Source organism: Juglans microcarpa x Juglans regia, chromosome 7S (genome assembly GCF_004785595.1).
Source record: "Juglans microcarpa x Juglans regia isolate MS1-56 chromosome 7S, Jm3101_v1.0, whole genome shotgun sequence".
Taxonomy (NCBI): domain Eukaryota; kingdom Viridiplantae; phylum Streptophyta; class Magnoliopsida; order Fagales; family Juglandaceae; genus Juglans; species Juglans microcarpa x Juglans regia.
Window position 1 is genome coordinate 5,494,703 of NC_054607.1, and position 70,612 is coordinate 5,565,314.

Sequence of the window (70,612 nt, forward strand, 5' to 3'; positions counted from 1 at the left end):
ATACTTTATTAATGTGATTAGCTGTTGGAAGGGATATTTAGGGCCTTGGGGCAAATAAGCCCATGCGTTGGAAGGCCGAAGTTTGAGACCTCAGGAGTCGGATCAGCACTGTAAGTCCAGAGATTGAATCTTTAATCACGTGGTGAATAACACAAAGAATAGATAACATCTTCGATGGATCAGCAGAGCTATCTGACCGATTTATTCGAGGGTTATCTAAGATGAACTCTGGAGTTAATCGTTATCAACATCTTTATACTCCTATAAATAATACATGGAGGTAACACATTGAGATTCATATACATATATTGAAAACATTCATCTAACTTAAGTATCGGAGTACTCTTAGGCACCCAGTGCACCATCTTATTTGTTGCAAGTTGTTCGTGCAGTTGGTGGTATGAAACACGTCCTTAACAGTGGCGCCGTTTGTGGGATGGTCATAAACTTCAACGTGATTTTCACATGCCAACTACCACACAATCTCAAGCAACCATTGACTAAGAGATGAATACCACGGGTGTAGAATTAAGGTTGGCAGAAGTTGAAGAAAAGTTGAAAAAAGTAACGACAGTGGTTGAGCAGTTGCGAAAGGAAAAAGAAGAGCTGAAGCGGCAGAATGCTACTATACCACCAATCCACAACTGGAAAATAAAAGGAGATGCGCATAGCATGGGAGGTATGAATGCCGAGGAGTTAGAAAAGAAGAGGTTACACGACAAGCTGCACAACCTCGTAGATAAATACGAGGAGATGGCAACGAGAATGGGAGGATCTTCCTCCGTAGAGAAGCTATTGAATCAGACTAATCTTCCCTACAATGAGGAAGTGATGGCGGTACCATTCCCATCTAAATTCAATGTTCCACAAATTGACATGTATGACTGATCCCGAGACCCTCTAGATCACTTACAGAGTTTTAAAGCACACATGACTTTCCATGGCTTCCTGGGAGAGGTGGTTTGACGTGCCTTCCTGTTAACATTAAAAGGAATAGCACTGGACTGGTTTGGAACTTAACAACCAGGATGTATTAACAACTTTGAAGAATTGACCAAGTAATTTTTAACACAATTCATGGCAAGTAAGAGACATCGATGGCCCACCACTTATCTTCTCACTATTAAACAAAGGGAGGAGGAAAGTCTGAAAGCGTATTTGACCGAGTTAGCCAAGAAAACCCCCTCAACTCTGAGGGAGTTCATGGACAGGGCGGATGACTATGTTAACACTAAGGACACGTTGCGAGCTCTCTTAGAACCCAAGAAGCAGGAGTTGAATTCGGAGACCAAGATCTCGAACAGTGCGAGAAACAGGAAGAATATTGGGCTAAGTCATCAAGACGGGCGGCAAGAAAGGTACTCCACCAGCAAGACCAAAAGCCTCGCCTCATCCACAATAATCCGAGCGTACAAAAAAATGCAGAAACCACAAGGAAAGAAGCACGCCCACCCACAAGGGGCCAACATTATTGCAAATACCACCAATCAGACACTCATTGGAAGAAAGATTGCTCAACCATGAAGAAAAGAATGGCTAGATTGGCGGGAAGTGGTGAATTCGAGCGAATGCTAGTTGAACACATCAAACCGAGAAGAGAAGATAGCCAAAGGCAAGAGCCTAGGCGGAGTAATAGTCCAAAAAGACAGAGACAAGAAAGAGAACAAAGACATGACGACCCCCGCCAACCTCACAACCAAAACCAAGCTCCCATCGGAGAAATTCGTACCATAGTAGGAGGATTTGTCGGCGAGGGTGTGATGGCTTCCAATAGAAAATCTCAACCCCGTAGAGCAAAGTACCACTAAGTATACAAGGCGGACAAACCCTTCAAACAACCCCGACTAAGTACCACACCCACCATCTCTTTTGGAGATGAAGACTGTCAAAGGATCCTTTACCCACATGATGACGCATTGGTAGTCACCTTGTTAATTGCAAACTACACGACCAGATGGATACTAATCGACAACGGGAGCTAAGCTCACATCTTATTCTGTGATACTTTCGCCAAGATGGGCATTTGCCCCGACAAGTTACGCCCGTCGCCAACTCCCCTAAAGCGATTCTCTGGCAAAGCTGTACAACCATTAGGCGTTATCACACTACCAGTCACGGTCGACCAGGGTTCACATATGGCAACAACAATAACAGACTTCTTGGTAGTCAAAGTCTCATCATCCTACAACGCCATATTGGAATGCCCCACTTTGAATAGAAGGTTGTGACTTCTGCCTACCACTTAAAAATGAAGTTCCCAATAGAAACAGGCTTCAGTGAGGTTCGGCGAGAACAAATTTTGAAGCAAGAATGCTACATGCAAGAACTTAAAGCAAGGGCACCAGGCGTGTGTCCTTGAAAGTTTAGAAGGGAAGCTGCTGCCCCACCATTAATCACAGCCAACCAAGACATGGAAGCAAGGGATGAGAATAACTTAATGCAGGCAGAGGCAAATGAGCCTCTAGAGATCGTAGCCCTACGCCAAGATCGGCCGAACGCCACGACACAGGTGAGAACAAGGCTCCCCCCACGAATATAGGGAGGTGTTAAAACAACTGCTGATCGAACACACAAACGTGTCCGCCTAGAGTCATGAAGATATGCCGAGAATTGATAATGCCATTATAGAGCACAACATGTGTGTTGACCCAACAACAAAGAAAGTATGCCAAAAAAGAAAAGCTTTCAGCATAGAGAAGTGCACAACCATTGCCATGGAAGTTGATCGTCTCCTAGCTGCGGGGTTTATAAGAAAAACATACTACTTAGAGTGGCTCTTGTAATGCTAGTCAAGAAAAGTAACGGGATGTGGAGAATGTTTGTGGACTTCACAGACCTAAATAAAACTTGCCCCAAGTACAACTTCTCCTTGTCATAGATCGATATTATTGTTGACTCCACAACAAGACACCAAGTGCTAAGTTTTATGGACGCGTATTCAGAGTACAATCAGATCCGCATGAACCAAGCAAATGAAGAGAAGACGACATTTATCACCGATAGAGGTTTTAGTATTACCGAGTGATGCCCTTTGGGCTGAAGAATGCGAGGCGACTTACCAAAGGCTGGTCAATCGGATATTTAAATAGCAGATTGGAAAGACTATGGAAGTATACACCAACGACCTGTTGGTGAAAAGTAAGGAACCCGCCCAACACCTAGAAGACCTAAGAGAATCTTTCGTTGTGCTTTGTTATTATAAAATGAAATTAAACCCAACGAAGTGTGCTTTTGGAGTGGATTCGGGAAAAGTTTTAGAGTTCATTATCTCAGAAAGAGGCATCGAGGCAAATGCTGAAAAGATTGTCGTCATCTTGAACATGAAGCCACCTCAAAACATCAACCACGCCCAACAGTTGGCAGGCAGGGTGGCAACATTGAACCGTTTCGTGTTAAGATCCACAAACAAATGTCTTCCCTTCTTTAGGGTCTTACAAAAAATACACCCATGAAACGAAGAGTGCGACCAATCTTTCCAAGATCTAAAACAATATCTATCTAACCCACCACTGTTAAAGCAGCCCAACTAAGGGATACCTTGTACGTATATCTAGCGGTATCCCCCCATGCCATTTCCACGATCTTGGTCAAGGAAGAGGGAGCAACACAGGCGCCAGTGTATTACACGAGCAGCGCATTTAGAGGTGCCGAGACTAGATACCCTCAAATGAAAATGTTGGCATTTGCATTAGTGACAACTGCCAAGAGATTGCGGCTATATTTTCAGGCTCATCCCATAAAGGTGTTAATGGAACACTCCATTAGGAGAATATTGCAAAAACCTGATAGCTTAGGAAGATTGGTCGTCTGGTCAGTGGAACTCAGCGAATTCGATATTGATTACATGCCCAGAAGTTTAGTAAAGGGGCAAGCTTTGGTAGATTTCGTCACCGAATTTACATACTTCCTAGTGGAAGTTGAAGTTGCACCATACCGACAACCTTGGTTGGTTTTCGTTGATGGATCTACCTGCCAAACGGGAGAAGGAATAGGGATCTACATCGTATGAGAAGCAGGGCAAGTACACTACTACATAGCCACACTTACACTTAAAACTATGAATAATGAAGTCGAATAGGAAGCACTGATAGCTCGACTATCCATCGCAAAAACTCTTGGCACCGTAGAGATTGAGGCAAAGGTGAATTTCCAGATTGTGGTAAACTAAGTAACCAGAACGTACGCCACAAAAGGGAAAAAATTGAAAAAATATATGAATCGGGTATTAAAGATCCGTGACCAACTTTTCTACTTCAGTCTTGAGTAGATACCAAGGGAAGAGAACACCATAGTAGACAGGCTAGCCAAAGTCACATCAACAAGAGAATAGGCAGATTTACCTTGGGAGGTATAGAGGAGAGTGATAAATATCCTAGCAATCGGAGTACAGGTGAACCAGGTGGGGCCCACTGGGCCAGAGTGGGCCAAGGCAATATCAGAGTACCTGGACACGGGCAAACTCCCTGAGGAGAAAGAGACAACGAAGAAAATCAAGAAGAACGCAACATGTTTTGTAAAGATTGAGAGAATCCTTTACAAAAAAGGATTTACCGCCCCTTTGTTAAGGTGCATCTCGCCGGAGGAAACACAATACGTATTGGTGAAAATACACAAACGCGTATGCGGCAACCATTCTAGTAGAAAGGCTCTAGTGTAGAAAGCCTTTAGGGCAAGCTACTATTAGCCCAATGCCCCAAGAGACACCAATCAGTTTGCAAAGAAGTGTATCAGATGCCAGATACATGCCCCCGTCCCGTATTGTCCCTACGAGAAATTATTTTCTATTACTGCCCCATGGTCGTTTGCTTAATAGGGGATTGAACTAGTAGGCCTCTTCTTGCCAAGTAGAGGAGGGGTAAAACATATAATCGTCACGATAGATTATTTCACAAAATGGGTGGAGGCGAAGCCCCTTGCAACTATAACGGCAAAAGCCACCACCAAATTTCAATGGAAATACATTATCTGCCAATTTGGCATCCCTCACAGTATAAACTTCGACAACGAGAAGCAGTTTGATTCAGAGCATTACAAAGAATGGTGCAAAGAGCTGGGAATTCAAGCCAAGTAATCATCACTAGAGCACCCACAAGCTAATGGGCAGGCAGAAACGACAAATAAATCCTTACTTGAAATTTTAAAGAAGAAGCTTACCGATAGGAAAAGAGACTGGGTAGAAGACTTCCCAGGAGTGATGTGGGCCTATAGGACAACTATGAAGATCCCAATAGGCGAAACACCGTTCACACTGGATTTCAGGAGCGAAGCAGTCGTCCTAGTAGAGATCAGTCTACCTACGCATTGAATTCACCACTTCAACCAAATAGAGAGCAACAAGGCGCTTGAGGAGCACTTCGACCTCCTAGAAGAGAAAAGAGAGGAAGCTAAGATCCAAAATATCCTCAACAAAAGAAAACAGAGCATTACTTCAACAAATGAGCCAAATCCAGATCTTTCAAAGTAGGCAACTTAGTGCTCAAAGAAAAAGGAGTGACTAGCCAAGATGAAGGGAAACTTGAACCACAATGGGAATGGCCATATGTAGTAGTTGCCAGCAATCGACCAGGGTCATATTGCCTCAAGGACAATCAAGGAAAGGAGTTGCAACACCCTTGGAACACCGAGCATTTGAAGATATTCTACCCTTAATTCTTTTCTAAGATGTATTCAATAAAGCGAAGTCAATAAAGGCAGACACCTTTTTTTTTTTTTCAGCTCGCACGTCTCACCCTTACTTAGCCACCAAAGTCAAGTCTAAAGACTTACAGTGCAATCAACAGGAATGGAGATCAAAAGACCCCACGACCCCTTATTTAGCCATCAAAGTCAAGTCTAAAGACTCGCAGTGCAATCAACGGGCGTGGAGGTCAAGAGACTCCACGACCCCCTTACTTGGCCACCAAAGTTGAGTCCAAACACTCTTGGTGCAATCAATGGGCGTGAATGTCAAAGGACCCCACGAACCCATTACTTAGTCACCAAAGTCGAGTCTAAAGACTTGCGGTGCAATCAACGTGCGTTGAGGTTAAATAATCCCCACGACCCCCTTACTTAGCCACCAAAATCGAATCCAAATACTTGTAGTGCACTCAACGAGCGTGGAGGTTAAAAGACCCCACAACCTCCTTACTTAACCACCAAAGTCGAGTTCAAAAACTCGCGGTGCAATCAATAGGCGTAAAGGTCAGAAGACCCCACAACCCTCTTACTTAGCCACCAAAGTCGAGTCCAAAGACTCGCAATGCAAACAACGGGCGTGGAGGTCAGAAGATACCACGACCCCCTTACTTAGCCACCAAAGTCAAGTCCAATGACTCCTAGTGCAATCAATGAGCGTGGAGGTGAGAAGACCCCATGACCCTCTTACTTAGCCACCAAAGTGCGTCCAAAGACTCGCGGTGTACTCAAAGGGCGTGGAGGTCAAAAGCCCTTATGACCCCTTACTTAGTCTCCAAAGTCGAGTCCAAGGACTCATTATGGAGTCATTGGGCGCATAGCTCAGAATTAATATCACAAAACAAGGGCAAAACAAAGAAACCAAACACCAGCATTGCAAAAAGAAGGCCAAAATGGAGCCATATACCAACTATACAAAATAAGGCTAAAACAAGAGCCACCATTATAGAAGTAAAACACAACAAAAATTTATCATTATAGTCTTTCAAAATATTGTTTGAAACAAAGAAGAATGTAAAAGGAAGCAAAGTCTTTATGAAGGTGGAGCCGCTAGAGGTTTTGAGGGTGAAGAAGCAGGCGGGAAGTCGTTAGGCATAGTATTGCATCCCATTGCATCCCAATGCATCCACAAATTGGCATGAAACCTCATCGGGTCTGAAGGAGTCAAGGTCTAAACGCCTCAAGTTAGTTCGAGGATTGGCCAATAAGTGAGATTGCTAGTGAGCCACACCAACCCCATATCCCTATCCAAGGACTCGATCCCTAACAGCCCTAGTGACCATCAGTTATGGGAGCACACGGGCCACCTTACCCCTGGAAGCGGCCAATTTTGATTCCATTTCCAACAACTGCTACTTTTGTTCTTTCACTTTTGTGTCCAAGTGTAGAATAGTTTGGTTCATTTTACTTTGCTTGACATCAATTTCTTCTCGACCCTTCTTGTAGGCGACAAACCTACCTCGTAGATCCTCTTAAGACCCCTCAATTTCTGACACTTTAAGGCCAAATTGCCTATGAGCTTCGTTATACGAGGCTTTCGAATTTGAAAGCTCAAGGATAAGTTGTCTGTGGCTCTCCTCAAAAGAAGCCAACGCCTGGGCAGACTCCAAGCTTCGTTGCTCAGCAGTAGCCAACAACTGTTGAGAGGAATCCAACTCTCCACTCAGGTGGGATAGTTGGGCACGAGCAAATTCTAGTTTAGACTTTGCCAGTTGCAAGGCGATTCCATTACGCATGATGAGGGACTTGGCATGAAGTAACTCACCACGGAGCTCGGATGCTTCATCGCGAAGGAGCTCAAGGTCGCCCTCTAGGGAGCGGATATGCCCATCTGACTACTCCAAGTAAGACTCCACCTTAGCCTTCTCAACTTGCATCCAACTCATCTCTTTCTTAGAAAAGAACTAAAACATCCGCCTGGTACGTACCTCTGACTCCAAGTTGGCATGATCATCCAAGCCGCTAAATCATCCATGCCCTACAAAGCACAAGGATACAATAAAATATGGGTCGTACATATGAAGACAAGTACAATTAAGCCAATAAAGTCATACTGAAGACTAGAAGTTCTTAAGCGTTGAGCAATCTCTGCCATTGCTCCATCCTGAGGAGGGGGCGCAAGTAAGAAGGCCGCTCAAACCTTCATGCTGTGGTTCGCTGCCCTGCACATGGGGCTTCCCCAAAGAGTACGTCAAAGGCATAGAAGAGGTGGCTGGAACCTCTACCGCAGGCACGGATGCGCCCTTGTTCGCAGCAATGGAAAACTCAAAACTATCGATGGGCTTGGCATCCTCATCGCCGCTATCTCCTCCGTCTTCGTTTTCACCATCTCCTGTGCCGTCCCTTCCATTTCACATTCCCATGATGACCCGCCTCCCTCGCTTGGGGTTGAGGAATCCACGTCACCATCGGAGAATGAGGGTGAAGGGGAAGGAATGGAGACCCTTTCATTGTCTGTAGGCGGAGTCTCACCCCTGGAGAAAGTTGTAAGGAGGGAACTTAGATTGGAGTCTTGATCCCTACGATCATCAATGTTGCCCTCGGGAACATATAGTCCACGGCACGACTTTGGTCACCGCCGCCAGTAGGAGTTGTAGTTTCAGACACTGTAACCCCAACAACACCCATAGAGAAGGCTTCATATATATTAGATACAAACTTGCCACCACTGGGAGTTGAGACTGATGAGAGGAGAGAATACAACTCGCAAGAGGGTTTACCCATTGAGTCCAACCCCTTGGGGGCAAGACAAAATCAAAGGCTGTGGCCAAATCAACAAGGGCTTGGCCCATGAGCCCATCAAGGTTGTTAAGCCCAAGAGATGAAATTGGAAACACATGCATAGGAGACGTAGAGGGCATCTCCCCTTCTTCGGTCGGATTGGTGCAAGTGTCAATGACCACTTTTGGCCTCACATCATCAACGACGCCTTTGACTTTTTCAACAAGTCAATTAGCAAATGCCTTGCCCTTAATACATCGAAGACGTTTTCTAGAGGTCTCAAAAGGAGGGGAGACATGCCCCTTCTCAGAAGGCGTCACAACCTTTAATTTACGCCCTTTGACGTGGGAACGGTGAACCATTCAAAGAATCTATCAATGTTGGCAGGAGTCAAGACATTTTCAGTCCACAAGGCACCCTCATGATCTTCTGTCCAATTTAGGACTATGTCAAAGCGAGAACGTTCTCGACCAGTCAAATCTATCAAGATCTTTTTGTCATTAGGGACCTTGCCCCATTTAGCTCAGATGGGAAAGTCCCGAATGGTTATCTCAGGAGTGGGAAATTTCCAACCACTACCAGAAATAAGGAAAAATGTCTTTTGCCATTGTTTGGCATTCAAATGGCGGCTTTCAAATGCCGCCAAACATTGCGAATGAACATGAAAACTGCAAATGTTACCTAATAGCCCTTTCACAAAATAGAAAGACAGGAACTCATGACCAGTCAAATCTGGGTATATATCCCCCAAGGGTTCCAAAACTATACGGAACACCACGCATAAATACAAAATTACGTGCCAATAATGCAAATGAAGTTGGGCAGGGGTCAATCAAAAGAAATCAAGGACATTGTGAATAGGGTGGATGAATGGAAGGCACAAACTGTGCATTATGGCACACACGGGAAGAGCAACCCTACCTGAGAAGCCTTCCTCGTCAACAATGCCTTCTGCCGGAAGAGAGAGAACCATGGTATCGGGATACGATATGAAGTCCTCAACCTTGCCAAGTCTCAGGCGACAAGTGTAGAGTGCCACTGGAACCCTTCAAAGAAAGGTAAAGTTTGATTGTTAGAGGATTCAGGTGTAGAATGGGGAGAAATCCCCAATGGGGTTTGGGAGAAGGAAGAGCCACATTGAGCCATTATTGAAGAAATAGGAAGAGACAAGATTAAGATGGTGAAAGGTAGTGAGTGTTTGAAACTTGAGAAGAAAGCAAGAAGAGGAAATGATGCAAGAAGATGAAAGAAGACGAGTAGGAAATAGGGGCAATGATGAGGAATTCTTGGGAAGACGAAAGGGTTACAACGTCGTCGTTTATTATTCAAAAAAAAAAAGAAAACAATAAATTCAAGCGCGGCAACAGTTACGGATGACGTGGGCGACGTTTTTAACATAACGAAAAGATTAATTTTTATTAGCCTACACCTTAGTTAGTATAGAAATGAGAAAGGTAGAGTGTGCACAAATTAATGAATTTCTCAGACGCAGGCATGAAAGAAATTAGCAGGATAACTAGAAGGGATATTTAGGGTCTTGGGGGAAATAAGCCCATGCATTGGAAGGCCCAAATTTGAGACCTCAGGAGTCGAATCAACATTGCAAGCCCAGAGATTGGATCTTTAATCACGTGGTGAATAACATAAATAATAGATAACATCTCCAATGGATTAACAGAGCTATCCCACCGATTTATTCCAGGGTTATCTAAGATGAGCTATGGAGTTAATCGTTATCAACATCTTCATACGCTTATAAATAATATCTGGAGGTGACACATTAAGATTTATATACATATACTGAAAACATTTATCTAACTTAAGTATTAGAGTACTCCTAGGCACTCAGTGCCATCATCTTATTTGTTATAGATTGTCCGTGTAGTTGGTGGTTTGAAACACAAACTTAACAAATATATTATTTTTTTAATATAAAATAATTATTTTGATCAATAAAGAGAATATGCAAATACCGGCAGACCCTATATATATATATGTTGAAAAAAGTTATTCGTGTGACTTGTTCTTACTGGTTGGAGTTACCAGTGTTATTTTTTATTTTTTTTCTAAATTTTTTAACTTAATGATTAAAATATTATTTTTTTAAAAAAATTATGTTTTTTTTAAATATTTAAAAATATTAAAAAATATATTTTAAAAAAATAATAATATAACTAAGGTAGCTCCCGCTTGAGCTGTGACTGTTGAGCCACCCGTATAAATGTTGGGCAACAAAGATGATGACCTGTACGTACGTCTCTCCATTTCTCGATGGGTCAATCTACCTATACATCTAATCTGAGGTTCTAGACTTGACGCATTAATGTGATGTGATGGAGCCCTCTTTTAAGCCTTTTCTTTCTCTTTCAGTTTCAGTACTGATCTTGTTCTTTTTCTCACATGCATCTTTTACTTGTTCATGGGTACTCTTGCTGTTTAGAAGTTATTTTCATCACATTTTTTAATCAATCCTCTTATGTATATATACTATGTTTACAGGCGTATAGTACGTGTGTGTAAACAAGTATATGTATATAGATCAGAATGATCACTTTAATTTCCTCCCATAGAGAACTGCAGTTTCTAATTATGATTTGGATGGAAAAGAAGCAGATGTTCTGGAGGATTTCACTATTTGGATGTGACGATGGTCCATGCATGACACGTAGTGGAGTTTCAGGTATCTCCAATCTTGGCCCCGGTCGATTTAAATCCCTATTATCTTTTCTGTCAAGTGTCAAGCGTTTTTGTCGTTGGCAGCCAGATCATGAGTTGGCCCGGTGGAGGGGAGACCCAGCTCCCCCTCCCCCTCCCCAACCCGTTGTCACTTCACCATTGTTTTTGAAAGGCAAGTCGCCAGTTGGTCATATCATAATTTGCTTTTATCAAATTTTTTCCCTTAACCCAAAAACAACTGTGCCACGTAGGTGTTAGAGCACTGTAAAAGTCAAAGCATCTTCAAAAATTTGAAGAAATATAAATCAAATAATTTACATTGACTTCTTTTTAAAAAAATAAAAATTTAAATTATGAGCTATAATAATTTTAAATATATCTTTAAATTTAGAGATGTATTGTTTATCTTAAAAATAATATTTTATTTTAAAAATTATCCCAATTGCTTTACTTTTCAATTTTTATTTTTTATTGTTTTCACTTTTCTTGAACGTCCTTTCACTTTATTTTTATATTCAATTTTGAAATATGTGAAGAAAGAAATATTATTATTAATTAACATATATTTAGTATAATTGTAAAATATAAAAAAAATTAAAATATTATTATTAAAAAAATAATATTATATTATTATTTTGACTAATTCAATATAGGATTATGGCTAGAGTAGTTTTGGATTTATAAAAAATATGTACGTTTTATCAAATTTAAAGATATTTTGATAAAGCCAATACTAATCCTGTTAGTGGCTAAAGAGCATGGTTATTCCTCTATGTCTATCCGTCGTGTGGGTGTAGCGGCCGCCGCTCCCACGTCTTGTTGGATTTGTGGAGTCTAATTTTCTTGATGTGTGAGTTCAATTTGATGACCAATTCAATAAGAAAGCGTTATAATTTCTTTGATATATTTTTAAGAAGACTATTTTTGATACTGTTTACATTCAGAAAAATGCGTTAGGCAAAAACTTTGTTCGACATTCGTGAGGCAGGTGGTTCGAGCGAAGTTCAGACAGAGTTTGTTCGAGGTGCACTTGATACACTGCTTGAGCGAATAATGCAGAAAAGTAAAAATTAAGATTTTTATCTTCTGACACTATAAATATCTACTTAATGAACAATTTAGTATGCTCTGAATAATTTGAATAGTGAGATTTCGTCCCAAAATGTATTTTCTGATTCCTCAATATGATAAAATTCTCTGCAATTTTGTGGACGTAGATATATTGCCGAACTACGTTAATTTTGTATCGTATGATTGATTTGCTCGTCTTTACTTTCACTTCTTTGTCATCGTCGCTTTGTTTTGACAACACATTTTCATTGACTTACACATGATACGAAAATAGTGGAAGATCAGCCGTTTGGTATGGGGTTACAACTTTTGTTGCTAAAAATATAGAATTAGGATAAAAGTTAATTTTGTTCTCGCTAGTCTGCACCTATATACTTTCCAAATTCTACGATAAGGTCCCGTTTAGATTCAGAAAGTGTTTCATCCCATCTCATCTCATCATTATAACTTTTTTAAATTTTCACACAAAATATAATAAACAATTCAATATTTTCCAATCCCAAAACAATAAAAATATTAAAAAATAATATTCTAACAATTTTTTTTCAACTTTGATCTTTAAAACCTTCTCATCTCATAATTTAAACCAGCCCTAAATAAGGCTTTTCTGTAATGTGTTAGTACTTTTGTTTTGTCTTCTTGCTCAACTTGCATATGTTTTTTCTTCTCTTGTTTTGGGTGCTGAGGACTGCAAGTTAAAACACTGCTATCCAAATGGTGGGTGGGTTGAACAAAGATCTCAACTCGAATAAGCCACTCTATATGACACTTCTCTAGCCATTTTTTTTTTTTTTTATCAAAAGGCATTAGCAGCCAGACTTTCTATCATTCATCAGCAAAAAAAGGGTGTGAGCAACAGTACACCACTGTACAGTCAAGAATTGAGAAAATCTCATGAAAAAAAAATAAACAAAACCAACCCTCCAAACTGTATAAGTACAAACCTCAGTCATATACAACTCATGATCAACTGTTTACTTCTCAACTAAGGAAGCCCAGGCCCCAGGCTTATCAACTACCCAGCAACTATCTCACCTCAGTTGGAAGATCTGCAACTTGGCATGTCTCCATAAGGATATAACCCATGAAAGCCTCAACTTTTGGACGTCTGTCAACAACTCCTCCTACAGGTCCTGCAAAGCCCAAGGAACCTTGCCTTATCCAGCCATGAGCCAATCCACAACAGCTTGGGAATCTGACTCCAGTATTTGGTACTTCCCCATGCTGCAATGTCAAATACAAATTCAATCCATCCAAGTAGCTTTCAGTTTAGCAAAGTACTACTACTCTCCCACCATAAGTTTAGATAGTGAGTTGATATGATATGAGTAATTGAGATAAAAGTTGAATAAAATATTGTTAAAATATTATTTTTTAATAATATTATTATTTTGAGATTTGAAAAAGTTGAATTATTTATTATATTTTGTGTTAGAATTTAGAAAATTATAATGATGAGATAAGATAAAACACTTCTTGTGGGCTTTAAGTCTCTGAAACAATGCCAAATCCATATTCCTAACATCGTAACTTTTGAAACTTCAGTGAATTTCAGTAGCATTATAATCTTGGAAGACGTAGCACCATTCAGTACCTTGATCAAGTTCTCCATCCTTTCCTTACAGCTCCTCAACCATAACCACCAAGAAATCAAAGTAGGCAATACTCCAAAATGATACCCAGCTCTGAATTAAAAGAAGCCTTGGAGAACGACAGTAACGAATTATAGAAAATAGAAGAAAAACTAAGAGAAGAAGACGCAAAGAATGTGTTTGAAATAATGCTTCATAGAATTGTTTTCATTTCTGAATACATTTGACAGGCTCGATTTCCCTCTCATACAATTGCCTATTGAGCCTAGATATTTATAACCAATTCACAACCAAAATTACATATTCATAATAACACCTCAGCATTGTTCATATCGTCTAGAAGCTTATGCAATATTCCCTTGTGCATGGTTTGTTAGTCCTGCTGTTGCTCCACTGTCGAGTTTGTTGGAATTCTACTGTGAGGTGGAACTTGCTGAGGCAGGTTGTAGGTGAGCCATAATATCCCCCCTCAATTCAAGTGGCACAGCAAAAAGTGTGAGGCTTGAGTGAAGAAAGTTGAACCGTGCTATGGAGAGCGGATTGGTAAAAACATCAGCAATTTGATCTTTACTTGAAACAAATGAGTCTTTGAGGATTTTGGCAGTAACATGATCTTTCACAAAATGATAATCAAGATTATCGAGAATGTAAAACTGGATTTATAGAAAGATAAGTGGTGCCTATATTATCACACCACAAATTTGGAGGATCATTGAGAAAAATGCCCAATTCTTTTAATAGTGAATGTATCCATAAAATTTCACAAGTGGTGTTAGCCACAGCCTTGTATTCGGCCTCAATAGATGAACAAGCGATTGTGGGCTGCTTCTTGGAGCCCCATGAAACAAGTTGCGAATCAAAATAAACAGAAAAGCCACTGGTTCAATTCCGACCATCATCACAACTAGCCCAATCGGCATCCGAAAAGCAGTAAGACAGAAAAAGGAAACAAGAGAAAAATAAAGACCATAGGTAGAAGTAAGGCGAAGATATCGTAAAATCCTTTTGACAACTTGTCAATGAGGAATATGAGGGTAGTGCATGTATTGACAAACTTTATTTACAACATATGAAATGTCAGGACGGGTAAAGGAGAGGTATTGAAGGCTACCTGCGACGTTACGATACAACTGAGGATCCTCAAATGAGGTTCCATCAAGAGACGAAAGTTTGGTTGAGGTAGACATCAGGGTTGACACAGGTTTGGAATTGTGCATGTTTGTTCTGGCTAACAGATCAGTGATATACCGAGTTTGAGACATGTATAGACCAGCAGAACTACGTGTAACCTCAACACCTAAAAAATAATGAAGAGTGCCTAAATCTTTAACATGGAAAACAACGCAATGTGGATATAAAATCAGTAATCAGATCTAAATTAGAGGCAGTAAGAATGATGTCGTTTACATAAATTAAAACATAAATGGATGTAGACACAATGGATAGTATGAACAAAGAGGAATCTAAAACAGAGCTGTGAAACCCTAAGGAAAGCAATTTCGAACTCAATTTAGAGAACCAAGCCCTAGGGGCTTGTTTCAAAGCATAGATAGACTTGCGTAATTTACAAACATGCTTAGGAAAGTCAAAAATTACAAACCCAGTTGGTTGACTCATGAAGACGTCATCCTCCAAATCTCCATGTAGGAAGACATTTTGAATATCTAGTTGATGAAGAGGCCAATGACGCGTAACATCAATGGAAATGAGGAGTCGGATAGTGATAGATTTTACAACGGGACTAAAGGTCTCCGTGTAATCCAAACCATCATGTTGATGGAAACCCTTGGCCACAAGATGAGCCTTACGATGCTCAAGGGTTCCATCAGCTCGCCGTTTGGTCTTGGTCTTGGTCTTGAGGACCCACTTACATTCGAGAATGTTGAGGTTAGGGGTGCACGAAATTAAATCCCAAGTGTGATTATGGATAAGGTCTTGGAACTCACTAGACATGGCCAATCGCCACTCAGGGAATTTAGAGGCTTAGGTGTAGGACTAAGGTTCCTCAGGAACATGAGAAGTCTAGGAGACGGTGAGGGAGACTGATGGTTTGGGACGAGGCCAGGATATGGTGCCATTGGACCGTGAAGTGGGACGGGTGACATTGTTCTTCGATCAAGTTTGCATGGGATGAAATGAGTGAGTAGCAGGAGGTGGAGCAGCAGGAGAGATTGAAGAGGACGAGGTCTGGCCAAGAAGGGTAGGGTTTGGAGAAATTGCTTGATGCAGCGCAGAAGATAAGACGTGAATGAGAATCAGGTAGGGTTTCAGGGGTGGGTTGAGAGAGAGGTAAAAGTTGTGAGATGGGTCGGGTCATATTTGAGGTTGTGGGCTGGGATGAAGGTGGAGCGGCATGGGCCAAATAGTGGGTATGAGAACAGAGGAGGGACGTGTTTGTGAAGTGGGCTGGGTCGAGGGACTGGGTTACTTAGCAAAGGGAAAACTACTCTCATTAAAAGGCACATCACGTGAAATGTATGTCCGGCCCGTTGGAACATGAAAACAGTTGTAGCCTTTATGATTGGGGCTGTAGACCATAAAGATACAAAGTTGAGACCGAAATTCCATTTTATGGCAATTAAAAGGCCTCAAATTGGGCCAACATGCCAAGCAAAAAATTCTTAAAAATGAATCATCTGGAATTTTATTAAATAAAATTTGAAAAGGAGAATTATTTTGTAAAATGGGAGAGGACATTTGATTAATTAAAAAAACCATAGTTTGAAAAGTTCCAATCCAAAACTTTTTAGGAACAGATGAATGAGAAAGAAGAGATAGACCAGTTTCAACAATGTGACGATGTCGTTGCCCAATGCTACCATTTTGAGCATGTGAGTAAGGACACGTTATTCTATGTGAGATGCCGAGATTTTTGAATAACGGATAAAGGGATCTAAACTCTCCTCCCCAATCAGTTTGGATTGAAATCACATTAGTTGAAAAAGTGTTACTCACATAACGAAGAAATGAAAGAAATGTAGTAGAGACATCAGACTTAGCATGTAAAAGAAAAAACTATATATACTTTGAAAATTCATCTACAATAGAAAGATAAAACCTAGAACCATCAGAGGACAGTACAAGCGCTGGTCCCCAAACATAGGGCTGGTTTGGATTCAGAGATGAAATTATATGGTTGTAGATAAAAGATGAAAGTTGAAAAAATATTGTTAGAATATTATTTTTTAATATTATTATTGTTTTGGAATCTGAAAAAGTTGAATTGTGATTTGAAAAAGTTGAATTGTTTATTATATTTTATGTGAGAATTTGAGAAAGTTGTAATGATGAAATGAGATGCGATGAAACACATTTTGAATCCAAACGGAGCCTAAAAATAAAAGATGGAAAGGAGTGTGACAACGGGAATGGGAAGGTGGGTGGGGAAGAGCATGGGACTTGGCTTGAGAGCATGCATCAGTAAGGGAGATTTGGTATGAATGGGTAAATGAAATTTTTGTATGGTGAATGTAGTTATGCGTAGGGAAATGTGACGAAAGCGGTAGTGCCACAGTTGAGGTGATGTCCATTCACCAATGAATGCCTGATAGGGAGGCGGTGTGGTGGAGGTAGTAGTCGAGTCCTCATCATCAGATGAAAGAATATAAAGTTCGTTCCTAATGGAGCCCTGGAGGAGCACCTTCACAAACAATGCAGGAGTTAAATTCGAAAAATACAGAATTTTCTAAACAAAATTAATGTACAAATAATATAATTCGTGTAATTAAAGGAACATGAAAGAGATTTCTGAGAAGAAATTTGCTAGAAGGTGTGTTGAATTGCATGGAACTAGTGTTTAGGATGGGAAGAGTGGACCCGTCGCCAATGCTAACTTGATCTGGACCTTGGTAGGGGAAGGACTCTAAATTAAGATGAGAAAAATCGGATGTGAAGTGATTTGTGGCGGCGATGTTGGGAAACTAGTGAGTGTAAGACATAGGGAAAGACATAATGGAGGTATAGTGGATTGTGAGGGATGGCGGAGCAGAGGACTGATAGCCATGATCAAAACGGTGATAACAGGATAACTCTGTATGACCCGATTTATGACAAACCTGATAGGTTGGTCGGGAAGAAAGGGAATGAGGGAAAAAGGGAGGTCGAGTGGGATAAGTAGCACAGCTTGAACCCCGACCATGCCGAAAGCCTCGCCCACAACCTTGAAAGGAAGGGGGAGAAGCACTAGAATTAGCTTTGACAGTGGTATTTGCAGAAAGAGAAGTGTTAGAGAGAAGGGAAGTGGTCTGATGGGCTAGTCGAGCTTCATGATTAAGGAGATAACTGAAGATTTGAGAAGAAGAGAGGGAGTCTAGCCGAGTAGTGATGGAGGTGACCAAGGACTCGTAATCAGATGCAAGACCAGCAAGGAGATAAATGGTAACTTCAGACAAGGAGAGGGGATACCCAGTGGCATTGAGAGAGCTTGCCAGAGATCTGGCTTTTTGAAAGTAGTTTGTAATGGATTCTAATCCCTTCTTAAGGGTAGCTAATTGATATTGAGTTTGCATTATGTGGGCTGATGTGTTGGCAGAGAAAAGGCTATGGAGAGTGGACCAGAACTCATGTGAGGTTGAACATTCAAGAACTTGGGATAATACTATGTCTATGAGAGAGGAATTTAGGGCCGAAAGAACAAATTGATCTTTAAGGACCCATTTCAGATGCTCAGGATTATTGGTGCCATCAATGGTGGGAGGGGCATGGGGATGGAACCATTGACATAGCCTAGGAGTTGATAACCTTTGGGAAATAGAAGGATTTGAGCCTTCCAAAGGAGATAGTTATCGATGTTAAGTTTGACTATAACAATATGAGAAGCAGAGTCAATAATGGTGGGGTAATAGACGGGGAAGGGGTTTTTGGAGAATCCATGAACAGGCACAGGAAGAAGATGGATGTAAGTCCTTTTTCAACTCTTTGATGCCATAAAGAATTATAGAAAACAGAAGGAAAACTAAGAGAAGATGACGTAGAGAAGGTGTTTGAAACAATGCTTCATAGAATTGTTTGCATTTCTGAATACATTTGACAGGCTCGATTTCCCTCTCATACAATTGCCTATTGAGCCTAGATATTTATAACCAATTCACAATCAGAATTACATATTCATAATGACGCCTCATCACTGTTCAGATCGTCTAGAAACTTCTGCAATATTCCCTTGTGAATGGTTTGTTAGTCTTGCTGCAGCTCCACTGTTGAGTTTGTTGGAATGTTGCGGTGAGGTGGAACTTGCTGAGAGGTTGTAGGTGAGCCTTAATAGCAGCAATACACGATCCTGCCATGATGGGTACAAAACAAAACCAAAGCCCAAAAAGATAGCAAAGTGATTCCAAACAAAATCAGCAAAGTTACCTGTACACAGGGCGTGATCTAATGATTCCACTCTTGGAAACCCACCACACCACAGTTACACTCAGATGCTAGAGGAATACTAGATTTGGAAACCCACCAAATCTTCACATAAACACTGAGATTTGGTTAAAGTCCTAATACCGTTAGCTACTGATTTGGTTAAATCTTCAATCTTTTAATATCATAACATAAATCTTGTATTCTATCGTTGGCTACCATTCTTTGAATTTGATGAAAAATAAGCCAAACGATGACAAAGAAACGAGTTGGTGATGGTGATTTAAAGACAAGAGGAAGAGGCAAAGCAGGCATAATATGCTGAAACTGAAAGCAAAGTTATTACTATTATTATTACTTTAATAAGCTTATAAGCTTGGAAAATTCAGGATTCAAATAATCATTATGGCTCTCAGGTATAGTATTTGTGGGGAGTTTGTTGTAATTGTCGTTAAAAACCAAATTCTCGAGCTATCTCATTGGATTAACTAAATTTAAAGTATATTTTTGATGAATAGAAGATGAATTTAGCTTTTAGCTATTCCATTCACATAAGTCTCCACAGTGGAATAATTATTTTTTCATTATATAACAATAAAATAACAAAAGATAAATTTAGCTTTGGCTATTCACATTAAATCTCTACATTGGATCATCCATTTATTCATGAGTAATTAATAATTTCAAAAATATTTTATTTTTTTAATTATGAAATTATTTATTTTATCATATTTTACTATTTATAATATTATATATTAATTAGTAATCATATTCTAATTAAATTATGGATTAAAAATAGAAACTAAAGAGACATTGATGGAGACCTCAGGAGAGAGAAACAAATGATATAAAATAGATTTGATGAATAAACAATATCTTTCAAATTTAGAAATTATTTTAAAAGTTAGTGTATCTATATTCCAAATAGCTATTCCAATGTGATACATTTTATGGTTCAATTGCTAAATTCTCATTGGATTTAGCTTTTAGCTAATCCTAAAGCACTCTCATTGGATTAGCTAAAAGTTAAATCCAATGAGAATTTAGTTATTGAACCATAAAATGTATCACATTAGAATAGCTATATTCTAAATATGTGGAATATAGCTACAGTAACTTCTAAAGTAATTTCCAAATTTGAAAGATATTATTTATTCATCAAATCCATTTTATATCATTTGTTTCTCTCTCCTGAGGTCTCTATTAATGTCTCTCTAGTTTCTATTTTTAACCCATAATTTAATTAGAATATGATTACTAATTAATATATTATATTATAAAAAGTAAAATATGATAAAATAAATAATTTTATAAAAAAAATAAAATATTTTTAAAATTATTAATTACTCGTGAATAAATAGATCATCCAATATAGAGATTTAATATGAATAGTCAAAGCTAAATTCATCTTTTATTATTTTATTGTTATATAATGAAAAAATAACTATTCTAATATAGAGACTTATGTAAATAGAATGGTTAAAAGTTAAATTCATCTTATTAAAAAATATACTTTAACTTTAATTAATCCAATGAGAATGCCTTTTCCGTATTGCGTCTAACAGAGTACGTTACGAAAACTATCTGTTACGGCGATAGCTTAAAGTCGTTCCTAGGTTGATCCGGCAGCGAAGAAGCTTTTATGACAGTTGGTCGGTAACGTTGGTTTTACCATACACATCTGCCCTCTCCAAACGCCTGCCTTCGTAAACTCCGCCTACCTGAACGTTCCCTGCGCATTGTAGTGCCGACCCCTTCACACACTGGCACAGTCTATATACATGCAACCCCCTCCTCCTCCATCATCGTCCTGTTATCCTGCCCACACTTTCTTCTTCTGCTGCTGCTTCTTTACTTTCTCCACGACTCTCTGCTCTCTCGCTCTCCACCATGGCGTTCTCCTCCGCCTCCCTCACTCTCCCGTCTATTTCTCTCCAGAGGATTCCATCTTTCAGTGCCTCCGACTCGCTTAAGGGCTCCAATTCCTCATTGTGGTTTAAGAATGTGACTCTTCGGAGTGCTAGAGACCGGAATCTTGAACGATCTAGAGCTTCCATGAGCGTGTCGGTTGGATCCCAGGCCGTTGTCGACGATGCCTTGTTCTGGGATTACAAGCCCAGCTCCGGTTTCCTCTTTCCGGGACAGGTAGTTTGAAGCTTCGTTTTTTTTTTTTTTTTTTTTTTTTTTTTTTTTTTTTTTTTTTTGTTAATCATAGGCACAGACGCATATTCATCTATCAATTTCGATATAATCAATGATTAATCATATATAAAGAGAAGGAACATCAAAGCTGTGAACTAGTGAGAGGAAAGGCTCTGGTTTTGGAATCACTTAGTTGGCCAATTACAATTGTAGAAATTCATAGCTCATGATTATGGTATGTTTTAGTCAGTGTAGTATTATAAGGCGGTGAGTGATTTTAGCTCTGTTTATATTGGACGCTCCCCTGTATTGAATAGGTATATATTGCCGTTTGTAGCTCCATAAGGTATCCAATATATATGCCTCCATAGATACGAAAGTTTTTGGTTAAATTAAGTCGCAACCATATGTTTGTGCAGAATGAATTGGTCCGTTTCGTGAGTTCTTGAAACTGACCGAGTGCATTCAATGAAAAAATGAAGGCACTCGTAGATTCTAGTTTCAATAAAGTGGTGGTTTCAATTAGGGTGAATTAAGATAGTAGAAGTGGAAAACTATTGGAAATACCCTAGGGAAAGAAATGGCGATACTGAAATTGTCATTCTACGAAATTAGAGAAGAGGACGATGAGAATACCAGAAGGGGCTTTGTCTATGGGTGTGGGCACATGCCTGGGTAGCCCACCAAGAAACCTTCAGTATATATGTTGGAATACCACTTCAACTCAAAATCTCAAGACTCTAGGTTTTGGCCCAATTATGTATGTCTAGTTTTCCTTGATGTGGGACTCAACACTGATGTGCACTCGCAACAATCTGTATGCCAGATATTGATTGAATAGTTGGCCATGTATTGTGGGCAAATCAAAGCCTCGACTGTTATGGTAATGAAGTTGACCCAGTAACACGCTTGTCTATTGCCAGAGCAATCTTTGTGCTCCGCTTTGAGCTCAGTTCTCTAGCAATCAAGCATGTAGTGGCTTCTTTACTTTTGGCTTTGGCCTGGAGTGATATACCAACAATGTAAATGAATAGTTTCTGAATCATTCTGCTTGGGCTGAAGATTGGGAAAGTTTGGATATAAATAAGCTTATACCCCATTTAGAGTAGAATGCATTGATTTCATTTGTGCCTTTGTAATTTTTTCCCCCTGAATTTAATGGGCATTTTCATCTGTTCTTCAGAAAATACATCATGTAATTATTTGCTTCTTATTTTTGTGGTTTATTGTTTTTAAAATCTCAGGGTGCCCAAGCAGTTGGTATGGGAAAGGACGCTCAAAATTTGCCTGCTGCGGCAGACTTGTACAAGAAAGCAAATGACATATTAGGGTATAATTACATATTTAGTGTTTTGTAATATTTCTGTAATTTCAAATTTCCATTTGAATTCTGGCCAACTGAATGATTGGTTCAGATATGATCATTTTCTCTTGATTAACGTAAATTATATACTGTATGAAGGTTTGACCTTCTGGATATTTGCATTAATGGACCAAAAGAGAAGCTAGATTCGACTGTTATTAGCCAGGTATGCTGGCCGATCATTTTTACTGGTTTCTCTTTTCAAATCCAATCATCTTTGCAATGGATTAATACAATTACACTGAAGAAAACGACAAACGGATCTGGTATTATTGACGTCACTATGTAAAACACCATTTTCTCACCTTTTCAAACTTCTAAAATCTCTACCTTTTTTGTCCCTTCTCTGTTTCACTTTCTATTATCTGCACTGAGAATATCTTCCTCTTATTATAATACCTAGCTGAATTGTTATTGCTACAAAATGTTGATAACCTACTATCTTATGCATTGTCATTTTGGGATAAAATGTCCAATTGACAGTTATTAATTAGCATCTGATTCTGTACTTCTGCAGCCAGCAATCTATGTCACGAGTCTAGCTGCAGTAGAGTTACTTCGTGCGCGTGATGGAGGCCAGCAGATCATTGATTCTGTTGATGTTACATGTGGTCTTAGCTTGGGAGAATATACAGCTCTGGCATTTTCTGGGGCTTTTAGGTGAGTCACCCAACTCGATAAAATTATGTGCATCTGTCTCTTTTCCCATGTGAACATGCAGAAATCAAATAGATAGTGGCCACCTCGTGTAAATTTAAGGTCAACATATCATTTACTCTTTTAAGTAGAATGGGAGATTAATGCAGCAATAGATATTGTGTGCGTTCACTGTCTTTGTAATTCATGTGCCAGAAATCTTTACTTCAATTTCATTCTTGTATTAACAACTCTTTCTTCTGTATTTGATTCTGACTGTAAGCTTTGAGGATGGACTCAAGCTGGTCAAATTAAGGGGAGAAGCCATGCAGGTACTCATCCCGTGGTTGGCTAGCAGTTGTTGTTTCATCTTCCTGACGAGTTCATATAAAAAAAATCATCCCAATATAGATGAGTTCGTAATCCTTTCTATTAAACTTCTTTTTTACTGGCTTTAGGAAGCTGCCGATGCTGCTAAAAGTGCGATGGTCAGTGTAATAGGACTGGATTCAGAAAAGGTTCAACAGTTGTGTGATGCAGCCAATCAAGAAGTTGATGAAGCTAATAAAGTTCAGATTGCAAATTACCTATGTCCCGTAAGGTTCTTTTAAGTTTGCTTTTTAATTTGTTAAGCCTAGCTGGGTAATTTGCTTCCAACCTTAGCTTATGCATAATTCATTATTTTCATGGAATGGCATTTTACTTTGGTAGGGAAACTATGCTGTATCTGGAGGCGTTAAAGGAGTGCAGGCAGTAGAAGACAAAGCAAAGTCATTTAAGGCTCGAATGACGGTACTTCTCTCTTTGATTTTGTGTTCTGTCTAATGCCATCTTTGTACACTGCTGCAATAAAGCCTCTTACACTTCTCGCTCCTCAGGTGCGCCTGGCTGTTGCTGGTGCTTTCCATACCAGATTTATGGAACCAGCTGTCTCAAGATTGGAAGCTGCATTAGCAGCTACGGAGATCAGAACTCCAAAAATACCAGTTATCTCTAATGTCGATGCACAGCCACATGCAGATCCAGACACAATCAAGAAGATATTGGCACGTCAGGTATTCTACTTACAACTTTTTCTTCTACATTTTGAGCTGGAAATATTAACAGCACCAGATGTTGAATATTACAGGTAACTTCCCCTGTTCAATGGGAAACAACAGTGAAGACTCTCATAACCAAGGGCCTGAAGAAGAGTTATGAATTGGGACCTGGAAAGGTAAAATCTATGGACTGCAACGTACTAAATCCATTGGATATAAGTATGTTATAGCTGGAAATATTCTAATTAGCAAACATGAGCTTTATCATCTGTTCCATGTCTATTTTTGTCTCAGGTTATAGCTGGCATTGTGAAGAGAATCGACAAAGGTGCAGACATTGAGAATATTGGTGCTTGAGAGGAGGCCATTGGAGGTAGCTCCTTTTGGGGCACTGGCATCTCCTTTGCCACATGATCGTATCCATGGCATCTTGGAGTTTGAGCAGGGGTTCCTTATGCAAGACAAACCTAGAGAAATACACTTGGGTCGATTTTTTCTGGGTAGTACAAACCGATATGAGATTTTTCTTTGCCCCGGGACAATGGACCGGTTTGAGAGTTAGATTTGTTAACATGTTGTCAGTTTTTAATACTTGGAACATAGTTGGGTGCTGTATTGGAGGTTATTTATCGATTATGGCAGTGCATGGGCAGTTAATGGTGGCCATATTTATTGTATGAGAAGGGAAGTGATTAAGCAGTTAAACCCCACTGTGGATGGTGACATTTATTTCCATAAACATGCACTGTTGTTTTTTTTTTTTTTTAGTTTTTTGCATAGTAGTGATCGATAATACTTAAACCTCGTTTGATTATAAAGATGAAATGAAATGAAAGTTAAATAAAATATTGTTAGAATATAATTTTTTAATATAATTTTTATTTGGGATTTGAAAAAGTTTAATTATTTTTTGTTTGGGAGTATGAAAAATTTATAATAATTAAATGCGATGAAATAGTTTGTGCAGGCCTAAAATGACCTCAGATTGAGGATGTTCTGCTCACCTGCAGAGCAATACTTGAAACTACTTAAGATCAGAAATAAATTGATTTTATTTATCTTCCTTAACATTAGTATAACGGGTTCGAAATGGTAAGAGTGAAAAGAAAATCAGAATCAGAAAAAATGCACCAGCCGGGAATCGAACCCGGGTCTGTACCGTGGCAGGGTACTATTCTACCACTAGACCACTGGTGCGTGTTATTCACGTTGTATAGGAAATTGTTATAGTTTAATTGCCACTCTCGTCACCTCCTCTCGACTTGAACCACTCGTTCCGGCTTTGCAGAATGCAGACTTTGTGGCTTGTGCGTGGAAGCGGGAGCGGGAAGAAATGTCGATTCCCATGATAAGGGCTTCGATTTCTCAGTCCCCTTCTCTTTCCCTACCTTTTACCTTATCAAGCACAGATGAATCATTCTCAAGGAGGAAAAGGCAGCTTTCTTGTGCTCCCTCGGAGCTCAATCCAGTTCGGTGAGCCTGCTGTCTTCATATTTTTCTCTCAGTTTCCTAAGGTCATTGACAGGACTTCTCCGTTGGGTTGCCTATAATCGAGCTTTTGCGGTTGCAAAACGGATTGCTGGCTGTTACTTCATATGTATAAACCCCTTATCTTTGTTACCCACTAGGTGTATTGAGTTAGAAACTGGAGCTTTCATGCGCCCATATATGTTTTTTCCTGTGCTCAAATAAGTTGTAAGCAATACCACAATAATAGGTCACTTCATGGGTTATCTCAATATGTCACCTTGGATCCATTACCTGCTTTACTAATGTTGGCTATTTTAATTGTACATTCTTGAGACACAACTGAACATGATGAAGTCTTTAATAAAATGCTTAGAAAAATTCTTAAATTTAGTGCATTCAAGGTTTTCAACAGTTCAGCCCAATATGTTCCTCTTATTTATCTGGAGTCTAGATGTTGTAAACCACCTTTATAATTATTGTAATCTACAATCCATGGACTGTAGATTCTTTCTGAAACATCAAAACAAGTGGCTTAATGCATACTGCTGTGATTGCAGGTCACAAGTGTCCTTTTGTGTTGGAACTCACCTCATTCCACACCCCAACAAGGTAAGTGCACGCTGCAAACCACTTGTGTCCTTCTATACTCTGTCTCCTACCTGTGTTGGACAGGAAGTTAATTGGGGAGAAAAAGAGTTTTTGTTTGAGCATCTTAAAATTTTTTGAAGACCTGGTATTTCTCAAGGTTGACAGAGGAGGGGAGGATGCTTTCTTTGTGAGCAACTACAATGGGGAGTTATTGCTGTTGCCGATGGTGTCTCTGGGTATGAGGCTCAGGATTCTCTATTGTTAAATTCAAGTTTCAGCGTTCAAATTGTGTTTTCTAAATGTGAACGGTTAATAAATTAGTATGCTAATGGATATGTTTCATATTGTTGCTCTCATTGAAATTTTAATAACACATGCACTTGATTAGCGACTCATAAGAAGTGGGAAAATATGTTACTCGTTAAAGAAAGGTGGGCTCTAGGCTCAAAAATTACATGTTTCACTTTCTTTTTGGACCAGAAATTTTTTGCATTTTGAGTTTGTGATTGTTGACTTCCCATCCTATGCTTGTCAGTTGGGCTGAACAGAACGTGGATCCTTCATTATTCTCCCGGGAATTGATGTCTAATGCTTCATATTTGGTGGGGGATGAGGAGGTAGTATTATTAGATTACCAGTTGTCTTTGCTTCAAACAATATCCATCGGTGCTATATCACGTGACTACATTGGAAATACAAGCCTAAAATCTAACTTATCAAAAAAATATACAAGCCTATAATCTATGGTTTCTTAGTGCATTAAGTACGGATTAAAGTATCTCATTGTTTGGAGCCGTCATTTTTTAATTGGATAGTTGTCATTCTGTTTATTTTGTTGTTAAGTAACACACCTGAGGAATGTTAACCCCTGAGCAGGTTAAAAATGATCCTCAAATTCTCTTAAAGAAAGCGCATGCTGCTAATTCCTCCATAGGTTCAGCTACTGTGTAAGTTGCCCATTTGTTTGAGATGTCCTTCCTATAGTTGTCAAGGGCACCAAGACAGTGCACACTCAAAAGACTTGGCTTTTACTCTTGCCTATTAGGATTGTTGCCATGCTGGAGAGGAATGGAATTCTAAAGATTGCCAATGTTGGGGATTGTGGCCTAAGAGTTATCCGTGAAGGTAATACACAATGCTTTAACTTGGTCCTTTCTGAATGTTCTTTTCAATTCATTTTTTCCTAAGATGATTCATGTTTTGTCTCTTGAATTCCAGGTCAAATTCTTTTTTCGACATCTCCACAAGAACATTATTTTGACTGTCCCTATCAGCTGAGCTCAGAGATAGTTGGCCAAACCTACCTTGATGCAGCGGTAAAAGGATACATATTATAGATCATAATATTAAGCAACTTAGGAACTCTGGTTTTGTTCATGCTAATCACCCCTGTAGAATTTTCTTTCATGTTAAAAGATGAATTGGGCCCTGATATTCATCAACAAGCAGGGTCTACATGCTATGACCTCATAACGTACAAAAGTTCCTGTTTAAAATTATAGATAAAAATAGGGAAGACGTCACTTCATTTGTTTTACTCCATTGTTTATTCTAAAATGGTGCTGATGTATGGAATTTGGCGATAAAAAAGAACAGGACTAGCTCTGGGAGACTAAACCATAAAACAAAAAATGTTTGTTATTGTAGTTGTAGTAGATTACGTGCCTATAAAACATGAGCTAAGATACCCTAACGTATGAGACATCCATTTTTCAGCTCAATAACAATGGTGAAGTTTGAATTTCACATGCATTTCAGAAATTCAGTATCGCATGGACATCATCATTATGAGCTAATCCCGCATCAACAACAGGTTAGCAGTATGGAGTTGATGGAGGGAGACACCATAGTAATGGGCTCGGATGGGCTTTTTGATAATGTTTTCAACCACGAAATTATTTCCACTATAGCCAGATATAGAGATGTAGCTGAGGCTGGTATGTAATCCTTTTGTGTCTGTAGCACTTCTTGTTCATGATTCAGCTGTGGAAACATCAGCAACTCAGCTTCATAATTCTCTCTAATTGAAACTGGTATTTGATGCTAGCAAAGGCATTAGCTAACCTGGCAAGCAATCACTCCATGGATTCCAACTTCGACTCACCCTATTCATTTGAGGCCAGATCCAAGGTAAAATCATTTTTCAGAAACAACCCACGTGTACGAAACATCTTTGCAATGAGAATATCAATAGATATATGCTGATAATTACTCATTCCCAGGGTTATGATGTTCCTCTTTGGAAGAAAATTCTTGGCATGAAGCTTACAGGCATGACATGTCTGATTTCACCTACGATTAAAGAAAGTCATTTTTTTTTTATGTAGTGGCTGATCTGAATCTTCTGTTGGGCAGGTGGGAAGCTTGATGATATTACCGTGATTGTCAGCCAGGTTGTAAGCTCTTGAAAATTTTTGGATCTCCAAGAAAAATGTTAAAGGGATTAAATATTGTTTACATAAAAGAACCCTCTCAAAGGTAGCTCTCGAGTATTTTGATTTGTTATTGATGACTTCCGGAGTTTTGAGGGATCCTCTGCAAAGTACAGCACCATATATACTCTTATGAGAGCTTTGGAATTTGTTCTCAAAATGAATATATGGTAGATTTACCATAGATACAAAGATAGGCTGTGATTGTTCTTAAAAAGTCTCATGCACGCAAAGTTTCCGACACCCTGTGCTTAGGAGATGGCTTTCTAACCTCAAAACAAAAAATAAAAAACCATAAGCACATCCTCGTGTACACATTTTGAAGAAAACATAAACGTTCCAATCAACTAGGATCTTCATCCCTGTCATGGTGTGTTTGTTAAGGACTCCACTCCTTGCTTATATATCCTGTAACCTATGTTATATATAAAAAGCGTGCGTAGAAAGGGAAGAAAAAACTTGGAGCTTTATCCCAAGAAATAAAGTTAAATATAAATAAAAGCATAAAACTGAAAGTTGCTAATGAAACATCATTCACAGTCTAACTAGATTCCAATGTTCTCGAAAGAGTTTTTACGGAGGATAACAGAGATGCATAAAAGGGAACGGTAAACATGGAAGGCCACCAATTTCTATGAAAGGAGAACACAAGAATAATTACCCTTATATGGGCGTGCATATAAGGGAATTTCAAGAAACATATAAACGAGCAAATCAAAATATCTGGAAACAGTTCCTATGGGTGGGGGCTATAGTTTGTAATGGATCTAGTGTCCATGATCTTCTCCTTTCTATTGTAACCTCTAACTAGGCGTTTTTTCATGTATATTTCCTGTGTACCTGGGCCTTGCCTAGTTCTATGAATACAATCTCTTTGATTACTTATCAAAAAAAAAAAATATCTGGAAACTGGAATTTATCAATAACATCACAACAGTCTTTCAGCTCATCCTCTCTTTTAACGACAAAATGGAGAAAGCCAATAACTGCCCTTAACTTTCTGATCTTACTATATGACACTTAAAATTAAGAAAAAGAAACTCATTGCACAGTAATAATTCAAGGGGAATTTTATTGACACGGAAACTAGCAGAAAGAAAAATAAAAATTACTCGATGTAAGATAATAGAAGCTGACATCGTATACAACAACAATGAATTCTAAGACTCACCAATTACTCTGACCGCTACCTTTGAAACTGAGGTCAGTTCATTGGGAAAAATGCTGATTTATCTTGCTTTCACAGCCCAGTTGTGAAGTATACTTCTAGTTATCAATTAAATCGAGAATAATGTCTACTTATCAAAAAACAAAAAACTTGAGAGTGATGAATGCCCTTTTATGAAGGTTATTTAGGTGACAGTGCCACTTTTCCTGGTATCATTGAGATTTTGGAAGAAAGTTTTTGAGGCTTCGTATGTAGACCAGCAGATAGCAGCAGCAGGAGCATGGAAAAGCATCCGTGGAACCCATCCGCGCAGGAGCCCTCTGTATCCATCCTTTTCAACTATTGTTCGAATTACATCCCTGATTGAGCCACTCTGATATCTGTCACATCCACAAACACCCTGTACAACCAATTAAATGTTATGCATCCTGTATGATTGGTCGCGAACCACCATTCAACTCATCTTAAGAAATTATAGATTGATTAAGTTATATGCAATTAGAAATGAAAATAAAGACATCTTATCAAATTCGTTTTTAGTCATTATATTGTTTAGGGTGCAGTTTATAATTGAGCAGAATGAAGAACCAGACAATATATACCGCCCTCAGGAAAACTACTGCCAAATCATTTCAGAAAAGATAAGCAAGAGGAGGAAGGATCACCATAGACAGAACAAATAAACTCTACTCATAATATAAACTCTTAACCAGGTTTAGGAACAGTAACTTGCGGTAGAAACAGGGTTAAGTTCGAGGAGTTAGCCACCATGGCATCGATTGAAGTGACCAGCTAGCAGTTTATTGCTAAAGTTTCCATTAAAAAGATGTAAAGGGATACCCCTTGGCTGTCTTTATGCTCTGCTACTCTTGGTTACACGCAAATCAATGAATTGTAACAGAAAAATAGTGCCTGATAAACTAATCCAAAGCCTGGGTTCCATGCTTCACAATGTATATAACAACTAAAGTAGATAATACCTCTAGATATTTGGCTTTGAGACAGTGAAGCTTAGTGGCATAAGTTGCAACACATGAAGAACTTTTGAATACCATCACTCTTTCAAGGCAAGAATTGCCACCCCATCTCTTGCAATAAGATTGAAGTCATATCTACCCACATGATCCAGGCAATAATGGAAGTAAGGAATTGCAACCCACTCCTTAGGGACGTCAACAACGAGTCCATGGGAGGAAACGATTATGAGTATCAATTAGAATGCGTAACATGTGTTTGGTAGCAAAGGTACATATTTTCAACAAAAATCTTTTTTTTTTTTTTTTACTAGCATAATTGTAGGGTTTCTATCTCAAGCTCTTCAAATATAGAGAGTAATATTATACTAAGCTTCGATACTATCATACAGCCTAAGCTAAGTCCCAAATACGAGAAAAGCTCAAAATTCACACACAAAAAGAAACAAAGGTTATACCTGACACTGCAATTGGGTCTTTACCACATCGAGGGGCGTGGTCACGGCGGCAGCCAAGGCCCCAGCCACAGCCCCAGCGGTGGCGTGAGCAACCCACCGCTCGTCGCTGGCGCTGTCAGGTGAAATCTCCGTCAAGGCCCTCTTGGCAGCCTCATAGGTCGCAAAGTGCACAGCCGTAAACGGTGCATTCATCAACACCGTGGTCCTATACGATGCGTAAAACGCTCCAAGACCCTCCTCTCTCAACACTCTCTTCACGCAATCCCAGAGCCCCGCGTAGTGATTATTGCTTAGCTGAAGCCTCTGCTTCACCATATCCATTGGCGTTAACACCGCGTCGCTCGCCACCGTGGCGCACACGCCGGAGACGGCGTGCGCCGTCGGGTTATTCGGGTTCCCACCCGAGAAGAACTTCTTGCACACCTCGTAAACCGAAAAGTACACTGCGTGCGCCGGCCCGGCGCCGAGACCCATCGCGGCGATGCCTCTATAGAGCCCTGCAGGGCCCTCTGATTTCAAAATCGATCGGAGGGCTTGTCGAACGCCGACGGACTTGATCGGGCACGACCCGAGAGCCTGCATGTGGGTCTTCACGGTGTCGACCGGGAACATGGCCATATGTTCGATCGATCCGGCGATTGAACCGGCAATCATAAACTGCCAGAAGCGGAGGCCGTCGTGGTCCGAAACGGATAGTTCTGGGTTGAAATCTGGGGGCTGCGGGACCGGCCGAAAGTCCGGGTTTTGGAACTTGGGAGTGGCGTCTGTCGCCATGGAGATACGGGTAAGAAACGGAGAAGCAGTGGAATTGGGGCTATTTGGGAGATTAGGGTTTTGGATAGGACCCAAAATCGGTGATTTTGCTGCCATACACACACCTACGCCAGGAAGCGATGGTGGGAGAGATGGAATGGCATAGGGTTTAGAAGCTGCGATGAGCTCTCAAGTTAGCAAATAAGTATTTGACGCTTTTTACCAAAGGTTCCTAACATTTGGGAGTTACAGAAGTCTTCTCAATCAAGGATGTTCTGGTCAGAAAATTACTGTCTAATACGGATTCAACAGCTCATAGTTGTCTCCAGTCTGTTTTCCATAATAAACAGTTCTGCTATAGTTTTGTTTTGGATTAATGAATAATTTAGGTACTGATATTTTTAAATATCTCATTATTATTTAATATTTTATTATTACTATTAACAGAATATTTAAAAATATCTTAATATCTAACTGCAACTTATTCTTAATTAAAAAAAAAATTCTGATTTTTATGATTTTTTTATTAAAATTTTTTACTTCTATTTTTTTTTTCTTTCTTTTTTTTTCTCAATCAACTTATTTTACTATTAACTCTAGGTAAAGGTAACTTACAAATAGTATAAAGTGAAATATTAGATTTATTTTAGAATTTTTAAAAAATTATAATATAATATCTTAATCAAATATTTGTTATAAAACATGTTTCTCTTAATTTTAACAGCTCATTTATTTTTATTTTTTAAAAAAAAAACTATTTTTAATATTATTTATTTTAATTATATTTTATTATTTCTAGGATTGAAAAACGCACGGGGTAGTACATACATACGTACAAGCAAGGTACAACAATGTAGAACACAAATTTCTTTGTAACAATAAGACCAAGAAAAAAACTTCAGTACTATTTCTTTGTAAAAACTAATTTGATCATTGTATGCAATTAAAAGACATAAATCCAAAATGTTAATTAACTTATATTTTCCTATTAGATCTTATATGGACAAGGTTTAGATGGTAGCACCAGTAGCTGATCTAGATGAACTTTGCGTTCCATTGATTCAATTGAATTGATCCTCTAACATAAGCAATGAACACCATCTTGAATGAATGACAATAACCCAACATAAGTGATGAACATCAATTGATCACTTAAAACATTTTCAATGTTATTTTTGAGATGGTTAGTTTCTTGGAGTCTCCCCGTGATATCTATTATTATTGGGCAAAGTTCTACTCCTCCTCGACCCACACAAATCGATGGTGCATGGGGCACATGCGGCTCCTTACATGGGGTACATGAGGCCGACACGCGACCACCCTCGATTAAATTTTGGATAATTTTATAATATTTTATTATTATTTATTATTTTATTATTATTATTTATTTACTTTTTATTATTATTTAATATATTATTATTATTTTTTATTATTATTTACAGAATATCTGAGATCACTTCATTGCTTAAACGCAATTTTATTCTTTTTTGCTCCATTGCTACATCTCTTAACCATTACACCTAAATTTATTTTTAATTAGTTTTTTATCTTTCTTTCTTTTTGTCCATTTTTTCCACGGGCTTTAGAGCTTAAATTTACACAAAACAGCCACCCAACACTGCCCACGCACCTCCCGAGAGACTACTGCCACCGTGCTCCACCACCCACTCTAAATAGTTTTATGTCAATAATGCCAATGTAGCAAATGTTGGTCTAGAGTTGTATAGCATTTCTCTAAACCAAAATTTACATAGGACAGATAACACATACTACTTCGTCACTAAAAGTCAATCAAATGGTGATATTTTTTTGGCTTTATACCAAGAAACAATTTAGGAGTGGCAGCGGGCCCGGCACTCCGCTACGCTACTCCCGTTCATCCCGCATTTATATATTTTATTATATAAATATATATATCTATATTTATACTATATATATTTATAAATATTTATTATTTGTAATATATATAAATATAATAGTATAACTTTTATTTAATATTTTGTGAAAGTTGTAGTATAATATGGTGCCTTTTTATAAATTGCCTAGGTAATATAAGAGTTCCACATTGTTTAAGTGTGAGACTTATATTGTGAAGACAATCTATATAAAAGTCACCCTACTTCACTATAACTTACACAAAATATGTATTAGCAAATTTACGTAATTTTTCATTTCTTTTTCTATAACAATTGATTTGGAGTATTTGTTGAGATTTTCTTCTCCACCATGTACACTATATTTTAATCTTATATTGGTAAAAAAAAAAAAAAAAATTGTTTTTTTTATGGTATTCACTGCGCAATGTGCGAATGTGAGAGAGTTGACTTTGAAGTTTGATTGGATTAATGTGAGATTTTGATGATAAGTTGAAATGAGATAAAAATTGAATAAAATATTGTTAGAATATTATTTTTTTAATATTATTATTATTTTAAAATTTAAAAAAATTGAGTTATTTATTATATTTTATGTGAAAATTTAAAAAAATTATAATAATTAAATAAGATAAGTTGAAATAAGTTAAAATTATATTTGTACTCAAACATAGCCTGATAAGGCCCCAGACGATCAAGGCCCAACCTGCCCAAGGCACTCAGTTCAGATGCAACTGCACGGGCTTCGTGTTTGTAAATAGCCAGCAATCCAAATAGCTAGAGAAATGCTTTAGATATATACAAGTTACACAAAAATAAATTTATAAAATAATATGATTGGATATAGTATGTTAAATTATAAAGCTGCTTATGTTATAAAATAAATCTATTAGATCATATAAAATTATATCACTTTACGAGTTTTATTTTTGTATAATTTTTGTGTCTGTAACACTTTTCTATCTAATAATATTTGATACTAATAGTACTTTTTATTTAATACGAAGAACAAACTTCTAACTTTTTTTTTTTTTTTCTATTGGAAAACTTAAAATATAATTCGAGACACAAATATATTTGATGCAGATTCAAGTTCTTTAATTAAAAACATTCGCATACGAAAGCTTATAACAAAAGCATGCATGATGAAATGTCCCCTAGTCTGATAATTAATTCCTTTGACATGAACTTGAGATGTCACACGCAAAAGCATCAATGTTGCTGTCCGTGGATCCACCTCTCTGTATTGCTTGCAGACAAATCTGCCGAAGTTCTTTTGCTTTGCTCCTCATTTCTTTCCCCTCACTGCTTTCCAAATCCATAAACCTCTGCACAAGTACTGCAATTTCTTCTCTTCCCACCAAGCTTTCTGCATCCAAGTCTTTCTTGATCACTCGCCACCCAATCTTCCAATCCTCCGCCACCATCTTAGTGTTTGAGACTTGATCCCAGTATATGGGAAAACTAAGCATCGGCAAGCCTGCAAATACAGCCTCTGAAGTAGAATTCCATCCACAATGGGACCAAAACCCACCAACAGAAGGATGACACAACACCCTCAATTGGTCACACCAAGGTACAACCAATCCCATGTCGCCACTGATCTCTTTGATGTGAGAACTTTCCGCCCGGGCCACCCAGAAGAATCTCACCCCACTCTGGCGCAACCCTGCTGCAATTTCATCCATCTGGGCGCTTGAAACTGAGTGAATACTGCCTTGTGAGACGTACAGAACAGAAGCTTTAGGCTGCAAATCCAGCCATTTGAAGTGATGGGCAGTGTCGATGGAGCTTTGTGGAGACAGCTTTTCATGGATTTTGAAGTAAGGAATGGTGGGGCCAATATGATATATTGGTACTGCAACATGTTGTTTCAGAGCTTCGATGACTTGAGTTTCAAGCTCGTACACAGAAGCTAAGAGAAGACAGTGTGCTTTGGACACCCAGGATATGGCTTCTAAGGCTCTATCCAATACTGCAAGGCCTTTCCCGTACAAACACGTTGGGAGATCTGCTATTCTTGTTGAAGGAACTCCAGGGATATAGTCCACATGCTCGTCTCCACGCTCTATAATTTTCACAAAATAAAATTTACGTGATATTAATATTTAATATTTCTCAAAACAAATAATCGAAAAAAATCATATATTTATAACGAATTATTTACGAGATATTGTAAATTATAAACTGGATAAAAAAAAAATTATAAGAAATCTTTATCCCACTAATAGTGTAAGGGACAAAATTTTGCGTTGGGCCCATCGTAAATAATTAAATTAGTGAAAAACATGAATCGGACAAAGTCGGATAGGGCGCAGAAGATTTAAGACAAGAAAAATATATATAAAAAATATGATAGGATACAAGACAATCTGGATATCTACCTGAGACTTAACCTACTCATTTCTCACTTACCAGCTATGGAATCAATCGGAAAATGGTGGTGCTGAACAAGGAGATCAAAATGATGGAACACCGAGTACACCATCGCCGACATGGTCCAAAGCGAGGCCACCTTGATATTTCTTTTCCTCCCGATCTCAACCGCCCACGTAAAGTAAGTATCTGCTATCATGGTGGTCGCCGGCAGCACAAGACGCCGATCCAGGAGCTCTTCCACCGAAGCTTTCATCTTCTTCAGAACCTCTTCGTAGTGGCCGGGAGAGTCTTTTCCACGGCCAATTTCTGTTGGTATGACGTTGGGGATGGTGCTGAATTTTAGGTTCTCGGGCTTGGGCTCGCCGCCGATGAAGCCGAACCACTCTTCGGTGACGACGAAGGTGATAAAAAGGTCGGGATTCTTGACGATCAGTGACTTGCAGAGATTCATCATGGGGTTGATATGACCTCGGCCCGGAATAGGCAGAGCCACCACGTGACAAATTCTGGTTCGTTCGGAGCTACCGAGGTCCATTTTCGGTACCTTTGCCGTGAGAAGGTGACGAAGAATACGAGGAGATAAGTAAGGCGGCAGAAGTTCAGAACTATATAATGGAAATGGAGGAGTCAATGACAGAAATACCCTCGTTCCATTGTGACCGGTTATATTACCCTTGGGTCATCAACTCATCTTAAACTAATTTAGCGTTACTCTATAAACGGAATCAAACATGCATTATTTATATCTTCCTAATACTTAAAAAGAATGTATAAAACGTAAACAGTAATGAACAGTTCTAAACAATGAGCAGTGTTCTAGCATCTTCTTTTTGGCGTCTCGTTCCTCTGCATGATATTTTTTTCCTTTTGGTTACAATTTTACTTCTTCTTTATTGAGTCTCAAACATCTTATTAGTATTATTGTATTGTGGTGTGACAGTTGAAACTATCTGGCCTGTTGATAGAAGGGATGGAGTGCAGAGACGTCTTGTGATTTTCTAGCATCTACAGAGCTTTCAGACTCAAGTGGAGGAAGAAAAAAATTCTCCCGTACTGTTTGAGGATTCTTCTTCTCGCTGTTGGTATGCATTATTCTTTTAATTTCACTTGTGCATCTTATTTTTCTTTTTCTCTTTTTGGCATGTTTGTTTTCTTTTTACAGCTCAATAACAGAAATATATTTCTTCTTCATTTCCCTTTTTCCCTCGTATGGTTTCTTCTTCGTTTCAGATTTATTTCGCATGTTTGTTTTCTTTCTTCTTCGTTTCTTTTTGGTTTGGACAGAGAGAGAGAGAGAGAGAGAATTGCCGTGAGAAATGGGTTCGTGCGTGCGAATGTTAGTGTGCGACGGAGAGGGAAAGGGAGGTTCGTGGTGGTTGGCTGGGTTTGCTAGAGGTTGCCGCCGGTGTGAGGTGGTGGAGGTGCGGTGGCCTAGGTGGCCACGTACGGCTGCGCAACTGGACACAAATGGGTGAAACCCATTTCGGTTGCGTTTCCTCGAGGGAGAGACAGCTGCGCGTGGAGGACATCGATAGTGGCTGCCTTCGTCCTCGGCTTGAGGGGAGTCGTCAGTGGTGGTGGTGAGGCAAGGTGGCCGCATACGGCGGCGCCGGTTGAGAGAAATGGGAGAAACCCATTTCAGTTGGGTTACAGCAGGGGAGAGAGAGGGATGCGCATGGGGGACATCGGTGGTGATTGGGTTGGTCATCAGCGTGAGGGGGACTCACCGGGGGTGGTGGTGAGGCTGGCCAGCGCACGGCGGCGCTGGGTTGGGCTGAAGGAGAACGGGCCGTGGGGAAGAATCGGGCCAGAGGAGAGAGAAAGTGAGGAAAAAAATTAATAAAATCACTATAATAATTTCATTATTTTATTTGGTGGTACCCATATATAATTGATATATATATATATATATATATATATAATGTGTGCATGATCTATTAATTATTATTTTCCAAATAGGAGATATAGCTTGTTTTAATTTAATGGGTTCTGGTCGTGAGATTATTTAATTATGGGACTAGAATTTGTGGAATTATTTGGTGGGTGCTAGCTTCTTTCATTTTCCTGACAACCACTCTCTCCCTTCAATTCATAAAAGTAGATCAACAAATGGTAATTCAAATGTTTCTATCTTCTTCGAGATAAATTAGTAGCCGTTTATATATCTAAACGAGAGAAAAGAGGGTTACTTTTTTCACACCTTGTTTTAATTTTGAATTAAGGTGGTGGTCATCAGGGAAATTAGCTTATAATTAATTTAATTCATATATATTAATGATATTGGTCATAATTATATATAGGAAATAAGAAAATAATCAAATTTGTGTAGACTTATGTAGTATCTATCTATCAGTACGTCATGTAAACCTTGATTGTTAATCATAATGATCATGATATTAATTATATACTCAGTAGTACTTAATTTGTTTCTTTTTTCATATAAGTATAATAGGAGTAGATCAGAGATTGGTAGGCTCTACTTAGATATATTAATCCTATATATATATATATATATATATGTATGTATATCCATAGACTTTCTCCTCGATGGTGCAAATGGCCGTGGGTGGGCGTAGAATGCAAAACAAGATCAATTAATCCATATAATACTAATTCCTAATTAAAAACGCTAGCTATATATATGCATGCTACAAGGGCGCTACACCTTGATCATTCTATTTTAGCATAGCCATGTATGGAGTAGTGGAGTGTGATCGATCCTAACCTAATCCAAAAGTTTAGCTCAAAGCCACTAATTTGTAGAGAAAGGCTTCAACAAATAAGGAATTAAGCCCTACCAATCACTTTAATTTCATATCATTTCAAAGTTTTCAACCCCAAAACTCCCATCTCATGACCATTAAATGTCGATATTTTCTTTTACTTTAATTATGATCATTAGGGCAACTACTTTACACTTGTGATTAATTAGTAGCTTAGTGGACTATTGTTTTCTAAATTGTGCTGGGCGCATTTCTTGTTTCTCCCATGTACGTACATGGCGGTTCTTAAGTGCAGTGGGGGTCGATGTACTATACGTTGAAATCTAAACATGCCTGATCATGTTTTTTCACCTAAGTTCTTGTTTAGTGGATAAAAAAAATATTGCAATACATGGACGAAAAGACAGCATGATCATATTGTCATGCACTTTGAGAGCTTTTGATCATCACCTGGAATTTAATGAATAAATTATATAATACGTACCTGATCCATTTTGTTGATATCAATGCAAAATAAATATTAAATTAATATAAAAAAAATTAATGGAACCCATATCTTTTTCAACTATCTATCCAAAAATCAACAACTCAACATACTTCATACATCCAAACAACTCAAAATACTTTCAATAGAATCTACAAACCCACTCCAAATGGACAATAGGTAGAATATGCACAGTTGATTGTATAAATTTATGTAGAAAGAAAAAACCTGTCTTCTTGTTTGATACAAATGAATGAGCTAGGTTTCTTTATTTTAATATTAATTAGAATGTTATTGTTTGGTGAATTGCCAATATTGTTTTATAAATAGTACTGTATTTCCAAATGAATTGTACAGATTTCTTTTATTATCAATTTCCTTCAAAATATTTTAGGTATGTAATTGATTAGGTACCACTTTCTTAATAAGCTACGAAATGGCTAGAAATCATAATTTTAAAACCTCTATCACACTAAGTCAAGAAATAAGAAATATCCCGAGAAAAAATTTATGTTTATTAAATTATTGGTTTTAAAACACATTACTCTCCCATTATCAAAATTTCTTGTTTTGAGTTATCTTGATAAGTGAGGTTCATATGATTAATTATTGAATGATTCCAATGAACATATAGTGGTGTATATATAAGAGTCTGCAGACAAAATATAACATTCTCATGGATTTCAAAATTTGTTGCTTCCTCTTATTCTTTTAAATAGTTTATTTGGTTGTGAGTTTTTTATTTAGACCTTCGTCTGCAATTCATACTAAAATGGTCATATAATTTTTATACCTGTTGGTGGTGCATTTCTAATTTTCATTCTCAATTCTTTATAGCTTGGTAGAGTTTGCTGAGTTGGTTGAATTTCTTTCATCTATTTCCAATAGCACCAAGGTAACCGACAATGCTCTGAATGTATCTATTTCAATGGTTGTTTTTGGCCTGTTCAAACATATATTTGGATTGAAAATGTTTTTGACATTGCATCATCATGAGTTTTTCTTCTCAATTGAAAAAGACTGACTATAAAGAAATACACATTATCTCCTGCTCAATGTGGGCAAACTGTATGAAATGGCTAAAAATCAAGACTCTAAAACCTCCATCACACTGAGACAAGAAATAAGAAATATTCGAAAAAAAATTATGTTTATTAAATTATTGGTTTTAAAACACATTATTTTTTCATTATTTAAATTTCTTGTTTTGAGTTATCTTGATAAGTGAGGTTCATATGATTCATTATTAGGTGATTCTAATGAGCATATAGTGATGTATATATAAAAGTCTATAGACAAAATATAATATTCTCATAGATTTCAAAATTTGTTGCTTCCTTCTATTCGTTTAAAGAGTTGATTTTGTTGTAAGTTTTTGGTTTAGACATTTTTCGTCTTGAATTCACACTAAAAGGGTCATATAATTTTTATATTTGTTGGTAGTGCATTCCTAATTTTCATTCTCCATTCTTTTCAGTTCGATTGAGTTTGCTAAGTTGGTTGGACTTCTTTCGTCTACTACCAATAGCCTTAAGGTAACCGACGATGCTCTAAATGTATCTATTTCAATGGTTGGTTTTATTCTGTTGGAACATATATTTGGATTGAAAAGATTTTTGACCTTACATCATTATGAGTTTTTCTTCTATCTAGTTGTCAACAAGAGTTGTTTCGTTGCATGTATAAATGAAAAGTGGTAAGCTTACATTGATAGATCAGTACAAATTTATCATGATGTGATCAATTAGTTCTTTTGTATTCTTATAACTTCAATTCTTGTTTAAAATGATTTCAAGGTGCTGGAAAATATCCTAAGATAAACAATTTGTATAGGGCTTTTTCTTTAGAAGAAGAACATATACGACTAAAAAAGAGATAAATATATCTTCAACAAAGGAATTCTACGAATGATACTATTCAACACGAAGAACAATTTATCTTCCAACTAATCTTTCACAATGAAACAAATGTGTTAGGAGATGATATAGAATTCATGCACAATAATGAAGAGGTCAGGCCATGTTGTACAAAAAGACAACGCATTTTTCGTGCTGATGCTGGGACCAGTGATATATCCTCCGTTGAACAATTTGAATATAGTTCTAATGTTGATAGTTTCAGAATTTCCTATCAGCAAATAAACATAGTTGAAAGTGTGTCAACAGAACCTCTTTGTTCGGACAATGCCACAATGTCTTTGACACTTGGGGCAACAAATATATGTACAGAAAATGTACATACACCTGGTCAACTTCCGGTCGAACAAGTTTATTGTACATCCTTTGTTTTCACCGTACTTTCCTATCAGTCCTCTTATTTTTTTTTTTATTCAACACGCTCAATCGTTTATTCAATAGGCTCATTATTTTTCTCGATGCCAACCCAACTTTGAGACAAGGATATCAACAAATTCTCAGGATAAGAAATATGTATAAAATTGAGTCGTACTTATTTCCCTTTTCTTTCTTCTTTATATACAGCTTCATTCAATGATACCTCTATTGGAAATCATAGCACATTTAAGAGTTTGTCTCATTTTTTTTGTTTTTATTTTCCACCATAGGAAAGCTGCATCAACAATCAACTAGTCTTAGGAAAATATTACAAACAGTGCCATCTGAGGCAACTTTGTTACCGTCAGTTCCATTCTCTAGATTTCAACATGAAACGAATGGTTTTTGTTGTGCCGATGGAACAATCTCTTTAACTACAAATGATGTTCCGAAACAACTTTACTATTTGTTTACCTCTAACATAGTTGAATCTGTCAACTTTCTTACCTATGTGCACACATATAACAATAGATTTGCTTTTACATCATTTAGGGTTAAATTTGATAGAGATTTGTGCAGAAGGAATAAGGGAATTTATACATTCTGAGCTCAAGGTCAAATTTATCATTACATTAATGATTTGGTTCATTTGGATGGACGTCCTTCATATCTACAACTGTATTTTTATGATACTGAACATGAATTGGACAATCGTGTTTATGACACCGGAATGTTGGATTCATCAATTATTGCTCAACTCATAGATATTCTTCATGTTAATCCATACTCAACATTATTTCGAACTCTTGGAGATTTGCCCAATTTGGAAAACCACAAAATTCATATTAGGTCAGATGTGGGTTTGGATCAGCGTGTTTTTAACGCTCCATCAGCTTCCCAAGTAGTAGTCATTTGGATTGAAGATGATGATTCAGAACGCTTGAGAGGACAAAATATTGTGGTATTCAATCATGCAGGTAGGAGTCATATAGTCCAATACTATTTTGGCTGTTATGATCTACTGCAATATCCATTGTTATTTCTTTTTTGTGATACTAGTTGTCACCAAGGAATATTAAGAGTAAAGAAAGGAGAAAAGCTACCACAACGAGTAACAAGAGCATCAATTGACCCCCAACAATCAATATCAGCAGAGCAACTACTTATAAAGGAACAAGAAGGTTAAAATGATCGTTCTTTCTCTAAATTTTAATTGTTCTAATATAACAGTTTTACATTTCTGATTTGTTAAATTTATCATCTTACAATGCTGAAAAAGAATAGAAAAGAACATGTTGTCTCATGCCGCGAGTATTATTGTTACAAGCTTTAAATTAGGAGAAATATAAGGTCTATTATGTTGTTCTTGGGCTGTTTACTGCAGCAGTTTGTTGTTGATATGTACGTAAAAATTGAGACGTCAAGATTGTATTATTTCCGTCATAAGCAATAAGAGATTCGATCTGAGGCATATCAAGGAATAGTTGACAACATTTCAATTGGACAAAGCAGTACTTCCAAAGTTGGTAAACACATTATTCTGCCTTTTTTTTTATTGGAGGCCCAAGAGATATACGCAAAAGATACATAGAAGCAATGACTTTAGTCCAACGATTTGGAAAACTTGACCTCTTTTTAACTATGACGTGTAACCTGCGTTGGAAAGAAATCTTAGATGAGTTGGGTTCGCAAGAAAAGTCACAAAATTGTCATGATTTAATTGCACGTATCTTTATAGCAAAATTAGAATAACTGAAGGATGAATTATTCAAACATGAGGTGTTTGTGAAAGTTTCAGCATATGTATATGTCATTGAACATCAGAAAAGAGGACTGTCACATGTACATTTCTTAATCATACTACAAAGAGATTGGAAAATCTATGCCTGATAAAGATAGAAATTTGCATTTGCACAAAACAGTAATAAAGCATATGATGCATGGCCTATGTGGAGTGTTGAATCCAAACAATGTGTATATGAAAATAAATGGCAGTTGCAAGAACTACTACCCAAAAAGCTTTGCATCTAACACAATTGTTGGAATCGATTGTTTCTCATAGTACAAACGTTGTGATAATGGAATAATTGTCAAAGTCAGAGGTAAAGATTTAATAACCGTTGGGTCATTCCACATAATCCATATCTCATTGCAAAATTCGATTGTCACATGAATGTAGAAATTTGCTCAACAATCAAAGTAGTCAAATACCTCTATAAGTACATTTACAAAAGTCATGATCATGTTGCTTTCAATTTGATTCCTGGACAAAACATCCAAGAGATAGATGAAATCCAACAATTTCAATCAGCTAGATGGATTGCTCCACCAGAAGCCATGTAGCGGATATATTGCTTTACTCTTAATGAAATGTATCCATCAGTTTACAGTTTACATCTACATCTTAAAGATCAACACTTGGTAACTTTTCATACACATGACGACCTGAACAATGTTCTGAGATCTGATTTCTCGACAAAATTAATGTTGACTGAATTCTTTTTAACAAATCAAGCTAATGAAAATGCCCGAAGATTATTGTACAAAGAGTTTCCTGAGCTTTTGTTTGGAGCCAACAACATAACTCTAAAGAAGAAGAAAACTGTTATAGGTCATATTGTTACAGTAAGTTCATTCGAAGATGAAAGATACTACTTACGGATATTGTTAAAAATCATATAAAAGGTCATTTGTCATTTGACCACATCAAAACAGATGGCGGTGTCACTGCACCAACCTTTCATGAAGCAGCTACATTACATGGTTTGTTAGAAAGAGATATCAGTTTACAAGATTGTATGCAAGAGGCTTCCTTGTACCAAATACCACACAGTTTAAGACGGTTATTTGCAACAATTTTAGTATATTGTAATCCAACAAATCCTAGAGAACTTTGGGAATGTTTTGAACAAGATATGTTAAGTGATTTCCAAACAAGTGATGCAACATTAGCAGATATTAGGACAAAAGTCTTACGAAACATCTCTTCTACACTTGAATCGATGGAAAAAGATATAAACAAGTTTCATTTAATAGAACATAATATTTCTTTTGATCAGAATGAAATGGAATTTAGGCAAATAAATGATGAATTTGCAGTTTTGATACCAGAGAAAGATCTTATGGCTTCAATGACTCTTAATCTTGAACAACAACATGCATACGAAGTAATTTTGCAGAAAGTCCTTCTAAATGAATCTACTGCATTTTTCATTGACGGTCCTGGTGGTACAGGGAAAACATTCTTATATAAAGCATTCATCGCTACAGTGAGATCAAGAAACTTAATTGCTCTTGCAACTGCATCGTCTGGTATTGATGCATCTATTTTACTTAGGGGTCGAACAACACATTCACGCTTCACAATTTCATTAGATTTTGAAAAAAATAGTACTTGTAGTGTAAGCAAACACGGTGTTCTTACCAAATTATTACATCTTGTAAGGTTAATCATATAGGATGAAGCACCTATGTCTAGAAAAGAATGTATGCTAGCATTGGATAAAATGTTACGAGATCTAACTTATTCAATATTACCATTTGGTAGAAAGTTATTATATTTGGTGGAGATTTTCGTAAAGGCACAAGACAATAAGAGGTTGATGCCAATTTAGCATCGTCATATTTGTGATCCACTCTAACTAATATTACGTTGAGTGAAAATATGCGAGTAAGATTCAATCCAAATTTATCAAATTATTTACTTCAGGTTGAAAATGGAACAACACCAATCACAATTGAGAATAAGATAAAATTCTCAATGAAATGTTTATTCCTTACAAAAATGATATGGAGTCCTTAGATAATCTGATCGATGCGGTCTTTCAGGATATTGGCAGTTATTCAGAAAATTTATCCGAAATGACAAATCGAGTTATTTTGACACCAAAGAACAATTCCGTCGATGTGATAAATGCAATGCTCATTCAAAGATTTCCTGGTGAAGTTACACAATACTCTAACTTCAACGAAACAATTGATACATCAGAACAATGCATCATGGAGGATTTTTTAAACACATTAACACCAAATAGACTTCCACCCCATGAATTGTTACTAAAAAAAAATTGTCCTCTCATGTTACTCAAAAATGTCAATCATTCAGAAGATCTGTGCAATGGAATACGCCTTATTTGCCACAACTTTGAACGAAATATCATTGATGCTGAAATTGTAGTTGGTCACCACACTGAGAAAAGAGTTTTCATACTAAGAATTCATTTTTTGTCACATGCAGACGATAATAGTGGTTTTCCATTCAAAATAACACAATTTCCTATCAGATTAAGTTTTGCAATGACAATAAATAAGGCACAAGGGCAGACATTAGATTTTGTTGATGTATACTTGCCTCAACTTGTATTCTGTCATGGCCAACTATATGTAGCATTGTCAAGAGCCAAAACTTCTGCTTCAGTAAAAGTTCTTATAAGACCAGTATCAACTCATGATTGTGAAGAAGCTGAAACAAATAATATTGTTTATAGAGAATTACTAACACTAGCATATCCATCATTAACTTCTGTGAGTAATCTAATTCCAATATATGCCTCCTGATTGAATACAATTTGTTTTTCCATTATATATTTTCCTCAACTTCCTATTTTTTTATTTATTAAAATTGTTTTGTCTAAATTCAATTGTTTATACTAATATCTTTTTTTCTTCATGCATTAGTAGCCTTTAACATGCGGATTGTCCATACATCAATCAAGGACATTACTCCAACTGCAAGAAATTGGAGCATCAAGATGATTGTGTCAAACAAATCTCTCAAATGTATTGCACAACATTCACCGATAAAATATCAAAATTTGACATTGATAGACCCCGAGGTAATACATTGACATCATTATCATACTTGTAAAAACACACTTAATATTTATATTGTATTTTTTTACATGATATATCCAAAATAAATATGTTTTCTCCTTACAAGATAGATTCATTCTAACTATATTCTCAAATTAAATCCTACATGTATATGTTTAATAAATACTATTTTACAATCAATTGAATGCATATAACTATTCATTTATATAATATTATGCAGGGCAACCGACTGCAAGGAACAATTTTTGGCAAAGATATAGACCTACTTAATGACATGTTACACATCTTCCGATCGTACTACATTAGCAATGCATACGTTAAGCCTTTGGATTCTAAACATAGTATCGAAGCGCACGAATACCAGTGAATCCTAAATTCAAGAATAATTATCGAAAACATTCCAGATGATGAAGAGGAATTACAACTACCAGAATAGAATATTATCCCATTTACCAATCTGCATGACTACAAAGACACTGGATCTGAAATAGGTAAATGCCACATTAATATATTTAAATTATTCTTTGATACTCTTATTTAGTTTACACGAAAAAAAAATTTAATATAATTGGGCAGCTATTCTGGCGGTCGCAATACACATGAAACCTCCTAGAGAAATTACCTCAATACATCGGCCAACAAAGATCCAAGAAATATATGTTATTGACCAAAGGTAAATAAGATTTCTCAACTACATATGTGATATTAATAATTCTTTAATTACCTCGTTCTTAATACTATTTTATCATATTATACTTTTAAATACTTTCTCCTAAATTTTACAGCCTAATGCCCATATGGTTGACTATGTGGGGTCGGTTTGTGGATGGTGAATGTCAGACAATCTCTCATATTATTGAAGCTAAACCAACTCTACTTGCAACACGTTTAAAAGTCGGTTCATACAATGGTATATTACACAACTTACAATATCGGCATCGACATCAACTGTTGATATGAAAGATATAATTAAGATTGATAATGTTGATGGCTTCCTTAAATTATTACAACCAATGATGGTACATTTCTACGGTCTTCTTTAACTTTTTTTGTCTTTATATATATTGCCTATTAAAAATACCACATATGCATTTTTAAAATAAATACAACATTCTCCTAAGGCTACATACTATTTACAACCATTTAAGAACATATGTCTGTTCAAAATTTAATGCAGAAGGCAAGATTTTGGATTAAAGTAACCATCTTTGTGGTTGATCTCCATTAAATATTCTTCTACATGTCCTGCATTGGATGTAAGAAGGGGATAAGATATGCATAAAATGAAAAATTCCTGTGTTAGCATTGCAAGTATATGAGTAATGCACAACCACGGTATATATGTTATATTCATATTTTACATCATGAATATAGTTTGTTTAATCAGTTTTATGTTATATTCAAATTATTTTTTAGTCATTCAGACTCATGAATATAGTTTATTTATACAACTGTCGAACCTTTAACATCGACGATGGCAAAGGACGACTGGGGGCTATCATGTTTGGTGAAATTGCAGAAGAAGTTCTAGGTTGCACATCAATTGAACTAATGGAACACACATGAGAGATAACTAACTTGTTCATATTTCTATTTCTATTTTTTAAAAATTGATCTTAGATATTCAAATAGGGAGTTACATAAATTTTCTTTCTTATACACTAAATTAAACAAATGTTGCAAATTATCCTTGGAGCATTTTTTAAAGATGTCAAAAGAAAATTACCATTCTTTCAAAAACTACAGGAATATATAGACACTGGAACCATATACCTCTATCGGCCTAAAATTTCTGTCATGCAATGTCAAAATTCCTTACCAACTTGATCATTAAGAGTGGAACTTGATGCCAAACTACATTAGAGAAAATTTGAAACAGGTCTGAAGTCGTTGGATTTTCTTGTTCGGTTGTTTATTTTAATATGTTAATGACGTTTGGTTTTGATATTACATGTATCTAGTCAATTATAAATTTAAAATTATATACTTATAATAATGTCTTTTACATAAGCCATTACTTTTTCAAATTATAAATTGGACCACTTTGTATATTGACAAGATTATTATTAGATGCAAACACTACATTTATATTTATTCACCATACTTTATATATTCTATATTAACATGCTTCTAAATCTTTGATAATCATGCTTAGACTTCAAATTCATTTCATGCAGGAACATTTACCGTATATCCAAAATATTGCAATATTATGTTCAAGCAAAAAATGGATAATACAATTGGGTGCAGATTTAGATCAACTTCAAATACAGTGCCACAACAACTTCAATATTCTCTCCATAAATGTTGTGAATGAGAATAACACACCACCTCTAAATACATAACCCCCAAACTTTACTTTCCAAACTTTACTTTCAGTAACGAAAAAAATAATTTTGTAATATTTAGTTGTTTCAAAAACAAACTGTAATATGAATTCGAACATAATCATTTACCTTCCAAACTTGCTTGAACCTATAGTTTGTTTAAACTTATTACTATTTGAATTAGTAGTTTCTAATTAGAATGAGCTACATTATCCTCATAGACCATATAATTAAATTTTCTTCTTCTACCCTGGATGTTTATATTTTAGAATAATTTAATACAGGACAAACGTGCCTCACAAGTAACTTCACTGCTAGTATATATATATATATATATATATATATATATATATATATATATATCTATATATATTGTCATTCTTTTTCTATTCACGTCTTATTATTCCATATATTGGCGTTGCCTGCTGAAATCCTGCAATCACCAATCTGGCCATTTGCTTTGGATTTTGTCTATGAGTAATGAATGCTAAATACAAGTTTGACAAGTTTTTTTTTTTTAAAAAAAAGAGGACGGTATCCTAATTTTATTGATATCTCTCACTTGTTGCAAAGAAAAATCGTAGTTAAAATAAAATACCTGGGGATACATAATCAGCAAAAAAAAAAAAAACCCAAATATCAAAACTTGTTAAAAATGTTCTATTACAACCAATTACATAACAACTACTAAGGACTTCAATCTTAGACAAAAATCGAAAAATCTTGCAAGTTTTATGTGAAAAATAGATCTCACTAATAAAAAATAATTTTTTTATATTTTTTTAAATGAGATCCACTTTTTTACAAAGACTTTTATGGCTAGACGTGAAGTGTCATCCCAAAAACTCCAACGAAATTAACTATTTTGTTATAAATATGCAATTAAAAGTTTTTTTTTTAACATGCCTAACACAATATGACTTATTGAAGTAATTCCGATAAAAAGTTATTGATATTCTAACTTTTTTATAACTATAATAAATTATACACTAAATAATATGCTGACATACCAAAACTATGAGTAGCAAAAATAAAGACAATCATCTTTATAACTTTTTTATGACTTTGTTTTTAAGTGAGGATATGTTTATAAAAAGAGAAATAATAGTTACAATCGTGAATATGCAAGCATCGCAAAATTATTTTAAAAAAAATGAATAAATACGGGACCCACAAGAAAAGAAAATTAATTTTTTAATTGTGAACTCCACTCTTTTTCAAAGTGATTGCATTGCGCTTGCGCACTCTACGACTGTATGTAACATTACTCTAGTGTATTCTTTTTACAAAGTTTCTTCCGAACAATATTACAAATAGTTTTCTCGAACTCATTTATAGATATAACAAATGTTCATTAAGCACGTGACAAAACACGTATCTTTTATAAATTTAATTAGCATGTCCCTTATTAAAAAAATATGTGCTTCTTACATGTTCAAGGAATACATATCAACCTTTTAAAATAAGTTTCTTTTGATCTAAGTTCCTCGAACTAATTTATAAGAAAATTCTTATTAGAAATGGTTTGTACAAGTTTCAAATAGACAAGCCTCATACAAACTCTTGTAAAAATGTAAATTACATTTAAAAGTGTAAAAAAAACTATTATTTATTAATATGACTCACTTTTTTACAAATAATTTGTATGAGATTTATCTATTTGAGATTTGTACATAGTATTATTCTTTTTATCTCTCCCTTGAAATTGGGAAACTAGTGTCAAAGGCCTAGCCCGAGCAACCATAAGGCTCATAATCACAGGGTCGAGCCCACCAAGTAATACGAGTCTTGGATAGAACCCTGCTTTGTGAAGTTTAGGCCCTCCCAATCACCCTGAAAATAACAAGCATGCAATCCACGTGGGCTAATTGATCAAAATCTTCTAGATATTAGAAATGTTCCATTAATCGATTCAAATCTTATTACTAGAAGGAAAAATCTGATTGTAAGCGGATTTGTGTACCAATAAGCACACCAATACTAAGGTGAAAATGTAGACTTTAATGAAACAATACGGATTTGAAAATGAACATTTGATAAAATAATCCACTCAACATTAGTGCACAAATTGGTCTGCGAATCCGCTTGTATGTAGAAAAACTCTTATTAGAATCCACAAAACTGGTGTGTGGTGTTAACGTATTTAAATAATAAACAAAAAATTGAAACACGATATCCTATGTACATAGTGAAGCATTGCTGGTCTCTAACCAAAATTTAACCAGTATCATAAGAGGGGATGAAACTAATATACTACTTCTAAAAAAGAATGTTGGAGAGAGTTATAGATAATATTAGATTTCGTTTGGTTACATAAATGATATGAGATGAGATAAAAGTTGAAAGTTAAATAAAATATTATTAGAATATTATTTTTAATATTATTTTTGTTTTGTAATTTGAAAAAATTGAATTATTTATTATATTTTGTGTGAAAATTTAAAAAAATTGTAATAATTATATAAGATGGGATGAAATGAGATGAGATGAGATGATTTGATTTGTGTAACCAAACCAAGCCTTACTCTTGATATATTTTAATAATTTTATAATTTAAACTTGTAATTAAACAAAAAGTAACTTATTAAAATGAGAAATAATTTGTATAAATCTTAAATAGATAAATTTCGCGTAATCTCTTTATAAAAAGGTAAACTCCATTATGAGAAAGTAAAAAATAATTTTTTTGTTTAATAGAACTCATATTTTTACAAAACATTTATACAATATTTGACTATTTTGAATTTGTATCTTGTATTTTTTTACTAAATTACGAGACAGATATACTAGAGACAGAAAATTGAATAGAAATAATAAAAAAAGTAATATTATATATATTTATAGAGTGTGTAAGAATCATACAGTCACTATAAAAAATAATAAAATTTATTATTAAAAAATTAATATTTTTTATATAAATTTTATATTTATTTATTTTTTTAAAAATAATTATATAAATAATCATAATTACAACTATCATTTCTTTTAACAAGAATAATGAGTAGCTAAAGTTCAGACCATGTCAGAGGGAGAAGTACCCTATGACATCCGGCATTGAACATACTAGAGATCTAGTTGAGTTGAAGGCATGCATGCAGCAACCGGTCTAAAGTAAGTACGTTGGGATCCTAAATTTATTTTAATTTATTATTATAATTTTATCAAATTTTAATATAAAACATAATAAATAATTTAATTTTTTTAAATTTTAAAATAATAATAATATTAAAAAATAATATTATAATAATATTTTATCATATCAGTTCATTCAACTTTCAAATACAGCCGAACAAATCTTTCCCATACAATCATCACCGCATCACGTGTTTTCTGTACGGCCTTTTGTCGTCGTTTTCCTCTGAGCCTCACAAAAGAAAGAAAGAGGTTTCGAGCATCCGTTTCCTTTAGAGGACCACATGAGAAAGTATTGGAAGGAATTAAACAGCGACCCAAAAGAATAAATAAAAAGGTCGACCAGAAATTTAAAAAAAAAAAAGGAAAAAAGAGAGAAAAAGAAAAAGTGCTTTGCAAAATATCTGCCCAATAATGCCATCGATCTATCGGTGTTTGATGATATGAGAGATATATGTGCCATACACATTTACACTTTTCGGCAACCCTTTTTTTTTTTTTTTTTTTTCTAAAGTCACTTTTCTACAAATTTTTTAAATTATTTTTTTTTTTAAGTTGAGATGATAAAATATTGTTAAAATATTATTTTTTAATATTTTTATTATTATAAGATTTAAAAAAATTAAATTATTTATTATATTTTATGTTTAAATTTTAAAAAATTTTAATAATAAATTAAAATAAACTAATGATCTAAACCAAACCTTAAAGTTTGGAATTACCTCTAAAAAAAAATGGCGAATTAGTTAGGAGCTAGCTGTTAGAAAGGAATCTGTTGCCTTCTGCCAAATTCTTGAAGTACGGCTAACTCATGTTTTCTCGTTGGGTTATTATATTACTAAGTATACTATCATATCATTTAAATAATAAAATTTATTTTTTAAAATTTAAATTTTAAGATTTTTATTCAAAATCAAATCGTGTTCTGTAAATATTACTAAACATGCTATTTATACCGATTTATATATATAATTTTTCTTCCTCTTCATCTAAGGAAACTGGATAAAATGAATTAACTTAATTACCAATTATTTTAGTTCGAATTAATTATTAGATAATTTCGAAATAATCCTGATTTACAATAACATATTAACATCTCCATGTGCATATATATCTTAATTGCTTCAATTTTTTTTTAGTCGGTGGAGATTCAAGTTTACAGTTTTTATGATTTTTTTTTTATAAAGACAAAATGCTTTTAGAAAATGAGATGTCATGTCATATTTTTCTTTCTCTAATAAAAGTATATTAATTTTATTTATCATCTTCACATAACATATATTTCACTTATTTTAATTTTATTTTAATTTTTCTTATAACAAATATATAGTGTATGGATAAGTAGAATAATTCTATTAGTTTAATAAAAATAAAATAAAATAATAAATAACAAATAATAATTTTAAAATATATAAAATATATGGTGTGAGATAAAGAGTAACATACCTCGTAAAAGTAAGGTGCACTAATCACAAGACTCAACATTTTTTACCTTTCTCACTTAAAGATTCTTTCCAAGGAATTTTTCGAGACGTGCAATATTTATTTTAAAAAAAAAATTAAAATTTTTTAAAAAATACAATATTATTAAAAAAATATTACCTTAATTATTAAGTAAGAAAAAAACAAACGAGACCCATTCTCAATAAGAGTAGCTTTTTCCTTTCACCTTTTACATATAGCATGTAGTTAATTTATATGATGAAGGATTTCATTTGTTTTCCCAAAAAATTAAGAGGCTTGTTCCATTTGGATACATAAACATTTCATCTGATTTTATCATTCCAATTTTTTTAAATTCACACACAAAATATAATAGATAATTTAACTTTTTCAAATCTAAAACAATAATAATATTAAAAAATAATATTCTAATAATATTTTATTCAACTTTCAACTTTCATTTAAAATCATCTCATCTCACTATTCAAACGAGGCCTAATGGAACAGACATCTTTTGGCTGTTTGGATCTCTTTCCTTCTCTCTCTATATATATATATATTTCTGCAAAAGTTTGATAATTTAACTTGCATTGATAATTTAATAATTCTCACGAGAGTACCTCAAGTACTTTCAAACACTCTCATTACTATTTTTTACTTTATTATTATTTTTCATATACTTTTATTATTATTTAATATTTTATTATTACTTTTTTATTACTTTTTTATTATTATTCACGAACATTCTCAAATACTTTTATTATTCAACCGTAGAATAAGCTAAGGCTTGAAGTGTTGATGGAATTAATTCAAAGGGATCTTCGTGGACGAAGGAAGTAGGCAGGCATGCACGAAGCATCCATTAAAAATGGAAGTCCATCAATTAGGGCATGGCGATTTGTCATGACTAAAGAAAGAAAGAAAGAAAGAACAACATAAGACTTAAAAAAATAAAAGAAAAAGAAAACATCAGTATATATCAGATGTGAAATATTTCATTGTTCCATCACATTGACAAACCAATAAATAAATAAATTAATGCGTGCCCCCATTAATTAAAATGGAAGTGTCCATATATTATTGAGCACATGCATGCATTATATATTGCCATTCTTCACTTTGGATATTCTTCATGTTGCTTTCAAACCCTACCCTTCATTATTCCATGAATGGTTGTGTATAAGGTTGGTGACCCTTTCCATGGACCACTGCCATTGATGTAGTACTATGGAAATGCATACAGAAATATTTTAGATCGTCGAGATCACTCCAAAAGCAAAGAGGTCCTTATTAAATTTAGTTTTGGCAGAAAAACCCTTTTCCCTTTTTATTTTTTTGTTCTTTTTCTACGTGCGCTATAAGAAAACTGCTTATTTGATATTAGTTATTTCTAACGAAAATTATTATTTCTTGTCAAAATGAATTTTTTTTTTTTCACAAATAGTCGTTATCATCGCAAGTAATCTGTCACAAATACTTGTTTTTCTTGTAATATATAAAATTGATTTAAAATAATTATTTCCTATCAAAATGAGTTTGTTTTTGTTGCAAATAGTAGTTATCGTCGCAAATAATCCGTCACAAATGTTTGTTTTTCTTATAGTATATAGAATTGATTGTACTCAAAGGCAACTATACTGTATCCAAGCTTATTTCAATTTAATCTAATATTAAAAAAAATGATGTAACGGGTTTTCATATCATCGTAATGTTTGGTATATATATGTTAATAAAGAGACTTATAAATAAATTTATTATATATTTTAAGGGCTTCTAAGGAATATTTCCCTCTGAATGTCGGCCGTTTGATTTTCTGAATAATTCTTTGCAAGCCTTACGATGGGGTTCCAACATAGAACTATAGAAGGAGTACAGGGATAGGCCACTAATCTATCTATGCTGTCAATTTTAAGGCCGATGGAATGGGCCTCGTGTCTTAAGATATAAAGCTCCATAATAAGTGCACAGAAAGTCCGACTGAATAAAGAGATATTTTCATTTCATTGATTCAAACGAAAACGAATAATGCCAGAAAAATTCCAAATTTAAATATGCATGGAGAGATATTTTGAGAGATATTTCGAGCATGTCATGAAACCCTCTTCACGAACCGACCCTGCAATCACAATAGCATAAATGATAGAGAAATGATATTTATATATAATTATAGGGTGTGCAAGTATCACACATTTTTTTTTTAAAATATATATTAATAAATACGATATTCATATAAAAAAATTAATTTTTTAATGATAAACTTTACTCTTTTTTAAAAGAAATACGCCACGGTTATACAATCCATATTGTATCTAACATTACTCTTGTATTTATATATTGCTTTCATATGATATTGTCTATTAATTTTAAACGTTTTTCTTAATAAAAGAAAGTGAATCTAGAATAATGAACAGTATCGCATTAATGTGAGATTAGAATAAGCAATTAAGAGATGTAGAGGCAGGGAAGGGAAGAACGTACCTTGAGTCTAGGTCTTTTATCTGCATTGAGTTTTCGAACTTGGTATCTTATCTTCTTGGAGAACAATCTAGTTTGCCGCTTCTCTTTGTACCTTCGAACTCTTGCTTCCCTTCTTGTTCTCATCTCTTCTTCCATCAGAGGCACCTCTCTCATCTTGAATATTATTCAAAACTCAATATCATTATTCAAAATTTTAAAACTAATTAATAATTAAAGAAAAAGATGCTGAAGTACTACAATTATTCTATTATATATATAATATAGAAAGAAGGAAATTAAAAGGCTAAGAAATGGTTACTAACGTCATAATATCCATTGCTCACCATGGGAACAGAACAATCATCGGCCCAAAGAGACCCCCGGTTAGACCATGCATCCAATACCTCTTCATAATTCAAGTTCAAATTCAAAGATGACATCTTCTCATCATCCTCCAAAACCCCATCATTTTCCTTCTTTATAGTACAGTAGCTTTCTTCTTCGAAAAAGCATCGGTTTGGGTTCTCAATCTGATCTTTCTGCTCTTGTTCATCGTCTCCTTCTCTGTATGAAAATTCTTCCCAGTCCATGAAATCCCAGTTAAGTTGGCCATAGTACTTCTTGGTGTCCTGCGGTAGTTTTTCATCAACTTCCATGCCCCAAATGCCCTCCAATTCATCCATAATCTCGAGTACTTCTCCATCTGCATAAGTAATATCCTTTGTGTCGGAGAATTTGGTAAGAACAGCGTCTGGCACTTCTTGTTCTTCTTTCTTTGGGCTTCTTAAGAACGAATGGTAACCCATCTTATCTCTCTCTTTCTTATATCTGTATCTTTACTTTCCCTTCGTATGCTATGTATGCATGCAAGTTTGAACATAACAGAGATGAGAGTAGAATTCATTCATTCTCTCGCTTTGTTTTTATTGTTTGCTTTATTGTCCTACGTGGCACCTTATCCTCTTGCTATTGGTTTGTTCATGTCCTATTTTCTTCTAATTGGTTGAAAGATGCCCAGCTTGGTGAAGGTAGTGTGGATCCCAAACGCCCTTCTCCTTGCCTGCGACTTGGGAGATGGGACAAAAAGACTCCTTCAGTATGTTGTAAAGCAATTCACGTGGTCAAAAGCGTTAATCTGTCGATAAACACCGCTCAATGGGCTCGACATAAATGCCGTAATAAAGGGGGATCTACAGTGGACACTCATTTTTCTTTTTTAAGGATTAAAAAATGGATTAATAGTCACTTCAGTTTTGATGGCTGGCCATAGCTGTGGGTTTACACTTGTGCCTATTTATTGCCTCGTTAAACTCACGTCAATCTATTTCATCATATTATTATAATTTTTTTAAATTTTTACATAAAATATAATAAATAATTTAATTTTTTTAAATTTCAAAATAACTTTCTCAAATTTTTACATAAAATATAATAAACAATTCAACTTTTATTCTATTATTTATAAATTATCTCAACTCATCTCTGAATCCAAATCATTCTGATCTCTCTCCTTTGAATGAGATACTTGTAGCATATACAAAAAATCTCTCTCAAATGATTTTTTTTAGTCCTGACTTTTAGTTTGTGGAATATATGAGTATTGCTTTAATTTTATCACGTAGCACACTTCACCATCGATACAAAAAATTTGAGATGAATAATAACAACCAACGAAGATAGAATTATGTGGAATAACTGCATGATTTGGTAACGAGATAATATCATTTTCGTTGTGTACTTTGATATAATATTTCTAACCCATGCAATAAGCAGGTAAAGAGAGGCCCATATGGATATACCCAGCCTATCCATCGATCTATTGGGTAAACAAAACAGAACTACAAAAATAATGGTTGGGTATCCATTGGGGTTAAAAATGTTGGGTGGGAAGTTGCAAATGGGAATGCTTAATTCGGAGGCTATCCATTTCTTCTTCTTCTTCTTCTTCTTTTTATTTACCTGCTCTTTCTTCTATCGTTTTTAATTTTTTTTTAATCCCATTGAAAATTGAAACTTATGTACTATATTTTAATGGTTGTCCAAGAGTACTTGATGCTCTAACTCCTCTCGTAATATTATCACCCAAATTTCAATAACATCCAAAGTATAAATTTTGAATTTTTGACGATCACCATTATATTCTACCCTCCCTCCAATATTCGACATAAATATGCTTGATAAAATATTAAATATTCAAAAGATATAAAAACAAAACGATCTGAAAACAATATAATTCAGAAAAGTAACTTCTAAAGCGAGGAAGAGAAGCTAGCTATAGATGTCAACCCTACTTTACTCCATATATATCTAATCATGATATGCCGGGTTGACCCCTAAATCCAGGTTCCCTTGTTTTCTTATGCTCCTAGTCCTCGGTACACTTCACTTTTGCAACATTGGACTAAGTCACTTCCCTTGTTCTTTCTCCCTTTGTCTTACATGATGATATACATATAGAAACAAAAAAAGAAAAGAAAAGAAATCCATGCGCAATAAACAAGCAGAGATAGACCGGGGAGAGATCAGAGAGAAGACAAAAGAAACATGAATGGAAGGAAGGGTTTGGCATTTCATAAAAAGGTGATGATGAGGATCAGGAGTTAAGTCCAAAGAGACTCTCTCTTAAGAGGGTCTTGAATTACATTGCTAGAAGAAGGAAAGCCAAGGTATTGGGACATATTGTTATTGAAGTCGGCGGATAAAAGATGCGACTTCTCGCCAGCTTGGACGTCTATATGGTTTGTTGGTAAGTAATTTGGCCGTTGCTGCATCTGGATGCAAAGTATCTCTGCTTGAGCCACTGCAAGCTGCATTTCCAACTTTGATACTTCATTCTGTAGGTAAGATATAGCCCCCGCACACCCGTAAACAGGGTCTCTTACTCTTGCATTTGCTTCATAAACTAAACTGCTCACTGCATCTCCCCTCTGATGAATTGGGAGCTCCTGCCAAACCAAAATGAAGGTTAAAAAAAAAAAAAAAAAATTTAAAACATGCTTAAAAAGTGAATAAATCATGCATAACAAAAAAGAGACCAGAGAAAGAGGGAGACAGAGACCTGTAACATTTTGCTGACATTGCTAGCACCAAAAACCTTGTGAACAATGGCAAACTTGTGAGGGTCATCAGAAGGGAAGTAAGGAGCAAAGATGCAGTCCTTGGCGCAGCGGCGTCTCAACAACTTGCATGAAGCACATGGTGAAGAACCCCCCATATGTAGACAGAAACGACCGGCCAAGAAAGGAAAGATGCTTATGTTTTCTCAGAAAGAGGAAGTGGGGATGGAGGAAAAATGTTGCAGGCCGACAAGCAGCTTGTTGCTGAAGAGAAATGAGCTTAATCTATGTATTTATAGGAGTAAAGGAGGTGCTAGCTAGCTCTAGTACATTAGAATAGATCCAGATGCCTCTGTATTTAAAATACGAATAAAGTATAATCAATCGTATTTAAACAAGAAGAGATCGCAGTGATATAAGAGTCTTACCAAAACAACTAAGAAAATTATTTAATTTATAGCCCCAGATATATTACTGAGCGTAGAAGAAACCTATATATATATATATATATATATATATATAATATGTACTACAGTTTTAGCCAAGAAATATATGAGATTTGGTATAACAGCAAGAAGGGCATTAGGGTCATTAAAGGAAGTGGAATTGATTATTATTGAGTAATTGGAGAGGATTGACCACCGCGCGCCTAGACGAGTGATATTGGTTAGCAATGCATGCAGTTTTGTGCGCCGGTAGTTTTCCAAGTTCTCCTTTTTACTCCTCTATTTTTACTTGGGTATATTCTGCTTGTCGCATAATGGTACGTAATGCTTCCGTAAGTGAAGTCCTACAGTCGTACATAGATCTTATAAAATTAAATTTATAACACGATTTCATATAATACGTTAGATCTACTTTATATAAAAGTAATTTTACAATATAACATATCACATCAATCTATATCATTTTATAAATTTATTTTTGTAGAATCTCTACGAGGCTAAAACATTTCTCATTATGTAATATTATTGTCGAGCGCAATTATATTAATTCATTTCTATAAGAAAGAAATTAGTAAGTTGAATTTTTAGAAGAATAATAATACTAGATACAATCATAGAATGTATAAGTGTCGTACAATCTTTTCGAAAAAAATAGGATCTATTATTAAAAATTTAATTTTTTTATGTATGTCTTGTATTTATTTATTTTTTTTAAAAAATTACGTGATATTTATACATTTCACGGTTATAAATATCATTCCTCTAATAATTAATATAGTAATTAATTAGAGGGATGAGAAACCCTAACTTGGACCAAGACCCCGAGAGAGGGGTTTCAACGTGAATGTTTGTTGGTGGACATTCACATGGAAACATATATCTTTTCTCTTTCTCATCTCCCTAAATGTTTGAATTGGCTCTCACCGATGCCTACGATCGATGTAGGTTGAGATTTTGATCAACGTTCATGCACCAACTTCCACAAATTAAATTATTCAATTTAACCAAACCAACTACAAATGCATTGCATAAAAATGGAGGCAGACCACTATCAACTTCAACGCTTCAGCCTTCAGGGTATATTTTATAAAAAAAATCTTTTGTTTTGTTTTTTTTTTTTTTTTTCCTCGAGCCATTTCTTGGGACCTTCTTCTCTTCATGTGGGCTTTAAATGGAGCTCAATATATGTAATAAAAAAAACATGCAAATAATGCCAAAAGCCTGTTGGAGTCAAACTCACTCTAAAAAGGTGTTGGTGGATAAAAAATTTAAGAAAAATGTTGGATATAAAAATTGTATTATAGAAAATGTTTTTAGGTTTATGTAACCCAAATTTTGCCTATAATATGGTACTTTTCTACTAAAAGTTAGCGCAATTAATAAAATTGAAAATACTGTCAATTTTCTCTAAAAAAATCTATAAACTAACAGTAAAAGGTTGACAAGAACCGAAAATTTCAGAAATAAAACCATCAACTTTGAAGTCGTAGTACCGATCGATTGTTTCCTAGGCGTGGGCTGTAACGTGCGGGCATCACCACCAATTTCATATTATTCTTACAATAACAAGCTCAACCTTATCACATACACCTATCTGCCAGCAAACACATAAGAATATATGACCATCTAAATTAACCCAGTTATGAATATAAAGAGCAGCAGCACCCCATGCCACCCACGTGCATGAGAAATGAAAATTAAGAGCAACTTAAATAATTTGAGATTCTCTTTGTGGTAGGCCTTTCATTATTTATATGAGATGCAGCATAGCATGATCTACATTTAGTCAAGTACTAATTCAGAATAATGACCAACAACAACAATAAACAAATGACCATATTCCAATTAATAATATACTTAATTTGGATCAAATGGTACGTTGTGCATTAATTAGTATCATGAGCTAGCAAGTTATATTAATACAGAGAGTATATATAATTGCATGAGTACTAGTACTATTTTTCACCATTAATATTATTGGATTTTCTCAAGTAGTCTAAGTTCTTATCTCATCTCTCTTTTAATCTATTAATAACAGCTCACGAAGAAATCAATTATGACATGATCTGACACGAAGCTAAGAAGTACTAATGATTATATATTTAAAACAATCCCATGCATATATGCCAGTTCGAGCGAGCTAGATGGAAACTAAAATTATTTGGACTTGTGGAAACCCCAACACCCTTTTCCAACTCTAGCATTTAATGCTCAGCACATGACTCCAAGCTTCTAATCTTTTGTTCCGAGAAAAACAGCTCTCTTCCCGTAGTTCTAACATAATATAAAAAACAGCTCTCTTCCCGTAGTTCTAACATAATATATATATATATATATATATATATATATATATATATATATTTATATATGGCGTCTTTCCTATATGTATGAACTTGTCTTATAAACTACGTTTATGTTTTTTTCACTTAAGACTTTGATCATCTCAATCTAATTAAGAAAGAGAAAAATGGGACCACTCTGCTGAATTTATTTAAATATTGTAATACCTTAGAAAACGCGTATTTTTACTTCCGCTTTCAAGTTTCAAACACCTAAGCTCTAGGAAGAAGAAAAACCTTGGGGCTCTAGAAGTGATCATCAGAATAATCTTTGTTTTAGCGTGTTTTATTTTATTTTATTTTATTTATATATAAAGTAGAGAGAGGAAAAAAAAAACAGACATCTCTCACCGTCTTAGAGAAATCAAACATGCGAGAGCTCCAATGCAAACATTGAAAGCACTTCGGTGATATGGAAGATTCGATTCTTGAGATGCGAATAGAGAAATCAAACGTGGTAGCTAGCTAGCTAGCTAGCAATGGTCTCTGAACAATGGCAGCCTCTGAAGTTCCAGGTAGTTCGAGCTCAAGTGGCAGCTGACCTGAAATTCAAAAGCTTGAGCAGAGTGTTTTTTTATTTCCAATGCTGGCCTTCAAAATCAAAGTCTACATTATCAGCTCGTGCCATACAAACATAAAAACTGGGATTATACGATCAAACATTCAAGAGGTAAAACCATAAAAGCACATGACATGAACATGCGGACATTGGACCGTGTTAATTTCTTCCTACAGGGCTAAAATATATATACATACGATTCTTATACATATATATATATATTAATGTCTTGTCATCGATATCATGTTACACGGATAGGCTATATTCATATTTCGGAGCATGAGCAGACAATTATAACTCGGCTCATGAGTAAACGGGCTTGGCGAGTACACATCATCTATATTGCATAATTTAATTTATAATATTTAAATTTTAAAATTTATTTTTTAAATCAAATTATACGAAATATAATATTTAGTGTAAGGACATTTAAATATCTCTATCAAGTTTTTCCTTTTAAATAAATAATTTTTTCAAGTTAACAAATGACTTCTGAACGCCAGATACTAATTTCATGATTAAAAAGGATTTGGTTCAGACCTACTCAATCTCAATCAATTAGACAGCGAAAAGATTTTAGTGGACTTTTCTGTTAATCCATAGACTGTTTTTTGTTTTGGAATAGAAGTTGGGTTTTTGACATGAAGGCTGAAAGTGTTAGTCAAGAGTTTAGAAAAGGGTGCACGGTCTCTCTACATAATCTGGCCCACAAAGAAAATGTGCAAGTAAACTCAACGAATATTATGCCGAGGATGCGAATATGACCATCTGCAATCCAGAAGGTGCCACCGAGATCCCCATGCGAATGTAAACCCAGTAGAAATTTACTCACCAAGAAGCAGACAACCAACATTGGCCTCAAAGTTGAATGGTGTGCGATGCACTGGTAATTCGTCGCAGGTCTTGCAATTTTCGTAAATTCCTCTCTTTAATTCCATTTCTGAACATAGTGCTTGCTGCACATCTTTTCTCCTCACAAGGTGCAGGGTGCATGATGCTCTTCTCAGCGCTCTTCTTATTTGAGTATTCTGCAGCCTGCGCCTTAACTGACATTGAGACAGAATTTACAGTGATCAAATTGCAGCATCTGGCCCTTAACTTGTGAATAAGCTACATGACTTAGGGTTACTTTGAATAGTGAGATGAGAAGAGATATCTGTAAATAATAATAGTAAGATAATTTGAATTAATATGTTTTATGGGATTTTAGAAAATAAGAGAGAAAAAGTTAAATAAAAATATTACAAAAATAAAATATTATTATAATATTATTTTTTATTTTGGAATTTGAAAATGTTGAATTATTTTTTATGTTTTGTTTAGAATATTGAAAAAATTATAATGATTAGGTAATGATTAGATGAAAAAATTGAAACCTTAAAATTGAAAAAAGTTTGTGTTTGTACTGTTTAGATATTGAAATGGGATGGGATGAGTTGGATGGATTTTTCTATCCAATTTAGGCCTAAGTGAAAATCATAACTTAGCAACGAAATGATTGATCAATAATTTGCACACGTTTTTCCCTATGTGAACTTTTCTAGATAATTCTAGTCACTTTATCAATCATATGTTCAGGATAACCTTCTTTCCAATGAAAGATATGAGAATAGAAATGCAGCTACTCAAAAACATTTATTGTAGCTCAGCTTCTTCCTCTTTTCTTGGTTATACCTTACATACAAAAATGCAGCTTCTCTGCCAACCAGGCATGAGGCATCAAATATGCTTAGAGAAAGTAAAACTAAATTCTTACGCAGGCTAGTCATTAGATGGCGTGAAACCAAAATTATGCTATTAATGGTTCAAACGTTGTATGGATTAGCAGAAATTGCACCATCGGTATTCAGCATAAATCTAGTCAGCAGCCAACAATACTGCCCTATCAATGCAATGGATAACAAATGCAATATGATGGTATAAGGTGTTTGATACCAAGTTTTATCTGATTCTGAGAAGGTATCCCGTTTATCAGCAGCAAGGCTAACAGCTAATATTTGGTTTGTGCATCGTCAACTTATGTTGCAGAAGATGGAAACAACAAATTGACCCACATGGCTGGACCGGCTATAGTATTTTCTAATCACAAATGCTCTCTCTCTCTCTCTCTGAGATAGTTTTAAAAACGTTTACACAAATAAAGAAGACTTACCAGAGCGTGAAGCTGCTGATGTCATGGAAAAATCTTTAAGTCTCTTTATTCTGTCCAAAGCTTGAAAGTTCCCAGAGACTGCATTGGTTTTGGGGTTTGCAGTATCATTCATTTTAACGCATAATAGTGCATTGTCACATGCCTAAAAGAGAAAAAACTCTATAGTGAAGCCTGAGAATAGTGTAAGCAACCGCCACATTTCCTGATTTCAAACTCCAACAGTTAATATGCAAAAGAAAAAATGTCCCAAAATTTGAATATCTGAGCCAGCTCGAATTGGCAGAGATATATTGAATATACAACGCAGATTATGCAATTATATATACAAATTGTAGTGGTTAGATGATATCATGGTTTAGACAGTCTTCGGTGCCAGAAGCAAGGAAAGAGTTCATAAAAAATGGAAACATAATAGTTAACCAGATTAATCTTCCTCCAATACTAAGATCGACAGCTTCATTGCAGATGCTACAAAAGTTAACCAGAGTAAGTTTCTTTCCAATATCATGGATACAAAAAGTGTTTCATCTCATCTCATCTCATTTCATCATTACAACTTTTCCAAATTCTCACACTAAATATAATAAACAATTCAACTTTTTCAAATTCCAAAACAATAATAATATTAAAAAAATAATATTTTAACCATATTTTATTCAACTTTTAACTTTCATCTCAACTCACTATCCAAACGGCATTTTCTTTAGTACAACTCTGATTGTTCTACAAGGCTTAGTGGAACCATATATAACTTCAATAGGGATAGTCTTATTGATATTGAGACCTAAATTTATGTACATATCCATATCCATAAATTGGTGGACGACAGTATTAATAGCCATCCGAACAAATTATTATGAAAAATATTAGCAAATAGCATTCACAGAATTCTAAGAGTAAACAGAATCCAAATTTGTTGAAATCCTATGATCGAGCTGTTTAATAATAGAAAGGGTTACCAAAAGCATCGTAATCCCAGCAATGCAGTTCATCGTAACAGGAAAAAATATTTGTGACTTGCAATTCAACTAGCACCAGAATTAGAGTAAAATCATACAATATAGAAATTACCTTCACTGCAATTGAACAGAAACCATTGTCCAGTGAGAGTTCAGCAAAATTTAGCCATTCCAAATACGAAACTTCTAGCCATTGGCAACTTGCGGACTCGAGTTCACGCATATGCAAAGCCTCGTATCTCAAAGCCAAACAGCTCTGAAGACATTGAGTGTGCCAAGAAAAAATAACATTAATAAGGGTAGATCATTAGCACAGAAGCTTCCCAGCCTAAATAAACTGCATCAACAATGACAATTAACTTGAAGCAACAGGATTAAGCACTTCAAAAAACTAATCTACAAAATAAATTCCACACCAAGATTCCAAACGCAATAAAAAGGATTTCATGCCAAAATCTAAATAAAGCTTACTACATCACCTAATGAAAGCATCACATTCAGCCAGACAACTCGGTAAACAAAAAAACTTAGCTAATGCGATTACTTGTTATATTGCGAACCATTCTTTCTCGTGTCAGATAAATATGATGTTATCTCTACAAATCACGAAAACGAAGAAGACGATGAAAATTGAGATTAAATGCCTCAACATCGCCGATTAGAGCGAACGCGTGGACCAAAAACTCAAGAATCAGAAGCTTCTGATCGACAGGTTTCTCGACGATTTCCCGAATGGCGGGAACAGATTCGGCTCTCAGGAACACTCTCAAGCTCGATTGCACTTCCTTCAGCGATTTTAAAGATTTACAAACCAAAACAGATCCGAGAATTCGTAGAGTCACGTCGTCGAATCTGCGTCAGAAAAAGAAAAAAAGGAATCAAACTTTCGGTTCCAAATCAAGAAACAAGATGTCGAAAGTTCTGGAAACGGAAATCGACCTTCTAGTTTCGATCAGGGAGCGGAAGAGGGAAAGTTGCTGAGGAAGGGCGTCTGCCATTTTTGGAGGGAATGGGTGGGCGAGATTCTTGAATTGGCTGGGAATTTAAATACGTTGATATGTTCGTTACAAGAATATTATTATTACGTACCAAGGCGACTTTGACGTTCTGCGGTCTCGTCTTTCATAGAATAAATTTCTTTCGTAACACTCTTGCAAGCGGTGTTACAAACAGCACATGAAGAGCTCAACGGTATAAAGTAAGAGTCGCTTCAATAAACATTAAGAAAAATTATAAACATAAGCCATAGGAATACACTACTTAAAAATATGTGATTTTACTCTTTTACAAAAATAAAAAAAAATAAACAGAACCGCTTCTAAGCGGTCCGTCTGTTTTTGGCAAATTAACAGCCCTCCAATAGTTGGGCGCCACCTTAGAAATAACGCCATAATCAGGTTACACTCATCCACACGGGATAGAATTGTAAAACAATTCAATTGCTAGCAAAGCATGACTTCATCTACACTCATGCCCGCATGTGTCGCCTAGCAAAGCACCACCGCCAGCATCCACCACAAGCATCCACTGCCACCAGTCCACCACCTGAAGGTCGTCATTGTCTTCCTTGGCCGATTTCGCAAACACCGACTTCATAAAAAACCAGTCCACCATTTTTAATTTCGTCGCCTACTACGCCGCCATTGATCCGTCCGTCGCCCACCATAGTTCGTCACCAACTAACAGTTGTTCATGGTTAACTCCAGTGACCTTGGTGTTGCTAAGGTATTTCTCCTCTTTTACATTATAAATCTTTACACTACTAGTGTTTGACAAAATGTTTGAAAAAGTTCACTTTACATTATATTTTGGGGATCTAGCTTGCCTTTCAGTTTAAAGATTTTACTTTATAAATCTTTACACTACTGTCCGAAAAATTGTTGATTTGTTTGAAGAAAAAAAAATTGAGAATGAACTATATATTGTATTTTTTTTCTCAATGTTGATGCCAGGACAGCACTATCTCACCTACATTGCACAACTTGCTCCTCTGCCCTGCCCAAGGGAAGGGACATATTGGCCTCCTCATGAACATAATTTTGTACTTCCATATATATTATACCTACAATGAATGAAGATAACTATTTAATTCTATTTTGAGGGAGAAACTTATTTAATTCTATCACGTTTCAAATTCATAAAGAAACTTTCATGCAATTTGTAAAAGTCTTCATTTTTGTGTTTATGCACTCATGTATTAGAAGTTTGAAAAACATCATGAGCCAGAAATAGAAAAGAAAAGAAAAGGAGAAACAACATGAGGTGCAAAGAAAGTGTAAAATATATTTACATGTTGGTTAGGAATATATCTTGGATTCATAGTGCAAATTTGAATATATGTTGTATGTGATATATTCTCTCTTCTCTTTAGCTATATCTTAATTGCTTTAGAAATATAAGAAATTTGAGGACCTTGTGATATGTCCAGGAAGGTTTTTGAGAACGGCGAGAAGAAGCTAAGGGTTTTGAGTCAGACGAGGAGACGCTGAATTATGTATTCGAGGCAGCTGAAGAAAGCTTTTGAAGCCATATTGTTAATTGTAATCAAATATGGAAAATGAACTATATTGTATTTTTTTCTAGACATCTTGTATTTCTATTGGAACCATCTTGTATTTCTCTAGAATTGAATATTTCAGTTCGAGAAAATATTGTGAAGTGCAATATTCAACTGTTAGGACATATTGTGATGAGTAGTCATTCATGTAGTCATTACATTAAAGTACAACGGGTTACATGAGTCGTAGCACTGACTGAGATACATTGTAATTTTTTAGATACATAGCAATTACACTACAAACTATTATAAAAAATAACCATGACAAGATTAACACTTTCAAGACTCTCTTGTACTTCTTCTCCATTGCTTTAAATTTAGATTCTTCGATGTGTAGCCGCTTATTAAGTACCATGTCATTCCTCCATTCAGCTAACTCCAAGGCCGTCTTACAACTGTTGTTTTGCTCTTTTTGAAGATTAATTAACTCAAAAAATCCACATTGTTTAACCATTTTATAGTTTGGGCAATTGTAAAATCTTCTACCAAAACTATTAGATTTTCCAGAAATATGTAGCTTTGCTTGGCAACCACAATAACAAAGTGGTCTCTCAAACCTACCTTTGTCTTTCCCTCTTACAGCCCAAGAACTTGAACCAGAATGAGAGCCTGAACTTCTCCTTGACTGTCATCATATTCAAAAGTCATTAATTTTAACAATGCTAACAGATGGTGCATAAAAGAAATTAGCATGTTGGTGCCAAAAAAAAAAAAACTGGCATCTCTCATATGACAAAAAGGAAAACGTAAAATTAATTATAAAAATATCTTTTAGCAGTAATCGAGCTGGAGAATGCATGAGGAGAGGTCTAACTCAGACATGGAAGCCCCTAATTGGCCTTTTGTCAAAGTAAATTTTGATGTAGCATTCAATAAGATCAACGGCAGATTCTGGTTTCCAACCCAACTTGGCAATTGCTTTTTGTTCATAGACCTGTTAACAGAGCTGCTCACACAGCTAAACTAGCTATTTCTGATTTTAGTGACAATTTTTGGTTAGAGGATGGCCATTCAAAGGTCAAAAATTCAACTTTGGCTAATTTAGCTTGTATGGTTTAATCCTCCATATCAATGAAAATATTTTCATTTCAAAAAAAAAAAAAAACTAGCAGTGCAAACAAAAAAACAATGCTAATTTTAATATGTACAATGGTATACAAAAAATGCTACCCTACCATTTCATGTATAGAAACTTACATTAACATGTACAATGGTATACAAACTGGCAGGACTTGGATTGTTACATTAACACCAACACTTAGATCTCGTTTGTATTCACAACTCATCTCAACCCATCTCAACTCATCTCACTACTATTCATTACTATTCAGCAACTTTAACTCACAAATCTCACTACTATTCACAACCCATCTCACTACTATTCACAACTCATCTCAACTCATCTTTGAATCCAAACGAGACTTAATTAACACCTACACTTAGTGCTACATAAACACGTTGACATTCACGCTTGGATTGTTAATAGACCCATGCAACACTAATACAATGCCAAACCGATAATTTGATCATAAATTTTCTCCACTTTGAGCATAATTTTTCTTCTTAGAGTTTTTACCAAACACTTTCTGTGCATCGTGTTTTCTGAGGCTTCCAATCAGTTTCTCATCTTTCTTCTTCACCCTTTTACATTAACACTTACAACCAAGCAGCAAATTCACACTTAAATAAGCTATCTCACACAACATCGCCCATTAAGAATTTATTCTCGTTTTCTATTTAAACTGTGAAAGGGGCAAACAAAAAATTATATCTTATATGCATAAATTTGAAAGGCCAAAGAAAACGAGAAAGTTGTATGACAAAATCAAGAAGCCAAAAAAAATACGGGTAAATTTGAAAAATAGTGAAAATCAGTTCGGTTTAGGGGTGAAGATCTCAAAGTTTTCTCTGGAAATAGAGCTCCCTCCATGCCACCGTCTGGGTTGAGCTCAGTTGGGGGGTCGAGTTGCCGTCGTGATGAGATTCGAGTTCCGTCGTTTGGGAATGGGATGGAGGGGAAGATGAAAAAGTGAGGCACGTGAGGCACGGGAATAGCAAATCGTGGGTCTCATCGGGTGTAGGTAAATATAGACTAAGTAAAATAAATTGTATACGTGACGCCCAACTATTGGTGGGCTGTTTATTGAAGAATACCAAATTGACTGGTCTACAGGTATTCTCAAAAATAAAATCACATAATTTTTAAGTAGTGTGCAGAGTATGAGGCTTCTATATGGTACCATTAAAACATTAAACTGGCAAAATTCTCCCCATCAAATATTCTATTTTCAAATAGGTCTGTTTAGAACACATTATCTAAATCACTTAAATGATAATATTTAATTTTTAAAATACAAATTTTAAATTTTAAAATATCTCTTTAAATCAATTTATATCATGTGAATATTTTATTATATTTGTTATCCACACGTCTGAACTTTTCATTACGCCATGTTTGCACGTGTTAGTAAAGGAAAAAACTCTCTTTTCAGGCCAAACCTCAGGAG

The 70,612-nt window shown here is 35.6% G+C and overlaps 7 protein-coding genes and 1 non-coding gene across 8 annotated transcripts; 2 read left to right on the forward strand and 6 right to left on the reverse strand.

Moving 5' to 3' along the window:
• Positions 1-20,677: 20,677 nt before the first annotated feature.
• On the forward strand, positions 20,678-25,008 carry LOC121240427 (malonyl CoA-acyl carrier protein transacylase-like). The gene is made up of 10 exons (XM_041137872.1): positions 20,678-21,233; positions 22,475-22,560; positions 22,693-22,759; positions 23,111-23,253; positions 23,513-23,561; positions 23,688-23,825; positions 23,941-24,021; positions 24,108-24,284; positions 24,359-24,445; positions 24,564-25,008. Exons 1-10 carry the CDS (start codon positions 20,979-20,981, stop codon positions 24,624-24,626), a joined length of 1,146 nt encoding a protein of 381 aa, XP_040993806.1. The 5' UTR covers positions 20,678-20,978; the 3' UTR covers positions 24,627-25,008.
• A 387-nt stretch (positions 25,009-25,395) lies between these two features.
• TRNAG-GCC lies at positions 25,396-25,466 on the reverse strand. The gene has a single exon. It is a non-coding gene; the product is annotated as a tRNA-Gly (tRNA).
• On the forward strand, positions 25,457-28,897 carry LOC121240463 (probable protein phosphatase 2C 26). Its single transcript, XM_041137929.1, is given in 12 exon segments — positions 25,457-25,742; positions 26,297-26,348; positions 26,485-26,527; positions 26,530-26,563; positions 26,863-26,944; positions 27,204-27,274; positions 27,373-27,452; positions 27,546-27,643; positions 28,141-28,264; positions 28,375-28,457; positions 28,550-28,598; positions 28,683-28,897. Coding segments are annotated over 12 exon segments (909 nt in total). The 5' UTR covers positions 25,457-25,602; the 3' UTR covers positions 28,736-28,897.
• Positions 28,898-29,846: 949 nt separating this feature from the next.
• LOC121240435 (mitoferrin-like) lies at positions 29,847-32,463 on the reverse strand. The gene is made up of 2 exons (XM_041137885.1): positions 31,360-32,463; positions 29,847-30,327 (listed from the first exon to the last, which is right to left on the reverse strand). The coding sequence occupies exons 1-2, from the start codon at positions 32,227-32,229 to the stop codon at positions 30,112-30,114; spliced, it is 1,086 nt and encodes a 361-aa protein (XP_040993819.1). The 5' UTR covers positions 32,230-32,463; the 3' UTR covers positions 29,847-30,111.
• A 2,577-nt stretch (positions 32,464-35,040) lies between these two features.
• On the reverse strand, positions 35,041-36,965 carry LOC121240417 (UDP-glycosyltransferase 87A1-like). Its single transcript, XM_041137863.1, has 2 exons — positions 36,402-36,965; positions 35,041-36,054 (listed from the first exon to the last, which is right to left on the reverse strand). Exons 1-2 carry the CDS (start codon positions 36,898-36,900, stop codon positions 35,156-35,158), a joined length of 1,398 nt encoding a protein of 465 aa, XP_040993797.1. The 5' UTR covers positions 36,901-36,965; the 3' UTR covers positions 35,041-35,155.
• An 18,593-nt stretch (positions 36,966-55,558) lies between these two features.
• On the reverse strand, positions 55,559-56,944 carry LOC121240446 (zinc finger protein CONSTANS-LIKE 7-like). Its single transcript, XM_041137904.1, has 3 exons — positions 56,361-56,944; positions 56,059-56,211; positions 55,559-55,696 (listed from the first exon to the last, which is right to left on the reverse strand). The coding sequence occupies exons 1-3, from the start codon at positions 56,841-56,843 to the stop codon at positions 55,670-55,672; spliced, it is 663 nt and encodes a 220-aa protein (XP_040993838.1). The 5' UTR covers positions 56,844-56,944; the 3' UTR covers positions 55,559-55,669.
• A 1,504-nt stretch (positions 56,945-58,448) lies between these two features.
• LOC121240459 (LOB domain-containing protein 12-like) lies at positions 58,449-60,158 on the reverse strand. The gene is made up of 2 exons (XM_041137923.1): positions 59,096-60,158; positions 58,449-58,982 (listed from the first exon to the last, which is right to left on the reverse strand). The coding sequence occupies exons 1-2, from the start codon at positions 59,249-59,251 to the stop codon at positions 58,638-58,640; spliced, it is 501 nt and encodes a 166-aa protein (XP_040993857.1). The 5' UTR covers positions 59,252-60,158; the 3' UTR covers positions 58,449-58,637.
• Positions 60,159-60,976: 818 nt separating this feature from the next.
• Positions 60,977-66,830, reverse strand: LOC121240467 (protein DOUBLE-STRAND BREAK FORMATION). The gene is made up of 7 exons (XM_041137933.1): positions 66,488-66,830; positions 66,193-66,400; positions 65,661-65,804; positions 64,590-64,731; positions 63,270-63,483; positions 62,230-62,420; positions 60,977-61,133 (listed from the first exon to the last, which is right to left on the reverse strand). The coding sequence occupies exons 1-5, from the start codon at positions 66,544-66,546 to the stop codon at positions 63,296-63,298; spliced, it is 741 nt and encodes a 246-aa protein (XP_040993867.1). The 5' UTR covers positions 66,547-66,830; the 3' UTR covers positions 60,977-61,133; positions 62,230-62,420; positions 63,270-63,295.
• Positions 66,831-70,612: the final 3,782 nt, after the last annotated feature.

Coding starts and splice junctions, on each gene's coding strand:
- LOC121240427 (XM_041137872.1), top strand. CDS start 20,979: ATGGCGTTCTCCTCCGCCTCCCTCACTCTCCCGTCTATTTCTCTCCAG. Junction 21,234..22,474: donor GTTTCCTCTTTCCGGGACAG/GTAGTTTGAAGC, acceptor TTAAAATCTCAG/GGTGCCCAAGCAGTTGGTAT. Junction 22,760..23,110: donor ATTCGACTGTTATTAGCCAG/GTATGCTGGCCG, acceptor GTACTTCTGCAG/CCAGCAATCTATGTCACGAG.
- LOC121240435 (XM_041137885.1), bottom strand. CDS start 32,229: ATGGCAGCAAAATCACCGATTTTGGGTCCTATCCAAAACCCTAATCTC. Junction 30,328..31,359: donor AGACCCAATTGCAGTGTCAG/GTATAACCTTTG, acceptor TTGGTTGTACAG/GGTGTTTGTGGATGTGACAG.
- LOC121240417 (XM_041137863.1), bottom strand. CDS start 36,900: ATGGACCTCGGTAGCTCCGAACGAACCAGAATTTGTCACGTGGTGGCT. Junction 36,055..36,401: donor TCCGATTGATTCCATAGCTG/GTAAGTGAGAAA, acceptor TGAAAATTATAG/AGCGTGGAGACGAGCATGTG.
- LOC121240446 (XM_041137904.1), bottom strand. CDS start 56,843: ATGGGTTACCATTCGTTCTTAAGAAGCCCAAAGAAAGAAGAACAAGAA. Junction 56,212..56,360: donor TGAGCAATGGATATTATGAC/GTTAGTAACCAT, acceptor ATAATATTCAAG/ATGAGAGAGGTGCCTCTGAT. Junction 55,697..56,058: donor ATAAAAGACCTAGACTCAAG/GTACGTTCTTCC, acceptor TTGTGATTGCAG/GGTCGGTTCGTGAAGAGGGT.
- LOC121240459 (XM_041137923.1), bottom strand. CDS start 59,251: ATGGGGGGTTCTTCACCATGTGCTTCATGCAAGTTGTTGAGACGCCGC. Junction 58,983..59,095: donor ATGTCAGCAAAATGTTACAG/GTCTCTGTCTCC, acceptor TTGGTTTGGCAG/GAGCTCCCAATTCATCAGAG.
- LOC121240467 (XM_041137933.1), bottom strand. CDS start 66,546: ATGGCAGACGCCCTTCCTCAGCAACTTTCCCTCTTCCGCTCCCTGATC. Junction 65,805..66,192: donor CTCTAATCGGCGATGTTGAG/GCATTTAATCTC, acceptor CAATGTCTTCAG/AGCTGTTTGGCTTTGAGATA. Junction 64,732..65,660: donor TCTGTTCAATTGCAGTGAAG/GTAATTTCTATA, acceptor TTTCTCTTTTAG/GCATGTGACAATGCACTATT.